We start from the raw sequence: 72,089 nt of genomic DNA, 5'->3' as shown, positions 1-72,089 counted from the left end.
TGAGAATGAAAATGGTGGTCTCCCAATCTCCAACCCCAGAGGAGCTGAGAACTTGGATCCCCACTCCTCAGTTCGCCCCCCAGAGAAATGCAGTCAATCACTTTTGTCTCCCCAGTCTCCGGCTGCACTCTGTGCTCACCTGGCCTGTGACCGAGTGTTTCTATCTCTGGCACGCGACCCTGTGTGGAGTCTCCAAATCCAGCAGATTCCTGTGGTGTGCTCCTGCGCCACTCCTCCCTGGGGGAGGAGGGGGTGTCTCCCCGGATCTGCTGCTTGTTGGGTCCCTGCTCAAGAAGCAGTGGCCCAACTGTGCCGGGGATCCCAGGTATGGCAACCCCGAGCTGACAGCCCACTCCCTGGCTCCATCTCTGCAGCTGTCTTCCCCGTTCCGATACCTGGGATCTCTGCCACACTCAGGCACCCCTGGTCTTTCTGTGACCCCAAGGGTCCTGAGACCATACTGTCCCAGCGAGGGTGCCACCCCTGCCTAGCCACTGGAGCCACGTCCCTCAGTGGAGCAGACTTCTAAAAGTTCCGATTTTGCGCTCTGCTCCTCTATCACTTACTGGTAGCTAGCTGAGGAGGCTCCCTTCCCCTACAGTCTCTCTTTGCAAATATAACCTCAGATTAACTTCTCTGGACATCCTACCTTCCAGAAAGTGGTTGCTTTTCTGTTCAGAGGGTTGCTGCTCTTCTTTTCTCTGATCTCCTGTTGAGTTTGTAGGTGTTCTGAATGGTTTGATAACTATCTAGCTGAATTTCTGGGACCAGATGAAATTTAGGTCTCCTACTCATCCACCATCTTGCTCCTCCAAGAACTCTGACTTTATATGGAAGAGCAATGCCTATTATAGGACATCTTTACGTTCTCTGTTATGCATCAGTATTCTATGGTATGTGGTGTTCTCTTTCAGTATGTGGAGTTGAATCACCTTTTATTTTAGGTAAGTGTATTGAGTTATAGCTTGATTTTCTTCACGGTGGACTGCAGTTTTGCATATGTTGGCTTGCCTTTGTATGTTTCTCTGTGTCTATAATTTCCCCTGTAGTAGTTTTTAACTCTTCATTTTAAAATTCTGTTTTTTTCTTTTCTGTCATTCTTTCTTTCTTTGATTTGCTCTCTTCCCTTCCCCCCTCGCTCTGGCTCTTTCTTTCTTCCTTTTGTTTTCTTTCCTTTCTTCTATTTCCATTTTCCATGTCCTTTGCTGTGATTTCTACAGTGGCCATTATTCTTCCCTCTTCTTTCAATTTGCTGTTTCTGTAACTATTTTTACTGTATTTCATACCTTAGTTCTGCCAGTTCATATTTTATCTGCTTTTGTTTCTTTCCATTTGTTCCCTGAATTCTCATAACCCTGCCTTGTGGTCTTTATAGCGATAATTAGTTTGCAAATAATATTTAATTTTATCATAAAATTTTAATTAACCATATTTATTTTCTTTTTTGCAGTGTTCTTTTGGCACATGTTCTCCAAATAAGTATAATTTTCTGATCTCTTCTTTATTTTTCTTATAATATCCTTCTAGCCATGCTGTATCATTTTCATTTTTATTATTTGAATCTTATTTTATCAATTTTTCTGGATCAGCTACTTGTCAAGTTTCCTTTAGAGAGAGAGTGTTGTCTTCCAGGTTATCTGGCATTCACAACTCATAGTGTCTCTTTTTATCTGATGCTGCAAATGTGGACAATATTGTTAAAATAGTCCTGCCCTATTTGCTTTTGCTATAGACTGATTCCCTGGCTCCTCTCAAATTCTAATGATAACACTACTGATCCCATTGTCTATATCTTTTATTGCAAACAGTAAATACCTATTTTTCACATCAGGGTCTTTTCTTCACCCTTTGTAAGTGTTCTTAATCTGGTGTTTTCCAAGATCTTCTTATTGGTCTCTTCTTAAGTCTCTTTATGTTTTTTTTCTTTATATCCTTCCAGATGCTGCTACAATTTCTTTTAGCTGTGAAATAGATTAAAACAGCAGGTGATAACTGTTACCTACTCCTGCCAAAAATTTAATGTATTTTTTAATGTTTCTATTTCACTTTATATGTTTTATATGAGGACCAAAGGAAAATGCTGAATTTTGAATCCATGTCCCTGCTGAAAATCAAGAAATACACTATTAATAATATTTACTTCACAAAAGAGGAAAAGAGAACACATGGAATTTAAACCATATACACCAAACTAGGAAAACAGTAAGAAGAGCTAAGATCCTACCCAGAAAATCTGTCCTCATAAATCACAATCAAACATACAATATTTCTGAGAAATTCAAATATGATTCTAGTTCTTTTTTTTTTTTAAAGATTTTATTTATTTATTTGTTAGAGAGAGAGAGCATGGGTGAGAGAGAGTGAGCGAGAGTACAAGCAGGGGGAGCTGCAGGCAGAGGGAGAAGCAGGCTCCCTGCTGAGCAAGGAGCCCAATGCAGGACTCGATCCCAGGGCACTGGGATCATGACCTGAGCCAAAGGCAGCCGCTTAACTGACTGAGCCACCCAGGCATCCCTGATTCTAGTTCTAAGCTAAAAATAATTACCCCAATTCAAGCAAAATATTTTCTTCAAATGAGATTACTTATGATTGAAGATATACATACAAAACCATAACTTATTTTATGAATTGTCTAATTGAATATTACACAAAATAGACAAATGTATATATATTCTCTTATATAAGACTGTATACCTAAATTTTTATTTATATTTTAAATCAATTTAAATCATTTTTTGACAGTCTTTTACATTGGAACAACTGTGCTTATCTTTTGGCAATGTATGAACTTTGTTTAAATGGTTGTTTCAAAAAGAAGTGTGTTTTGTTTTTACTCAGGTATCATTTTTGTAGCCTTACTGATACCCTAGTCCTTTTATTTTACTCCTTTTTTCCTTGGGAAAAACAAAAACAAAAACAAAAAACAAAAAACCTGTCACTGAGGATTTTTTCCTTCTGTTTTCATGTTCTATATGTTCCCTTCTCTTTCTGTTCTATTTCCTCTTCTATGTGTTCTAAGAAGCTGGTTAAGAATTTTGTCACAGGGAGTGCCTAGGTGGCTCAGTCGGTTAAGCATCAGCTCACGTTATAATCCCAGCGTCCTGGGATCCAGCCCTAAGTTGGGCTCCCTACTCAACAGGGAGTCTGCTTCTCCCTTTGCCCCTCCCCCCCGTCATGCTCTCTCTCTCTTTTGCTCTCTCTCCCTCTCAAATAAATAAATAAAATATTTAAAATAAAAGAATTTTGTTAGAGGTTTATGCTATTTTTTTTTTTAATTTTTATTTATTTATTTATTTGACAGAGAGAGACACAGCGAGAGAGGGAACACAAGCAGGGTGAGTGGGAGAGGGAGAAGCAGGCTTCCTGTGGAGAAGGGAGCCTGATGCGGGGCTTGATCCCAGCACCCTGGGATCATGACCTGAGCCTAAGGCAGACGCTTAACGACTGAGCCACCCAGGCGCCCCTATGCTATTTTTTTAAAAAAAATATTTTTTTTTAGTGTTTGCTTTTATGGCTAGTATGAAAATGTCTTTCCATTTACTGACTGATATTCAAGAATAAAATTTCCATGTTTGATCCACTTTATTTTTACTCTTTTCTTCTTTATATTTAGCTTTATTACTTCTCAACAGATAACTCTTAAGACTTTTGTGAGGTGACTTTACATAGATTTATTTCCTATGTCTCACTCTACTATGACAGTTTATTCCCTTATGTTTTACAATAGACCTCATCCTGATCTTCAGACACAGTTAGAATAAACAAGTTGCAAACACTCTTCTGTTTTTGAAAGTGAATAAGAAATAAGTATTTGCAAGTTTTAAAAAATTCCTTCACCTATCATATTTCTTTTCCTTTCTAGAGTTAAATGTATGATGGAGTAACAGAAAACTCAAGATATTCTCTTAACGTAATATCTTGATATTTGTATGTGAGGTCAAACAAGCTTTGTACAACTTGACTAAATATTAAATTGACTGGCTTTTGTTACCTCAATGTATATGTTAAATCTTCTGGAGACACTTTCCTTGCTGGCTGGTGTAGTCATCTTTCCTAAAACTGTATCATCTACTAACAACCTTGTTTTATTTATTTTTTTTTTTTTTAAGATTTTTTTTTTTTATTTATTTATTTGACAGAGAGAGACACAGCGAGAGAGGGAACACAAGCAGGGGGAGTGGGAGAGGGAGAAACAGGCTCCCCGCAGAGCAGGGAGCCCGATGCGGGACTCGATCCCAGGACCCTGGGATCATGACCTGAGCTGAAGGCAGTTGCTTAACCAACTGAGCCACCCAGGCGCCCCTATTTTTCTTTTTGTTAATACCATCTTATATATAAAGTATGTAGCTTTTCCAACATATGAAGTTGGAAAAATTCTCACTTTGAAATTTAATGAAAAATATGTTTTGACAATGTAACTTACCTATATTTAAGATGTTACAAAAATAGTTATTAAAAATTTCACAAATGTCATTACAAAATAATGAAATGTATTTATGCAGTCTCTGTGTAGAATAGTTTTTGGAGGTTGAAGTCATAGGAAAGTTAAAATTTTTGCTGAGGTCAATTATACATATTTAATGGTAAATGATTATAAGGAAAATGAGTATATTAGAGTTTTGAAAGAGACAGTACAGAATCTTCATCAGAAATGTGTGATGACTCAGGGATAGTCTCTTAGAAAAAGGAGTTTTTGATCTAGATTTCTGAAGTAAGGAGAATGCTCAAGACCTTTTTAATGTAGTAATGAGCAACCTTGTATTTTCTTTATATGAGAGAAAATCCATTAAAATCATAATGATTATGGACCAAATGTTATTTTAGTAATAAATCTTCTTTTGTCAAGAAATTAAATATCTGAAATCTGGTATAATTCATTGTATTATTAATTCCCAACCACCGAAGGCTTTATTTTTTGTGGTCATAAGTGTGATTGTGGTAGTAAAATTTTGGCTAAAATTTCACAATTTTTGCTTACAATGGTAGGCTTCAGTACACATTTAAAAAATTGTTTTTAAAGAGGCACCTGGGTGGGTCAGTAGGTTAAGCATCTGATTTCAGTTCAGGTCATGATCTCAGATCCCTGGGATCCAGCCCTGGTCATGCTCCCTCCTCAGTGGGAAGTCAGCTTCTCCCTCTGCCCTCCCCCCACACCCCACTTCTGCTCTCTCTCAAATAAATAAATAAAATCTTTTAAAAAAGTATTTAAAAAATGTTTTTAATGAAACAAGATAATCTCAATATAAGTATGGTTTATCTCTCTTTGGTTAATATTATCAGTTAATATATCTTGATTCTTATATAATCTTTGAGTATTTTTCAAGATAAAAAGGCAAAACAACAAGTTTTAAATTTAACCTTGGAAATACATAAACACATATATAAATGTAAATTACATATACATATGTTACTGTAAAATGTATTACTAAAAAGTAAAAAAAAAAAAGTTACAAGCAGTGTCACCAGTTAGACCCCAAAACCTGACCTTTACAGCCCACCTGCTTGTATACGTTGACCTTTGTCCCTGATTTTTCCTTAAACTCTTCTTTCAGCTTATCTCTTAACTTAGGCAAAAGACCTATGGGCATAACATACCCTGATGGAAACCAAAACTACTCCTCAAGCAGTAAGGACTGCCCAGACCACCCAGACCAGTTTGAACTTAATCCCCAATTCTCGCTTGTGCAGATAGACCATGAAGTGACCTCTAGAATGACCTACCTTTACCTCATTATGATACTAAAATCTCTGCCCATGGAGGAACACAAGCCTCATTTACCTAACATACAATGTATATATAAGCATGTTTAAGTCATATGCACAACCTTATGCCCACCTCTACATAAGATGACATAGCTCCCCTATCTAAATCTAAATATTCATTCTAACCCTAAATAAAAGAACCAATTCACCCCTGCTTAGGGAGTCATGGCTTTGAAAGTTATTCCCTGTGATCTCCTTATTTGCTGCAAATAAGGTTTCTAAATTTTTTTTCTAATGGATTTGTTATATAGTTAGTTATACGCATATATGAATATATATCTATCTCTTCCCTCCTTCCCTACCTCATTCTCTCTTTTCTCTCAATTTCATTAGTTGCAGATATGTTTTCCAGTTTGTAGCTTACCTTTTGACTCTAATATATCTTTTGTGGCTCAGACTTTTCAATTTTTAAAATAGGAAAATGTATTACTGTTTTCCATTATTTGAATGTTTGTGTTTTCATAAAAAGACATTACTATGTAAATAATAATGCAGTGATTGAGAACATGGTTCTAAGCCAGTGATACTGGATTTGAATCTTCACTCCCTCCTACGCTAGCTGAGTAATCTTAGGCACGTTACTTAAATCCTGTGTGGTAAGCGGAATTCTAAGATGTCCCTTAAGATTTCTGCCCTCTTGTGTGCCTACTCTGTATAATCTGCCCCCCCTTTTTTTTGATGATTGCAGAACCTGTGGATATGATGGGATATCATACGTGTGATAGGTTACTTATCAGTTGACTTTTAATCAAAAGGGAGATTATTGAGATGGGACTGACTTAACCAGGTGAGTCTTTAAAAGGGACTTGTCCTTTCTGAGGTTAGAGGAAATGAAATGTGCAAGGGCTTTTGCCTATGGAGAGGTCCTTACATCAGATAGATAGCAAATGTAAGAGAGAGGCTCATGTGGGAAGGGCCTGAAAATGGTCCCTGGTCACCTGCTAGCAAGACAATGGGGACCTTAGTCATATGCCCCAAAGGAGATTATTTCTGCCAACCACTTAGAAGGGAATCTTTTCCTAGTGGAGCCTCCAGGTGAGGACATAGCCAGCCAACACCTTGATTTCAGCCTTGTGAATCCTGGAGCAGATATCCTAGCCAAAGTGTGCGGGGTTCCTAAGCCACAGAAACATTGAGAATATATTTGTGATGTTTTCAGCTTGTAGGTTTGTAATTATTCGTCAATAGAAAACTAATGCATCCTTGAAGCCCAATTTCTTCATTTGTAGAATGAGGATAGTAGTACCCTCTAGTTCATAGAGTTAATTGCTGTCAAGATTGCATGAGTGAATAAATCAATATAGACTTGGAAAGTGCTTAGCAGTGCACAATGTTTGATTAAGTGAACCACTATACAAATGATAGATTTTAATATGAAGAATATAGTCTTCCATATTTTATTCTAAAACTTTTAAAGGTTTGTTCTTTTATTCTAAGTTTATAGTCTACTATCTAGATAGTGATTTTTGTGGAGAATCTGAGGGAGGAATCCATCCTTTCTTCCTCCCTCCCTCTCTTCCTTCTGTGGAAAACCGACTGTGTCAGCATCATTCACTGAAAATTCCATACTTTTCCTCAGTGATATGAAATACCCTCTCTTTCATAGGCCAAGTATTCATCCATGAACGGGTTGATTGCTCTGCTCTCTCATGTGTTATATTGATTTCTTTTTTCTTGTATCAATAACTCAGTCATTAATACAAGTCTTAATATCTGTCAGGGCAAATCCTATCATTTTACTCTTCATAGGTTTTCCCTCATTATTTTTCCTTTTGAAAGAGTGAGACACATATATTACTAAAGTACACTAATGTGAACTATATGCACCAAGTGTTGTTTTTTTTTTTTTTACGTATATATCATCAGGGTAACTATTACCCAGATTCCCTCATGTACAATCCAAGTCTATAGAAACTCCTTATAACCAGTATTTGGACTTCTAAAACATGGACTTGTTTTAACTGTTTTTGAACTTCATATAATTATACTTTTTAAAATATATTTTGTTTTTGTTTGTTTATAGTCTTTCATTCTACACAGTAATGTTGAGATCCGTCCATTTTTGGATGTAACAGGAACTTGATTTTTTTTTTTCAATGCTGAGTGGTATTCTATTGTGTGGTTATGCTGCATTTTCTTAATCTGCTTGTTAATAGGCAGTTTGTTTCCAGTTTTTGACTGTTTGAATAAGGCTACTATGAATATTTTCCTGGAGGTCTTCTATTGATATATCTACTTATTATCTTGGATATATAGAGAAAAATAGAATCACTGGGCCATTAAATAGGTATATGTTTAATTAGAAACTTCTAAATAGTTCTCCAAAACTGTTTATAATTTTATATTCTTACCAGCATTGTATGAAAGTTACAGTTGCTCCATGTTTCCACTAATATTTAATATGGGGGGTTACTTTATTTTTAACCATTCTATTTTATTTTAACTGGTCATTCCCTCATTATAGTTTTATTTTGCTTTTCCCTGAAATCACATTTTCTCATGCTTATTTGCTTACTGGCCATTTGGTATCTTCTTAGTGAGAAGTCTCCTCAGGTATTTTTTAGTTGGGTTCTTTGTCTTTTTTTTTTTTTTACTGACTTATGATTTCTTTTACATTCATACATATACAACACACACATGTGTGTGTATACAAACATACATATTTAGTGTTTATAAATATAATTTGTAATGTTGCATATGATTTTATTGAAATAAAGGGTTTCATGTAGGAAAAAAAAAGTTTGAAAGTTATTGATAGAATTAGCATTTATTGAGTGCATAATGACTGATGACATAGATATTTGTTGAGCACTGACTGTTCCAGACATCATGTTAGGTGCTGAGAATAAAATAGTGAAGAATATAAACGCAATTCTGATCTCAGGAAGCATAGAATGAAGACCATAAAGAAAACAAATCAGTATTTAATTGCAATATGTACTTAAAAAGTATATAGGCTATTCTTAAAGTGATTAGCAGCTAATATATCCTACTCAAGGAAGTCAGGAAAGGAATCCTAAAGAAGGACCATTGAGGTTGAGGCTTTAACTGTGTCCAAGAAAAATACGGCACAGAACTCAAATATTTTTGTTATCTATGGAATAGGCAGGCATTAAAAAGGTAGTAACAATACTGTTAAATGTTATAAGAGGAATTCATGTAGTATATAAGCACATAGAAAGGACAAGTGACCCAGTTTGATTAGAAGTCTTATTAGAGGGATTGATAGCACAGCTTAAGAGGATTTCAAACATTTTAAAGACAATTTCTGTCTGGTTAAGCATCCAACTCTTGGTTTCAGCTCTGGTCATCATCTCATAGGTCATGTCAGGCACCACTCTCAGTGGGGAATCTGCTTGAAGATTCTCTCCCTGTGCCCCTCCCCCAACTCGTGCCCTGCTTGTGTGCATGCTCTCTCTTTCTCTAAAATAAATAAGTCTTAAAAAAAAATTAGACAATTTCTGAATATTGAACTTTTATACTACTTCTTTGCTGATTTATTTCCTTTATATTTAGGAAATCTCATGGTACTTAAACTTTAGGTATCTAGTATTATCTTTATGGTGCATTAACAACAAAAAATATTAGGCCCTGGACTCAGGTACCATGCTGTGAAGGAACTTGATGAAGTTTGTGATAGTGTACCTACAACTAGACAGCCGGGTGTACCAAACAGATTATATTAAAGCAATATAAACTGATCTAATATAAATGTTAATGAAATAGATTATTTACTTTAGGATTTTAACATAAATTTACAGCATGTTTGTGTCTATGGTACCAATAATTTTTGAACAAGGATAGTACTCTTATATTATATTTAAAAGTCTTTATTTGAAATCCATCAACCCCCAAAGAAATTTTGTATGCACATGACATACAAAATAAATTAGCCTGAATTAATCAGCTGGGTAATGCACAACAATTACTTTTTTTCACACAAAGCTAGATCATCAAAAGCAGCTTCAGATTTGCTTTCTGATGTCTAACGTGATTAATTGTATTTTTGTGACTTGAAAAGACAAACTTTCTGCTATTATGGAGATGGACATTATTGGACTTTGAAGGCTGTGCTATTTCCCTTCATCTGGAAATTCTTTAAAATTCGATAATGCCAGTTGAGAGGACTTCCCTCCCTGCTCATATTTGTTTTACATTTGACAGAGTGCTGATTTTTGGAATAATAGTTTCATTATGTAAGATTTCAAATCATAAATGAATCATTTAATCAGGTACTAGAATGGAATTAATGTTATATGAGGAGAATTTTCTTGTTCAAAATGGATGGAATTTCAGTTTAACATTTGAAAATACCAAATAGTTTTGTAATTCCTTGAAGAATAGGATATTTTTGCTATAAGACTATGGAATAATTTTTTGGGGAAATACAAATAAAAAACACTTTTTCAATTTTAAGTATCTGTTCTTCAATTTAAACCAGTAAAATATAACAAGCTTATAACACAGTGGTGACTTCTATTTCCTGGAGACTTGAATTTTGAAAGCTGCTACTACTATTTAAAGGAAGGAATATATAACATCCCGTTGCTGTTTATAAATTATTTGCTTTTATTACTCAATGTCACATGATTTCTTATGATGCCAAAATTGATGTCCATGTTTTATTTAAGTTGCACTTGAGTTAGCTACAAATGATGAGTACGTATGTGCAAATATTCTTGAGGAAAATTGATTAAGTAATCCATTAATCTAGAATGCCATTCCAGGTTTGCTCCCATTGTGTGCTGCATTCCATAAATAAGTCAACCCGCACTATTCTTTGAGTACACTGAACTGTTATTTTTGGCTGTTGCTCTACAAAATGCCTTCATTTCTTCTCATTCTCCTCTTAAAATTCTGTTTATCCTTAAAGTAAAAATCTTATGTATTCTTTCAACCACGACTAAACACTCATTTCCAAATAATGGTAGTAATCATAATAATACTAAGATTAGGATATTAACACTTTAACATACAGTACTTTCCCCTCTCTTCGTATTAACTCTACTCTCTCTTTTAAGCAAAATGGTGATGGTCTCACATGTCTCATGTATATAGTCTTTCTTGTTTGTATTTGTTGTGGGCATTTTCCTTCCTTAACATTTATTGCCGTATGATAGCGTAGCTGTTTTTTCTAGCATTTGTTTTTGTTTTCCACTCTGTCTTGTAAGTTACACCAGGGTGGAAATCATTGTGTTGTTCATTAATATGAACTAGTGAACCGAGAGCTTAGGAAAGAGCCCGGCACATAGGCAATATACAACAAATGTTTGTGGAAAAGAAATGATTTGAGTTCTGCTTGAACTCTTAATTCATAATCTGAACGAGATCCTCAAATGCAATTAGATGCTAATATATTGTCACACTCTATTTGCAACAGGGACCTGATTGTTATATCCCATGTTACTGCTACTGTAAGATGTATTTTTTTTTTAAGATTTTATTTATTTATTTGAGAGAGAGAATGAGATAGAGAGAGAGCATGAGAGGGGGGAGGGTCAGAGAGAGAAGCAGACTCCCTGCTGAGCAGGGAGCCCGACGTGGGACTCGATCCCGGGACTCCAGGATCATGACCTGAGCCGAAGGCAGTCGCTTAACCAACTGAGCCACCCAGGCGCCCTAAGATGTATTCTTTCTTGGGGTAGTCCTTTCTATTTGCTTTTTTTAAAAGGAAGTCCAGAGCGGAATATTATGACATTATAAAACCAGTTAATTCTAGGAGTGAGGTATGCTCTGGTTTTTATGTAGCATTTTTTTACTCTTCAAATATGTAGTGAGGGTAATTCATATTCCTATCTTACAAAGCAGGCTTCTTTCCTGAGTTTTTGTCAATTAGATGTACTCACTCCACATTCTAATTCATCAAAATTTTACATAAAATATAATGCAGGAATGGTATATGTGTTTCTATTTTTCAGTGTCAAAATAATTCAAGAAAATACTGGCAGATATTGTAGGACTTTAACTTTAAAGAAGGAATCAGAGGTGTCAGGGTTGTGGTGTAAGTGTTTGCCAGACCCTTTGGCCTCATTAATGTATACATAATTATAAGGTGATAATTGTTCTATTCACTGTAATTGAGGTGGAAGTGGACTGTGAATAAAGTTTCCCCTTTATGAAGAGTGATGAACAAGAAAGTCAGGAAGCGTATAATCAAGGATGCCATGAAGGTTATTGATTCGATATTCAATTCGTAACATTTTATGAACAACTTTAAATCTTTGTAACTTCTCAATTAACTATAGATCATAGGTATTGGCTGACAGGAAATTTAGAGTTATTTAAAAATCTATGCTCTTTATTGAAATTCATTTCTAGACTGTTGTCATTTTACATACATAAACAAAAAGCAGGATGCTCTGAAGCTTCACAAATATAATTGTTAGACTGCAAACCTCTTTGTTTCAGTGAGGACCATTCTACATACCAAAACACTCTCTGAAACTTTGAAAATTTCAATTTCATTTACATGTTTACAAACACCCTTTTATCCTAGAATTTTTGAGATTGCTTAGCCTCTCTTCCTTAGAAAATTGGGGTGGTTAATAAGTTAATTTTATGTCTGTTCCATTCTATATATGCAGTAGGCCCGATTCTCTAAAGTTAGGCAATTTAAAAGTGATAATATTTGTTGAGTATTATTTTGAATCAATTAAGGGGCCATTTAGTAAATGCCACTTTAAAGTATTGACCTTTTTAATTTTTTTTTTTTAACCGGAAATATTGAGCTAAGAGACCAGTAATTGTCTTTCTTACTTTGGCAATTAAGGCAAATAAAATTTCTCTATATCATCCACCTAATGTAAATATAATTCACAACTAAGATTAAATAATGTGTAACACTTTAAGAGTATTAATCTTCAAGATCCAAACCTATGTTTTTCAAATATTTGTACTTAAACTGTTTGACATTTAAGAGTTGGGTTTGATCTTATTCTGTTGAGCAAATTTTAGGGTAGGTTAGGAGTTTAGAAATAATTATTTTATGGATATTTCACATTTTATCTTTTGGATTTTCCTGACATAAATACATTTTTGTATGTGCGTGTTATCGTATCTCTTAACTTTTCTAAAAACTTTTAGCCTTGACCTGGAGTTCATTTTCTTTTATACCATGTTTTTTATCTTGAGGCAGTTCTTGGCTTTGTCAAGGATACCAAAGACAAAAGACTCAAAAAGCAGTTTAGCACTTCTCTTTTTTGTTCCTGAAGTTATTTTTTTGTATGTTATTTTACTTTTTATCTTTTGTGATTTGTTTTACAAAATTCAGATATTGTTACTAGTCAGCAATAGGCTCTCTTCAGGGGTCCTTTGGTTTCTCATAAACTACTGTGATAATTTATTGGGTGCTTTCACAGCACATACATAAAGTATTTTGTGATTTATATGTCTTAATGTGTACTGACTTTGCTATAAAACATCTTTAACTTTTGTGATTAGCTATTCCAGTGTGCCTCGTAACATTCAATAGCCATGCATAAAACATCTGATGATTATGTTGCTTGAAATCTAGCTTCAAAGATTGCAATTTAAATAATTAGGAAATTGGTGAAATATTTTTCTTTCATGTCATTTTTTTCTCCAAACTACTAAAATGCATTTCTATAAAATATTGTAATTAATGCCACCAACATATACCAAGTGTCACTTTTGATTATATTAAAACAGAGATTTCAGTTAGTCACTGTAATAAGATATTCTTATGTGCAGATTCTGTGCAGTGCAATGTTTAGTTTGATAGAATGAGACAAGTGATATCAGTATATTGTCTATTGGATCTGATGTACAATAAATCAGATGAAAGCTAGGCTCGCATGCCATGCTGCAGAAAAATGATAATCAAATTTGGATCTCTTAGAGGTCACAAAAAGTTGATTCTGTTTCTAAGTTCTAATGTATGAAAATAATTTTTTTGATCAACCTTAACCATGAATTTCCAGTTCTTAATATCATGACATTGAACATGTTTATGAATCAAAATAGAGTAGCATGCTTCTGTTTTCCAAGGAAAGCCTACATATTATTTCATATTCCAAGTTACCAAAGGCAATATCTTTAGCAGTCTAGGCACTCATGCAATAAAGATAAAGTGGGAAAAGTCAAACATGATGTATTTTAAAAGTGATAAGCACTTATGTAAGATATAGTGGGACTTAATATGATTTATATAAAAGCCAACAATAATTTCTAGACAGAGAGAATATTTAATATTATTGGATTTAAACAAGATTAGTCTACATATAGGGTGTATACCACACCTCTTTACTTAAGAAATGTGCCCATTGTTATAAAGCTAGGTTAAAGTCAGAAAGAAAAATGTGTCTCAAATTATATTTTATGGGAATTACAGCTATAAGCACTATGATATAATGTATTTCTGAAGAAAATGTGGGGTTTTTTTGTGAGTGTGTATTAGAATCCTCTCTTTCTTCTTTGTTTTATTTTTTTTCTACTCTACCCTTTAATTTGGCATGTGTTTGAAAAGGGAAGGGATGCTATGTCCTGCCAGTTTCTGGATCCCACATTGCGTGTTGTTGAGTTCCATGTGGTAGCCAGTGTTGGACAGATGCTACAGGTGACTTCGTGCTCCCCAGCCTGTGAATATTAATTAGTGCCACTTTTGATCTTTTTTTTCTCTTCAGGTCATTATGATATGATCATGCATCTTTTTCTCAGTTTTCCTTTACCCAGATATTTTCAGTGAACCCAGGGCTACTTGCCTAAGTTCAAAGAACCATTGCTCCTGTTAACTTGTGCCATTTGTCATCAGTTATCTCAAAAAGAGAAATTAGAGTATTATCTAGAAGCTAGAATCCCTATAGAGTGATTTCTAATAGTCTTGCCCGTAAGTCTATGTTGCTTTCTGGGCTGAGTGGTGAATATTGAGGTCCAGATGGGATGCTGAGTTAGGAGCTGATTAGATCACTGTTTTAGGTGTTATGTGCCTTCAGGAATGTGTGGACAAGCATGTCTCAGTTGGGTTAGGATTCTATTAAGTGTAAGAATGCTATTAGTAAAAGCATTTCTGCACTCAGGTCGGCTGAATTCTAGGATATCCCTCAAAATTCCGTACTCCTTTTTAAGTTCCAGAGCTGTGAGTATGATGGGATATTATTCGTGTGATCAGGTTATGTTATATGCCACAGTTGATTTTGGAAAATAATCTGGGTGGGCCGGAACTAATTCACAAGAGCTGTTTAAAAGCAGTGAATTTTCCTTTGCTGGTTACAGAAAGGGAAATCACAAAAGATTTGAAGTATAAGAAGGTTCCAACACAGGGAAGGTTTTCATTGTGGAGATGGAGGGGTCCACATGGCAAAGATGTGAGAGTAGCATGAGTAGCTGAGAGTAGTCCATGAACCAAAGCTAGCAAGCCTATAGGGTCCTGGGTCCTACACCCACAGAAGTGAATTCCACCAACCTGAACAAGCTTAGAAGTCCATCTTTCTCTAGAGCTAAATGAGAATATAACAGACTGATAACTTGATTTTAGCCTATGTAGCCCTGAGAACAGAGGATCCAGTTAAACTGGGACAGATTGCTGACCCACAGGAACTGAGATGATAAATGTGTATTGTTTTAAGATGCTAAATTTGTTCCAGCAATAAAAAACTAATACAGGCACCAAGTGTTTCCTCTGTCTTTTTCATTAAGATTCCTATTTAGACTCTTCATCGCCCCTTACAGCTGTATGGTCAGTCAGAGCCACTTTAGTCCATAGGACTGATTTTAACAATTTTTAAAGTCAAAATGAAGAGAAATGACCCCAAAGTCTTCTCAAAGATGAGTATAGAACACATTAAGTTCAAATAAATATATTTAATAGATACACAGAAAGGATGCCACCAGTCTTTGACTACTCTGTAGTCTAATCCCAAAGCCTCACACCACCTCATAAACAGTGGTTGGGGTTTTGCATTCCCTTTGCGTCATGACAGGATCCATTTGAGGAGGACCCAGAAGGCAGATATTGATTATAAATTTCAAGGAAGTAGATTTTTGGCTTCAAAATAGTCAGATTTTCTGTTGTTTGATTTCTTGTATCAGTTTTGGAAAATTAGAAGACATCTTTTCAAATACTGCTTATGTCCCACTTCATTCCTCTCCATCTGGTACTACAATTCTTTCGGAGATGCTTGCAGTATATCCCCTTGATCTCTTATTTTCATTTTTACATTTTTTATATTATTTTTGTCTCTCTGTAGTTCATTCTGGTTATGTTCTTCCACCTAGTTACCAGCTTAACAATTTTATTTAACTGTGTCTAGTTGGCTATTAAACTCACCTACTGAGCCATTAATTTCAGTTATTGTATTTTTCAGTTTCCCTATTTGTATTTATGTTTTTCTTGAGATTGGTTTGCTTTCTATTCCTTGACCTAGATTACAATACTGTCTTTTATAGTAGGCATAGCTATTTTAAAGTCTGTATTTCAATGCTTCATTTTTTTGCTTCTCAATGGATCCATTGCTATTCTGTTATTTCTCTTACGTTTGTATAATCTTACCTTGTTGTCATATACGCATGCTTTTCTTTTTAACCAAATGCCAACTTTTATGAAAAAATGGAGGTATAGAATGGTGTTATCTCTCTCAACAGATTTATTTCTTATTCTGTTAAAGCTGGATCACTTTAATCCAATTATACAGATTGAAATGATTCAAAGCTGGACTTACTTCCTGTATGGACATGTCGGATTTTGGTTAACCCTTTAGCTATAGCGTTGTTTGCTGGAGTCTAAACTCAAAGCCTGGGTAGAAAGATTATCAAGCCATTTATATATATATATTTTTTCTCACCTCATGAACCTCAACTTTACTCCTCTTAGAATCTAATCCCTTGGGGCTATCCATCTCTCAAACTCTCTCCTCTGATTCTTACTCTGTCAGCTCTCTTTCTGAACTGTTAGAGAATCCTGGGAGAAAAACATTACAAATCTTTTTTAATATTTCTGGGTTTCTTCAAACTTCTAGATTAGAACTTGAGATAGATATTTTTGAATCCTGTTACAGATTTTCTAGTTTGTTACCAAAAGGGTTTTTTTTTTTTTTGAATTGTCTAGATGGTTATTATCAAAAGCAAAATTGTCTAGCTATGTATGTATATATGTGTGTATGTTATTTATATAGTATATCTATCTAACATTTTATGCTTACAAAATATCTTTGACCATTAATTTAATGAAAAGTCCATAATCTTACTGTTCAATATTTACCTGAGTGGTAGGTTATGCCAAACATTTATTATACACTCTCATAGAATTGCTTATTTGAAATTTCTATTATTTATAATATATATCAGAGTCTTGGATAGTTAGAAAGAAATGAAAGGAAAAATAATTCATTGAATTGGAAATCTTATAGTTAATAATGGTTATTATTATGTGCAAAACTTGTTTGCAGCTTAGAGTACATTTTGATTTTTCACTTGGTTATTTTTTTTTTTTTAAGATTTTATTTATTTATTTGACAGAGAGAGAGATAGCGAGAGCAGTAACACAAGCAGGGGGAATGGGAGAGGGAGAAGCAGGCTTCTTGCCGAGCAGGGAGCCCGATGTGGGACTCGATCCCAGGACCCTGGGATCATGACCTGAGCCGAAGGCAGACGCTTAACGACTGAGCCACCCAGGCGCCCTTCACTTGGTTATTATTGATGTATTCCCCTTATTTTCTATTTTAGAAATCTAATTAAACTTTGGATCAGCACATTGTGGAAGGAAAGGTAAGAAATTCATTATTTCATACTTCAGTAATATATGTGGAATGTTTTGGATATTTAAATTCTCAAACAGAGAATTGTATTTACTGTACTTTTTAATCAATGGCTCTCAATAACAGTAGCATTGATTGTCTAAAAAAAATGTTGGAAGAAAAAAGTATTGTGTGTCTTAGAGCAAACACTTCTGATGCTCAAAACAAGAGAGATTTGACAACTTTATTCACAATCAATATTTAAATCACATATCAAGTAAGATCCTATATTCAACAATTTTTGAAATAGTTTGTGGGCAGTAACTGCATTGACTACATGAAGGGGATTCTGTATTACTTTATGAGTTTAAAAAATAACTTTATGAGTATAAGCTACCAAAACACATTCCTTTTTATGGAAACTTAAGTTAATATGTCCTGAGGTTTCTGACAGGCCAAATCGTGTTGGGCATAATCTTTGGCTATTTAGCACAGAGAATATATTCATAAATATTTATTCATATATATAAATTACATGTTTTTCCTGAAAGTATTCAGTGAGATTATATATGTGCTAAAAATTTAATACTAGGACTCTTTATGAGATTTGGAAAAGAACCATTCCAATTTTATGATATTTATAGATATTCATGATAATATAGAATTATTTATTCTATTTTAATGTATAAATTATTTTAATACCTTATCTTTTGGCTCAGAACATATTAGTGTGTACATTATGTACATTTTATTTTAAAAATATAAAAATCATAAGGTTTCAGTGCACATTGGAATTTAAATGCATATTGATATGTTTATGTTGAATACCTTGAATAATGTAGTAATGTTAAAAATGGTTTTCCTTTATTATTTTAGTGTGGGTCCACAAGAGCTATTTGGAGATTTCTGTCTGTTTTGTTTTTAGCTAGATCTTGGCTAGAGGCTGGAGAGTTTTTCAAAGCTATAAATATATCATCATTGTCCTAGAGAAACTTACAGTATAATTTTATTTGATAATATAATGTGTAAAAATGATTGCCCTGAAATAGAACCTTCCTAGTCAATCAAAAAATCCATTAGATGAGCAACATTTAGTTTCCAGAATATAATTATATCTAAAAAATGCCATGAAAAAGCTGGTTTTTGTAAATAATATGCATGATCACATAGCGTCAGAGTTCAGAACAGGCAAATTCTCAGTCTTAATATTTAGGTCATTTTGGGCTCAGGAAATATATAAAATTTGCATAGATAGATCCATTCAGAAAAAAAGTATTTTTGCTTATCTAATAAAGGCACAGATAAGAAATGAATCACGATTATATTTTAAGTAATTTTGAATTAACTCACTCTTTTCCTGAAAAAGAGGCTAATCTCAAAAAAAGTTTTAGTATGGGGTGCTGGGTGGCTCAGTTGGTTAAGTGACTGCCTTCGGCTCAGGTCATGATCCCAGGGTCCTGGGATCGAGTCCCACATCAGGCTCCCCGCTCAGCGGGGAGCCTGCTTCTCCCTCTGACCCTCTCCTCTCTCATGCTGTTTCTCTCTCGCTCGCTCTCTAATAAATAAATAAATAAAATCTTTAAAAAAAAAAGTTTTAGTATGGTTATTTATCCTAGTTGCTATTCAGATAATATACACAAAATAAAATTTTGATCCTTAGGAATTAATTATATTCCTTCTAATGTATGGTCCAAACTGACATTTTCTCTCTCCAAAACATCTTCCAAACTGAGTGTTCTTAATCAGAAGATGAACTGAATGCAGTATATAAACCAATACATCAGTACAAATACATCATTCATGATAATGGTAGAGCAAAGATGAAGCCTTGGGGTGCTCTATACTTAGAAAATAAGGCATTCACATGATCATCCTTGTTACTGGCATTATGTATTCCCTGAAATTTTTAGTTTATAGAATGTCATTTCCTCTACTCTGATGCTATTTTATTAAGGAACATTAATTAGGGAATTCATGTTCTCCAAGACTTTTCAAATCGTCTGGAAAAAATTAGGGGTCACAGGTTATAGATAACGTTTTCTTACTTCACAAGAATTCTTGTTTAGTTTTTGTTTGTTTTTCCTTTCTTTTTTTTTTGTCATTTGGCAACTCTTCCTAGGAATGTTTCTATGAAAACTAATGATAACTCTGAAATAAATATTTATATGAATAAAAAATAGTTATATTTGATTATCAGTTACTTCTGTTAAGACTAAAAAATAAATGAGTGTGAACTGACTTAACTTCATTCTGATAAATATTTGTTTTAATAGACCCATGCTATCCTATGAACTTTGGTTTACAATGTTAAAAACATTACCTCTAGTACCCCTAGTCTCAAAAGAAAAATACCATTATAAAAAATAATAATAATACAAATGAGGCATGTTTGGATGGTTCTTTGTTACATATTCATGTTCATGCCAAGAAAATTAAACATGAAGGTAGAAATACATATAGAAACAGATGAACTCAATCAACCCATAAAATGAGAATTTTGAAATTCCCCAAAGATGCAATGATATTAAATTGCTTAGAAATATGAGTCATTGGAAAAGTAGGAAGTTTTTTAAAGGGGGAGGTGTGTTTTGATTTTTGTTATCTCAAAGTACAATTTTATGTACTCATTACTCAAAACTCATTAAATTTTGTATTTGTATGAAATTGGGTAAATGTAACACTAGGCGCCTTTCTACTTATGTGTTGAACTACCACACTTGGAAATGGACTCTGCGGCAGGCAAGGAAAATGCCAAGAAATATGATGGATATGTTAAATATATATCTTCAAAGATCTGACACCCTTGTCAACAAACTGGGCTTGTAAAGGAAAACAGTAGAAAACACTGAAGGCAATGCTGGAGATATTTATATAGTTCGTTGTGTGAGAAGATCCCAACCATGGCCACCAACAAAAGCTGACTAACAGAGTTGTGGCTTGAGAGGTTGATTAGAACTTATTCGACAAGAGTGAAACTTTAAGAAAAGTTAGGGAGTCTAGAGAAAGCATGTGCTGAAGAGCAAGCAGGGTGGTTGCTTGCTTAAGTGGTATTGCTTACGTATGATTTTAGGGTGGCAGGAAATGGGACCAAGATGATTTGTGGTCAGAAAGAGACACCTTTTATGACACATTAAGGATCATGGATTGTAGCCTGTGGGCTGATAGAGCTTGTTTTTTATTCCCCAAGTAAAATATTAGGCACAATCCAAATTCCCTGTTACGATTTCATGCAATATAGAAACTATGAAAATTACTAACACTTCTAAAGCACTCAGTAGCATGGGTAAATGGTCTATTTAGACAGATCATCTTAGAAGTTATTGTGGAGGATAACTTTGAAGGAAATAAGACAAAAGGCAGAAGGACTAGTTTATTGGAATGTCCTAGAAATAGATCTCAACCAAGAAAGTGTTAAAATGACTGTTACTACAACTGCAGTTATTATTAATGGCTACATTTATGTATGTCCTGTAAATGCAAGGCACTGTGTTAATCGGTTCATATATTGTCTCATTACAATGCCAAGAACAAATCTGTGAAGATGATATATATATCCCCATTGTTAGTCCTCATCCTCCACAAAGCAGACACCAAAAGGGGACCAAATGTGCAAAGATGTTCCCCCACAGGGAAGATGCCTGTGTGAGAGAAAATGCTGAGGGATCCAGAAAAAGATGGAAAGTCTTCAGATTCTGATGTCAGTCTGACAAGCTCTGAAGGGAAAGGGGACTGAAGGCTGGGTGGAAGGGATCTAGACTGCTGCAGATTCTAAAGTAGCTTTGTCAAGACTGTCAGGGAACGTGGGAGCCAAAGTCAGCAGTCATTGGAATCCCCTCTATCCCAGTAACAGACCTTGCTTAGAATACCTGCCCTACTCTTCCAAATGCAGATGTGTATTCAAATATCATTTTCCTGCATATCTCAGGAATAGTTTTTTTTTTTTAACACTTTGGTTTTTTAGAGCAGTTTTAGGTACACAATAAAATTGAAGGGAAGGTAGAACGATTTCCAGCATGTCCCCTTCCTTTATATGTGTGTAGCCTACCCCATTAGTCACATTCTCCACCAGAGTGGTATATTTCTTACAGTTGATTAATCTATAGTGACACATTTTCACCCAAAGTCTATGGTTTACATTGGGGTTCACTATTGATGTACATTCTGTGGGTTTGGATAAATGTATAATGACATGTATCCATCATTATAACATCATACAAGAGTATTTTCACTGCCCTAAAAATCCACTGTGCTCTGACTATTTATCCCACCCTCCCCCCAATCTCTGGCAACCATTGATCTTTTTACTGCCTCCATAGTTTTGCCTTTTCCAGAACATCATATAGTTGGAACCATACAGTATATAGCCTTTTCAGATTGATTCTTTCCCTTATAATATGCATTTAAGGTTCTCTGTGTCTTATCCTGGCTTGATATCTCATTTCTTTTTAGCAATGAATGATATTCCATTGTCTGAATATATTACAGTTTATCCATTCACTTACTGAAGGACATTCTGGTGACATCCAAGTTTTAGCAATTATGCCTAAAGCTACTATAAACATCAGTGTGCAGATTTCTGTGTGCACATAAGTCTTCAACTTCTTTGGGTAAATACCAAGGTACATGATTGCTGGATTGTATGATAAAAGTATATTTAGTTTTATAAGAAACTGCCAAAATATCTTCCAATGTGGCTGTTCTATTTTGTATCCTCACAAGCAATGTATGAGAGTTTCTCTTTTCCACATATTTGTTAGTATTTGGTGTTGTCAGTGTTCCAGATTTTGGCCATTCTAATAGGTGTACAATAGTATCTCATTGTTTTAATTTGAATTTCTATGATAACATATGATGCAAAACATCTTTTCATATGCTTATTTTCCATCTGCCTCTCTTCTTTGGTGAGGTTTCTGTTAAGGTCTCTGCCCCATTTTGTAACTGAGTTGTTTTCTTATTGTTGAATATTAAGAGTGTTTAACATATTTTAGATAATAGTCCTTTATCAGATGTGTCTTTTGCAAATATTTTCTCATAGTCTGTGGCTTATCTTTTCATTCTCTTGACATTCTCTTTCACAGAGCAGAAGTTTTTAATTTTAGTAAAGTCTAGCTTGTCAATTATTTCTCTAATGGATTGAGATTTTGCTGTTGTATCTAATGAGTCATTGCCATATTCAAGGTCATCTAGATTTTGTCCAATATTATCTTCTAGGTGTTTTATAATTTTGCATTTTACATTTAGGTATGTGATCCATTTTTAGTTAATTGAAGGGTGTAAGGTCTATATCTAGATGGTGATGATGATGATGATGATGATGACTGCATGTGAATGTCTAGTTGTTCCAGTACCATTTGTTGAAGAGACTGTCTGCTCCATTGTATTGCCTTTGCTCATTTGTCAAAGATGAGTTGAGTATACTTATGTGGGTTTATTTTTAGGCTTTCTATTGTGTTCCAATGATCTATTTGTCTGTTCTTTCACCAAGCCACACTGCCTTGAAGTGGTACATTGCCTTTATGGTAGGTCTTGAAGTTGAGTGTTGTCAGTCTTCTAACTATTCTTCTCCTTCAGGATTGAGTGGGCTCCTTCTGAGTCTTTTGCCTCTCCATATAAACTTTAGAATCAGTTTGTTAATATCCACAAACAACTTAAAAAAAAAAAATATCCACAAACAACTTGGTGGGATTTTCTTTGGGATGCATTGAATCCATAGATCAAGTTGGGAAGAACTGACATCTTGACAATATTGATTCTTCCTATCCATGAACCATGGAATAAGGATTAGTTCTAAAAAGGTATGGTAGATTACAAAGTCCATAGGAATTGAAATTGGCTGAACTGATAAATAATGTGATAGGTTGAGTGATTTTTTGTAAAGAATGTGACATGAGATTCTTGCTTAACATAAATTGGTACCTAGAGCAGAGACAGATAATTCAGGAAGAGAAATAGGTTTGAGGCATAGATCCTGAGAACATTTTTGGACATGCTGATTTGAAAGTGCAGTGGGACATCTAATTGAAGATTTGAAGGACACAGCTGTGGGCATGAATCGGAAGTTTGGGAGAGAGGCCTGGGCAGAAATGAAAAATGTGTGTTGTCAGCACATTATCAGTTTATTGACCCATCTGAAACCAGTGATGCACAGACTCAAAGGTTTTATTTTTATCCAATTAGTGCCTTTGAGAAAGAAAAGAAGTAGCCCCTCAGCTGTCAACTGAGAGCTGACCATGCAGTAACAGCTAGGCCATAGAATTCTTCTGCTGAACAAAACCATTTCACAGAACACCAATATCAGACAAGGTCATTCTGTGACAGTGATGGAGTGAGAAAAAAACAAGACCTCTCTGTAATCATGACTGAGCACAGATAAATGCAACACTGTTCATACCGCAAAAATGACCAAACATCCACCTCTTCCGGCTAATCTGAATGCCTTCTTCTTTCCTATTGATTTGTACTTTGCCCTGCTTTATATGCTCTCCTAGTGACAAAGACCCCCAATCACAGAACAGTTCATTCCGAATGACATTATCCAATTCAGAGCTGCACCATGGTGTTCTGGATGTGTGAAGCATTTACTGGTGGTACACACCGCAGCTTCATGCGCTTAGGGATATCATTGCTGACAAGTCCTTCTGTTGTGTGGGGTTTCGATAATATACCTCAGTTACAGTTACCTTTCCTTTGGCCCCAAATAAATTCCTTGGTGGGCCAAAATGTAGGAATGTGAGCCTTACTGATTCATGTCTTGTCCATTCTAACATGAGTCTTTCATTGTTTACTCTCTCTACTCAAATGGACAGAAAAGTCAGCTCAGCGAAGCTGTTCCATAAGAAACAGGGTATGGGATGCCAATCTCCCTTTCTTGCTCTCACCCCTGATATCTCTGTGTTCTTTGATACACGAAATTCCTGAGAATGGAGTTCCCTTCTTTGATATTAATAGTGATGGAAAGAAAGTATATATTTTCAGCATGTAGGGAAAGGAAGGGATAAATGTATCGGCATCACACCTTAACTGTTCTGTTCAATAGAGTAGTCACTAGACATATGTGGCTATTTGAATTTATCCAAAACTAAATAAAATTTAAAAATTCAATTTCTCAGTTCCACTAGCTATATTTCAAATGCTCAATAGCCATTTGTGGCTTGTAGTACTGCATCAGATAGCCCATATATGGAACTTAGAATCATTACAAAAAATTCTATTGGACAGAGTGCCCTAGAGAAGAAGGCACAAACTGGTTGAATAGAATAGAATATCAGAACAGATTCATTAGTTTATTCATTTTCTATTGCTGTGTAACAAATTACCACAACTTAAGAAGTTGTATCAACACATATTATCCCACAGTTTCTGTGGTTCAGGAGTCTGGACATGGCTTATCTGGAGCCTCTCTTCAGGGTCTCACAGACTGCAGTCAAGATATTGATCAAGCTGTGTTGTCATCTAGAATTTGGGATCCTCTTTCAAGCTCATTCACGTGGTTAGCAGAATTCAGTTTCTTATAGTAACGTGACTGAGGCTCCTACTTTCTTTCCACCTGTCAGCCAAAAGCTGTTCTCAGCTCTTAGAATCCACCTGCACTCCCTCCCCCATGGTCCCATAAACAGTTCGTGAATAGCTATTGCATTCTTCCAGGGCAGTAGGAGTATGTTTATCTGACTTTTTGCTGTATGAGCAGCCGGAGAAAATATTTTACTTTTAAAGGTCTTACTTGATTAGGTTAGACCCAAAATAATCTCCTTTTTTGCCACATAACATAATATGATGAGTTATCAAACAATATCTCATCTTTATAGGTTCCATCTAAAGTTAGTGGAATCATACAGGGTGTTTATACCAGAAGAAAGAAGGTATCTTAGGGGTCAGCTTAGAATATTGCCAACCACAATTAGCCTTTTCATTCTTGAAAGGGGTATCTTAACCACAGAGCACTGCAGGTTATAATGTGAAACATTATATTGAAACATTTTATTTCAGATTTAGAACACATTTATCAGATTCGTAATGGGAATCCTCTCTTTAACATTTCTTACAGACACAAAAGTGGTTGTGATCAAGCAGGGAGATTACATAACATTAAAAGAGCAGAAGGAAAGAAAAAGTAATCCAGGAGGTCAGCAAATATTTAAAGGATGGATGGAGGTAGTAGAGCAAAGGAAGGGTAGTTGTATATTCTGGAGAGGAATGAAGAGAATATTTCTCTGTCATGTCAACAAAGCCAAAGGAATGAGAATTGTTAAGATTGTGAATCACAACACAGTCAAATACGGGAGAAAGTTTTGATTTTAAGGAGAACCACTGATTTGTCAATGAGTTAGATAGTGGCAAGTGTAATAGATTGAAGGAGGCAAGGTTTATTAGAAAAAAGAATTAAGGACAAGTATGTGTAATGGCTATTTGAATGAAGATATTGTAGGAGACATGGAAAACAAGGTCAAAATATCTGAGGTTTGTTTTATAATATATTTTTTCTGCTTATTTATTTCTAATATGAGAAAGACTTGAGGTTATGTGTAGGCATTAGGAAGGGAGCCAGTAAATAATTAAAAGGTTTGAAAAAAAAATGTTTGAAAATCTATGAGAGAAAAAGACGTAATTGATAGAATAGAAATCTGGAAGAGAAGAATAAAGGTGGAATGAAGGATCAAAGTGTGAATAAAAATCATTCTGGGCTACATGAGGAGAGGACATAAAAATGGGGTAGAAATACAAATAGATACATGTGTAAAGTGAGTGGGCAAGTTATCAGAAGGGAATATATTAGGTGCATTTAGTTTTCTAAGTAAAACAAATTCAAGGAAACAATACCATTTGTTGAGAGTAAGTTATAGGCACTGACTAAGAAACTTTATTAACCTGATAAAAGTTGGGAAAATGCACGGTAACCATGAGATGATGAAAGCCACATAAAGGGATGACAGAAGGGATAGAAGCATAATGGAAGTGGGGTCAGGTTTTTTTTATTGGCATCACTTTGCACAAGTATGTGACTTTTCACAGTAACAGTTAATCATATATAAAAACAGTGTACTTATGTACACAGCAGCTCAAGTGTATTGAGAGAGGGTTTACATTTTGCTAGTTTGTATAGGATTAAAGAGAGCTGGATTTTGGAGAATAAGTAGGTGACCCAAAGTGGGAATAGCAAAGACCAGGGCCAAAAAGAGAGGTGAGACCAAGACTGGTAGACTGGGAGAAAATACAGAGTCAGAAAGATTGTGTTAGACAGAGTTTGAAAGATGGGGCAAAAGTTGGATGTGAAGAGATAATCTTGGATATATCAAAAATAAGGGCATTATTTAATTTTGTTACAGCAGTTTTTGTTGAGGAATTCTATGTAAATTTTTGTTACTGTATCTGTGATCCTTAGCAAGTTTTTATTTTTAGTTAAGTAGCAATCCAGTTTCTTTTCTAATATGCCTATAAAATGTGAAGAATTACTAAAATTCATTAAAATGTTTGCCAAAGAATTGAGGTAACGTGTAATTCTCTGCTTCAGTATGACCTTAGACACACAGAAAAAATGAGACAAAACATGCCAAGATAATAGTGTTTCCTTGCCAAATCAATACAAATAAAGAGTGTGAAAAAAGTACCATTTTGTGATGACACAAAGTGTGATTTTGACATGAAGTACTGGGCCATGCTGTCGATTTCTTTTACTCATGGTCAAGCTGGAACCACTTTATGGAAAGGAGGAGCTGACAGTTTGAGTAAATTAGCAAGAGTCTAAAATCAAAGTACTCTCTTCTGTCTATACAGTTAATGTCTTTCAAACACTATAAACTTGTGTTCTATTTAGGATGATTATTACTGTTTTAATGGAAACTCATAAAAAGCTTCTTTGTATTTAGAAAATGGATACTGAAGTAAAAAAAAATATATATGTATATGTATATATATATAGATGTTAAAAGTAACAAATTCTGATCCTAAATTGACAGTATCACATTGAGAAAGCATATTAATTCGTTGTCTTAAAAGCCACTTTTATGGAAATTTCTAATGAAAAGCAGAACAACTATATTTCATCTTGACTGTGGGAGCTCCATAAATGATAGTTACTTTGTATTTCAATGAATTGATGTCAAAGGACAACAACAACAAAGAAATTATTTGGAAGAAAAAAAATATGATAATCTGGTCTCTGGAATAATATAAGATTCTATTTCTGATATGAAAAGGAAGACCGCTGTTATTCAAAAGCACATTAAGCTTAATTTTGCACGTTTTCTAAATCAAGACACACTTAACTTACTTTTGCATAATGAGGACACATTTTTTTTTTTTAAAGATTTTTATTTATTTATTTTGAGACAGAGAGAATGAGAGACAGAGAGCATGAGAGGGAGGAGGGTCAGAGGGAGATGCAGACTCCCTGCCGAGCAGGGAGCCCGATGCGGGACTCGATCCCGGGACTCCAGGATCATGACCTGAGCCGAAGGCAGTCGCCCAACCAACTGAGCCACCCGGGCGCCCCATAATAAGGACACATTTTATTTGCAGTTATAGTAAACCTCTTTCTGCCAGTGTCACTAATTTTAGAATAAAATATGATTATTTTTCTAGTGTCCCATATTTTATAAACACATAATAAATCATTGTTCAAAGTAAAATGCAACTGGCAGATTTCCATTATATTCAATAGGATATATAGTGTTGACTTTTAAAATATGCAAAAATATGTGTATAAATATTCTCTTCTTTCCTACATATGTTTATTTAATGATAACAGAACATTTCTCGAGAATGGAATGAACATAGCAAACAACTGAAATCTGCCGCAAGATTCCGCACTGTAGCACAATTGCTGAGGGTTTTTGCTTAAAAGAAAAAAAAATAGTATATTTTAATTTATTTTCTTGGAATGATGTTTGTAGTGTTATAAGAAATATATTTAGTATCCCTCCCATTTCTGGTACAGAGTTCCTAAAACCCCTGAAATTTCTTAAGTGTTGAGAGAAACAAAGGTATCCTTTGTTATGTTAATAAAGTAAATTTTTGACCCCACTTTGTTGGGAGAACCAACCAGGTGAGTAGAGGGTTAGAACTTTCAGTCCCACCCCATGATTTCCCTGGAGAGTAGAGGGGCTGGAATTTGAATGCTGAGGGCAAAAGGCAAACTGACACTCAACACACCCCACCCCCTCAGGCGCTCATGACTGCCCAAGAACAAAGGAAGGAAAAAGCCAATGGTCAACTGATAAAGATGACAGTCATGAAGGACATGAAACTCTATCAGTTTGTCACTGTCTTAATTATTTACAAGAAAAACACAATCTTAATAATAGCCAGACCTCCAGGAACCTATAGACTCAATTTCCTGGAGCCCTAATATCACCTTCCCTTCCATAGTATAGAAAACCCTATATAATCAATCACTCCTCACACTTATAATGCAGCTTTTTCTACCCACGGGTCTTGTTCCTGTGCTTTAATAAAGTCACCTTTTTTTGCGCTGAAAACATCTCAAGAATTCTTTCTTGACCCTTGGACTTGAGGATCTCACATCAGATAGTGCCAGAATTGTTTGTTGGTGTGGGGGGAAACCCTCTCCTCCATGTTGGACTTTAGGTCCAAGAACCTAATTTAGCATTGTATTACAGAGACTAAATTTAAAATACTACTACTACTACTAATAATAATAATATGTACACAATTAAAAAAATTAACTGTATAAAAGTGTTACAATTTTGTAAAAAAAACTTTACTGCCTTAAGTCTCTAGTTCAATTCAAAAGACATTTATTTTCATCTCTCTCTCTCTCTTTTTTTTTTGTACTCTTGATACCACCATTACAGGAAATATCAAACTCATCCTTCCTTTTTTAATTGTAATTTTTAGACAGATTCTTCTGAATACCCTTATGAAAGATCAAAAATTTTCTCAAAATATCTCAACTTCCTTCCCTCTCAATACCAAACAATTTGTGCAGAACCTTTTGCTGGTTGCCATTTAGACTTTAAATGCTATACCAAATCTGCATTTCTTGAAAAATCAAATTTTTAAGTATTTTGACCATTCTAGGTAAAGGAAAGTAGTGCTGATGAAGGATAGCTGGAAGGCAGGCAGGCAGGGGCTAGCGCCACCCCCCCCAACCCCCCACCCCCCGCTAAGAGGAAACCACCTTAAAAGCGTTTTATACCACCCTGGGAAGAGCCCTCCACCCTTTCCCATATGACAGGTGACGAAACCTGATTGGATGACAGGTGCAGGGAGGGTTAATCAGATTAAAACAGCCTGCCAACAAAGCCCATAAAAACCCCTAGACTGGTAAACTCTGGTGGCAACCCTCTTGGGTCCCCTCCCTCCTTAGGAGCTTTGTGCTATCACTTTGCTATTGCTCAATAAACCTTGCTTTGCTGCCCACCATTCTGTCTGGTCTACCTCTTCATTCTTTGAAGTGGCGTGACCAAGAACTGTGGGCACCTATGGAGAAAATAATCCTGCAACAACAGTGCCTCTCTATAGCTTCTTCCTACTCATTTCCGCCAATCTCCTAGTTCTGTCATCTATATGCTTTTTTGTCATCTGTATTTTTACTTTTAATTCACAAAGTTTAAATTTTTAAAATGCTGTCTTCTGTACTATAGCTTATGCTTCTGTAATATCTACAGTTTGATCCTACAAATTTAAAACTAAATAAATGTTAATAATGTAAAATATTTCTGATAGTAGAGTTAGAATGATTGATCCATAGAGAAAACTTATTCTAACACATATATTTCTGTGGAACAAAGAATTCTACAGAATGAAGTGGTTTTTGAATAGTGGACACTTTTATTTTATGCATCAGTACAACAAAAGGCAGTCAATCATCACACCGAACTGGACATTAGACTCTGACTTCAGTCTATGTAATGCACCATTTAATACAACAGAAGATAAATAAAATAGAAGCTGAACAAATATTTGTAAGCTAAGATTAAACACTGTAGAAGAAAAGTGTCACAATGATTTGAGAGCCTGTAGGGCATAGTTTGTGATTCAAGTCAGGATTGTTAAAAAAAAAAAAAAGATGACGCTTACCTTTACTTTGCATTGCAGTGAGTGAGTTACCAGGACGAAGAGTCCCCATTCTGTCACTGGGAGAGGCTATGTCAAGCTTAGCTACCCACAGGAGCAGGGATTGCTCCTCATTTTCTAAGGTGGAACTCCAATTAGCCATGGACCTCATGTTATCAGCTATTGGGCAACTGGCTTTCTCAGACAATTACTGTGAACAGTTACCAAATCCAGTGAGCAATTGCTGCATTCTTTTCACTCTTAAAAGGTGTTCTTGTGCTATAGAACAATAGAGAGTGCTATGGTCTGAATGTTTGTGTCCCCCCAAAATTCACATTTTGGAATCCTAATGTGATCACCCAATGTAATGGTGTTAGGAGATGGAGCCTTTGGGAGGTTGAATAGGTTTTAAGGGTGAAGCCCTTATAAATGGAATTAGTGTTTTTTTTTTTTTTAAGATTTATCTGTTTATTTTTAGAGAGAGAGAGAGAGTGCAAGTGGGGGGAGGAGCAGAGGGAGAGAATCTCCAGTAGACTCCACACTGAGCACAGAGTCCAAAATGGGGCTTGATCTCAACCACCCATGAGATTGTGACCTGAGCCAAAATCAAGGATCAGACGCTTAACTGACTGAGCCACCCAGTGGCCCAGGAATTAGTGTTCTTATGCAAGAGATCCCACAGGGCATCCTGGTCCCTCCCACCATGTAAAGACTCAGAGAGAAGTTTGCAACCCAGAAGAGGTCTCTCAGCAGAGCCCCGCCCTCCTTAACTATATGTTAGCTTTTTGCACAAAGTGAATCATGTTGAAAGTAAGGAGCACTATCAGAGCTTCTCACCCACACTATAAAAGCCTCACTTTCCTGGGGTACTTATCGATACATACTTTAATAAAATATTTAATTGATTAAGAATCATTAGCAATTAGTCAGAGAAAGATGAATACCATATGATTTCACTCATGTGGGATTTAAGAGACAAAACAACTGTTGTGGGGAAAAAAGAGAGAGAGGCAAACCAAGAAACAGATTTTTAACTGTAGAGAACAAACAGGTGGTTACCAGAGGGGAGCTGGTGGCGGTAAGGGTGAAATAGGTGATGGGGATTAAGGAGTGCACTTGTAATGAGCACCAGGTGTTGTATGGAAGTGTTCAATCACTGTATTGTACACCTGAAACTAAATTGCACTGTATGTTAACTGGAATTTAAATGAAAACTTAAAAAAAAAATAGCACATTCAGCTAACCAGGATATGTATCTCAATACTATACTTACATGCTTGGTTTTGATACCCCTCATTGTCATTGTGAAATTCATAGTTGTCTTTCACTAACAATCCTGTTTTTAAAATTAGAATTTACTATTTTTAATATTAAATATTTTGTATAATGCACAAATGAATAAGAATAATAAGAAAAACATCCACTTATTTACCATTCACTTTAAGAAAAAAATGCATGATAAAAGTCCCCTCTTTTCCTGAGAGATACCCACCATCAAGATACTTGGTGCTTTATTATTACTGTGCATTTCTATGCAGATTTACTATATAAATTTTAACTAAACGATATATAGTATTTTGCATGCTTTTAGTGAATATCAGTGCCTTTAAAAATCTGTAATAGTTCCCAAACCTTTATTTACTGATATTTTTCAGTCTTTGCCACAATTTGAGGTAAGTTTGAAACATGCTATTTCAATTCTCCTTCAAATTTTATCTATTTCTGTATATTTGCCTTTTTCCAAGTTCATAGAACTTTCATGACATTTTTCCCATTGGTGGCACCTTTTATTAATAGCAAAATTTATGGAAAATCTGGCAGTTATTATTTATGATCATACGCTAGATGAGAAAATGAGGATTTCAGAATCTCTGTAACTTGCCAAGTCTCACAACTAGTAAATGATGCAATTGAGACTTGTGCTTAGATGTCTCTGCTTAAAATATCTTACACTTCATCGGTGTTCTGCAGCTTCTTAGTATATTACAGTTATTTATGTATCACTTTACAGCTTTCTGTGTCTTTTGAGTGGGACTGGGATTTTAGACAACTTTATATACCCCTGTTGCACTTTGCCTTTCTTTGAATAGGCACTTCACAATTGTTACTTCCTTTCACCTGTTAATCACTTAAATGAATGGCCTTCTCTTGCTTTATTGTTCAAAGGCTAAAGAGACTTAATAGTACTATTAATCAGAATAGGACAGTCAAGTCACTCAAGAGTCCAACCTTGCTTGCCAATAGACGTAAATTTGTTTTGTCTGTTTTGAATTGACAGATCCTATACATCTTACCAGAGTCTCAGTATTTGGAATGGGAGAAAAACTGCACAACTATTTTAAGACACTTTTACAAATTTCAGGTGTAAAATGTAAGAATCAGTCTTTAAAAATAACAAGAAAAAATTTATCAACAAGAAAAAAGTAATGAAAATCTATATAGAAATAGACCATACACTGAATCTACATGATTAAAACAATTTAGAATGCAGGATCACCACATCTAGAATCTGGAGTGAAATTATTCAACCAAAAGCCAACAAGGAGAAATTTAAAACTCTGTCTTCCGGAGCAGGGGCAGATTAAAGAATGAGGGAATATGAAGAAAGTATTTAGTGTCTTTACACATAAAGATAATAGTATAGAAAGAAGCCCAACTGTCTGAGATGAAAAGAAGAGTGAATAGAATCATGTGAAGTAGATGGATAGCTAACAGGATATTTATATAAGTAATTCTAACTAATACATAATGTTAAAATATTTATTTTATGTAGATATGGAATATAACTTCTTTTGTGTACTTGTATTGAAAAATTGGAAGGACATCATAAAAAATTACTATAAAGAAATGCTCTTTTTGGGCGCCTGGGTGGCTCAGTTGGTTGAGCGACTGCCTTCGGCTCAGGTCACGATCCTGGAGTCCCTGGATGGAGTCCCGCATCGGGCTCCCTGCTCGGCGAGGAGCCTGCTTCTCCCTCTAACCCTCCCCCCCTCATGTACCCTCTCTCTCTCTCATTCTCGCTCTCTCAAATAAATAAATAAATCTTAAAAAAAAAAAAGAAATGCTCTTTTTAAATAATTGTACTTGGATAAGAGGTTAATCACATAAATTGCCCAATTCGACCAATTCTTAAATGGTGGATCAAAGATTTGAATCCTGAGGTTGGACTCATACTTACTAAAGTGATTCTCCCTGTGTAGCCATTTTTTTTTTCATTAGGTCAAATACTTAATTTTGCCCTTCTTTAGACAATCACAGTGTACCTAGAGGTAGCTAACTGTAGATATTTTATCAGGCTGTGATTAATTCACCACACTTGAATCATGTATCCTCAATCTTAGTTCAGTGGCAGAAGCCATCACAAGGATGACTTGCCAACTCCATTTCCTGTGATGTAGTTATGGTACCCAGTAAGCCTGCAACATATATGAGGAAGTAATCTACTAAAACCCCTAACTGAAACTAACAGGTGCAAGCTGCATTTATGAGAGAATCTGTGCACCCCTTTTCCTAATGTCTGGTTTTTCAGCTGTACGGTAATAGCAGTATAACCACGAAGACGTCTTTATGTGAGTGATAAATTGATTAAACAAGGAAGCCATTGGACAGAGGTGATTCTAATACCTTAGCAGTCTACGTAAGCAGACCAAAACCTAAGCCTGTAAGTGCTTCAAGGTTAAGAAATCAGAACCTAAGGACGATCAGGCAACTAGGTTTTCTCAAATAAGGCAAATGTTTAAGCTACAGCCCAATCATTTCCTTGTTCTGCCTGTTTTCTAAACTTCTAGATTGGCTCTGCCCAATTAATTTTAAACTAATGATTACTACTGAAGATATCAAAATCACAAATATATGAATGAACGCATGCTGGAGTTTTAATAAGTAATTACAACAATATTATTTAATCTTCCTTTAACCTTTTATCATAGGTCCTTGAGCTGAATTCATTTTGTGAAGTATCTTGACCCTGTAAAGGGAAGGGTATCAATATCTCTCTTATGAGATAAATAAAGTAAAACAAAGAAATCAAGTTAATTGTAGGAGGTTGACTTTTTTTAAAGTAAAGCAAAGACCCTTATGTAGTTCAGGGAGCTGGAAAATCACTTGGAAAACAAAGGCTATCAACTAATTCAAGGTCTATTGCTAGAGAAACAGCTTGTGCCATTACAATGAAAGCCAACATGTTCAGTGTAGTTCCCATTTTTTTAAGTTTGGTCTGTATCAGTGGTTTTCAAATTTTAGTATGCATCAGAATCACTTGGAAGGCTAATTAAAACATAGGAGCCTAGGCCCTAACCCTAGAGTTTTTGATTCAGTAGTTTCAGGAAGGGAACCTAGGATTTGACGGTTCTCACTTCCCAGATGATGCTAATGCTTCTGGTCCAGGGACTACATTCTTAGAATCACTGGTTTTATTTATTCTTTTCAAATTGAGGTGTGTTTAAGAATCCTTGTAGATCTTGTTTAACATCCTAACTCCATGGCATGGTTTCTCCCCTGTTCAGCCTCATTCATTTGGTTTGTGTGTCTTCAGCAATATGTGTGTGTGTGTGTGTGTGTGTGTGTGTTTTCAAACACCCCAAATGATTTTTATGTTGAAGTAAGATTGCAAAAACACATCTAAATATCTGGGGTGGAGAGGAGGAGAATAAAAGAATCGTTGGTTCTGTTTGCCATAACTATATATGTGTGGAGCCACCTAGGTACATGGTAACACTTTTGTGATGCTGACCCCGGAATAAATTGGACCATCCTCGTTTTCCCATAGGACTGCATTTCTGTCATGGTAGAACTGTGGCTTATTATTGAAACTGCTTAAATAAAAATGACTTAAGAATTCAGTCCTTGGACACTCAGCAATCAAAACAACTGCTGTAACTCTTACTCATTTTGAAGACAGAAGGTTCCTGTTTGGAAGAGGATGATGGAGTTTGATGTTTTTTTTTATTAGAAATCTTCAATTAATAAACCAGAATTTGTATCAAGAGGAGGCATATTTCTTTTAGAGCAATTTCAATTCCAAGAGACTCTTCAGACAAGCATGAGGTGCAATTGTTGCCCTTGTTTTCATGATTCACACATCTTTCTTGGATACCAATAGAGCACCTTTGAGAAACATTGTAATACAATTCAGCTTCATAGTCTCAGCCTTAAATATTAAGGTTCTTTCATGCTTTTCCACTTCTGATTTGGATTGAAATAAGTTCATGGTGAATAAGGATCATTTTAGAAATAATTCAAAGTTCAAAATGTAAAATGGTACTTATATATTATGTAACTTGAAGGTATATTTTACTTCTTGATTTCTGAGAACTGAATGCCAGTTGAGGAAGATATTACTGCCCCCAAACCCTCACAAAAATGCTGCAAGAAGATTTAAAATTGATTTTGGAAGATTTATGGATGACAAACTGAAAAGAATAATGTGAAGTGTCATTAAATATTTCCTCTATCAAAAAATCTGGAAATATTATATGTTATTTCCACTTCTTAGAGAAAATGCTGAACTTAATGTTTCCAGCTAGTATGTAACTTATATTTCTAGTTATTCCCATACTTCACAACCCGCAGTTCCTGAGGCAATATCAAAATGGACAAATAGTAAGCCTAATCAGATAGGACTGTAATACAATGTTGCACAGGGTAAGCTAAGTGTGTTTTCTGTGTACATGCAATATTTCCATAGCTCCTATAGGAATATGTACTTCTGATATAATACCATTTTCTATGAAAAATGTGTTAGTTTCTGAAGGAAATTCTTCATAATTCTCAGAAAAGTCATTAAAGTTAGCAGACAACTTCATGTAAGGATGAATATCCATTTGAAATAAATAGCAGAATTGCAAAACTAGGGGGAACATCTGAACAGCCCATCAATTCAACCATATAACCTAGGGCATTTTATTTTTTTATTTATTTATTTATTTATTTTTAAAGATTTTATTTATTTATCTGAGAGAGAGAATGAGATAGAGAGAGCATGAGAGTGGGGAGGGTCAGAGGGAGAAGCAGACTCCCCGCTGAGCAGGGAGCCCGATGCGGGACTCGATCCCAGGACTCCAGGATCATGACCTGAGCCGAAGGCAGTCGCTCAACCAACTGAGCCACCCAGGCGAACCTAGGGCATTTTAAATACAAAGCATTTCATAGACATGCACGTTTCAAGTGATAGAGGTTTATTTATTGATATTTTTAAACTGATAGGAACATGGCTAAATGGCTTAGATGTCAAATTAATTAATCTGAGCATGAAAACTCTAATTCTTTAAAAACAAATTAATGCACAAAAGTAAGGGACTTAAATGTTCAGATGAATAAATGTTACTAGTCAACTTAAAGATAACCCTTCATTTACTGAATATTTATATATATAGTTATTGAAACATATAATTTATTATCACCTACACAGTGTAAAGTGAATACTGTTCATACTTTCAAAAATGTTTTATTATGACTATTTTGTAGAAATGTTGACAGTGCTTCTAGATGTAGTATACAAGACTAGTTCTTGTATAATCTTGGATTAAGTGAAAAAATGATTTCAAAGAGTAATTGAACTGACATCTAACAATGGAGTTATTGGCACTAGAAATTGGACAAAATATAATTTTTATTCAGGTACCACAGGACTGCAATTCCTCAGGGAAGAGAAACTCACAAGTGAGGCCCATTTCATTTAGCTCTTGAATTTTAAGGATTGAAGTATTAGAAGTGCAAAAAATACACTAATAGATATTTTTATAAGAATTCAGAAGGTTGATGAATTTCAGAGTGCTTTATAATTATGTAGTTATTACAGCTGGAGTTGAAATAGAGATGCCAAAAATCAGAGAGCAACTGTTGTGTAGTCTGAACCTCTTTTGAGAAAAGTACAGGGGCTCTCTAACTCACAGAAATCAGTTGCAAATAATCTGGCACAAATTAGAACTGCTGTTCCTTTAAAACTCCTTTGTATATGTTTTTTTTCTCTTTGAAGCAGGACTCTTAACCCTAAAGTTCAAAATATCACATTCTATAAAAGAAATCCCTCTTTGGGAATTTTCCTCTGAATTTCCATCAAATTTCTCTCTTATATCTATACTCACTTCCCTCCTGATTTCCTTACTAAAACACATACAGCTATAAAATTTTAGTGGCAAGAGTAAAATTACTTGGGTCTTCTTTATATTTTGGTCAGTATTATTGGCTTTGTGTGTTAAAGATGTAGGATATAGTTTGGGACATGTGGAATTAGACCATGAAGACATAATGTGTATTATTAAATAGAATATGTTTAGCCAGAGACAAAGCTTGAAATGTGGTGATCAGGCAATAGTGATCCATAATTTGGACTCTGAATGATTATTGAATATGACTTTGAATCATCCAAGTGGGTAGTCCATGAAAAAGAAAATACAAAAAGGAGTGCCAACAAACAGTAGATCAAAAACCTGAACACTGCTATGAAGATATTCTAATGGGATGACCACAGAAGGAAGAAACAAAAAGGAATACCAGAAGGAAAAAAAAAGAAAAATGAAAGAGGTGTGATTTCTCCCACATTCTCTACCTCATATGGCCCCTTTACAATCTTTTGGCTAGAAAAAGGAGGATTTATTTTGCAGTTTTGGCTGAGTCCACTCACGGTTCAGTCTAGGACCCAGCTCCACCCTCATGTCAAAATGGAGAAAAAATTGAGAAAAACAACTGTGAAATTTGACCACTTGAGGATCACAATGTTTAGACTGTGGTTTCCTCTGTGATCCACCTGCTGCTGTTAACTTTTCATCATCCTCTGGTAATTACTATTTGGGTTATTATGTCCTGAGCTTTGAGATTATAATGAGCAGGGGGGATAAGCTATAGGGATTTCACTCCATCTTGCCTGGCAAGGTTGCCAACCCCATGAGTAATATATCAAATACAACAGAATTTGCATAGACCAGCAATACCAACTAGAATGTAAGAACTTTTGGGTTAGATGGTGTTTGAGAAACAAGATAGAGAAAAATAAGACCGAATTTCAAGTGAGTGCCTTATACAAGGGTGAACTCTAGATGGAATAAGATGATCTATAAAACTGCAAGTAGTGTGGACAATGTAGGATATTACTGCATCATAGTGTTGGAAAGTATTTCTATATACATGAAAAGCAAAAGGTATAAACTAAAAACCAAAAAATGAATTTGAATGTATCAAAATTAAGAATTTTTATTCAATAAAACAAAGCATATCATAGAAATAATTATCAGAAGGTAACATTTTGAGAAAATACTCTTATTGTCTAAAAATGAGAAAGGATTATAATATACAAGGGACTCTTGAAAACCAACTAGGAAAATACTAGAACCCCAATAAACAGGCAGTTTGTAAAAAGGAATCTCAGGAAGCTGAAAATCATATGAATACCGAAATTCATTTATAACCAGAGGAATACAGAATAAACTAATGGTGGATATTACTTTATGTTGATAAGATTAGAAATGTAGAGAAGGAAGTATCTACATAAGAACCTTCATGCACTACTGATGAGAATGTAGTTTGGAGCAGTCATCCTGGAAAGCAATCTGGCAGTATTTACTCAAGAATGTGCATGATTTATTCCATTCCTCAATATATATTTCAAATAAGTTCTAACACTGGTCCATAAAAGGACACATTAAAGGATATTCAATATGGCATTATATGTGGCATTTTTGTGACATTGGAAAGTTGGAATCAATCTGTCCAGTAGTTGGAGAGTATATCAATTATTTATAGATCTGTGAAAAATGGAGTGGTTAGAAAAAGCAGATTCAATGTGCTCATACAACATGAATGAAGCATAGGAATATATTTGAGTTAAAATATGTATATTTAAAAATATATATAAATTTAAAATTTAACATGTCCCAGAAAGAACACATATAAATAAAACAATATATTAAAATCATTAGAATTATTATCTTTGGGGACATGGGGGAAACAGAAAAGGTGAGTGGAAATAAAGCAGAATAAATACATAAGACATTTTATTTAATTTATATAATTTAATTAATTAACTAATTAATTAAATTAGAGTGAGAGAGACCATGAGGCGGGGGAGGGTAGGAGAGAGAAGCAGACTCCTGCTGAGCGGGGAGCCCAATGCAGGACTTGATCCTGGAACTCCGGGATCATAACCCGAGCAAAGGCAGTCACTTAACCAACTGAGCCAACCAGGCGCCCAAGACATATTTTAATATATAAGAAATTACATAGTATTTTTTATAATTTTCCTTGAATTCTGAAGTACGATTAGCTCAACCCCCAATAACTCATGTTTTTTTTAAATGTACAAAAAATAACAATAAAATGCTCTTGTCATAAGTTTCAAAATATTTTGTATGAGACAGTACAATAGCAAGTGATTAACTTTCCTTAGGGAACTCCTGCTGTTTCCTGAAGAACTTTTGATGTGTGTCTTGAAAAATAAACAGAAGTTGACCATCAATGTGAGACAGAACATTCCAGAAATAAATGTTGGCACTATATCCTAGCTTTCTTCCTATTGTGTAGTCTCTCTGTCTTTCAGTATAAATGTACTACCACCTGAGTTGTTTTTATAAAACACAAGTTTGACCATCTCATTCCTCCACTGCTTTAAAACTTCCGCAGCTCTCTGATTTCTGAAAATAGATTACAGTTTTTAATTTTTTTTTTAAGATTTTTTTTTTATTTATTTATTTGTGACAGAGAGAATGAGAGACAGAGAGCATGAGAGGGAGGAGGGTCAGAGGGAGAAGCAGACTCCCTGCCGAGCCCGGGACTCCAGGATCATGACCTAAGCCGAAGGCAGTCGCTTAACCAACTGAGCCACCCAGGCGCCCCTACAGTTTTTAATTTTGTGTCTCATCACTACCCTCCAATTACCATTGGTCCACTTTATTCACATCTCAAAATGGTAGACTGAAATGTTGGGTTGTGATTGGTATTGGATTCCATCTCTCAGGGTGTCTTCTGTTAAAGTGAGGACGTTGAATGGGAATGAATAGGATCCTGAAAATTAGAATGAGGTCATATGTGCTGATGAAGCTGGGGACATTGAACGCCTAAATTTTGCTGAGTCTTTTTTGCCAATAGAAGCAGCTGTTTCACTCCTGAGAAAGTTAACCCTGCTTTGCCTGAAGAATGTGTAATGGTCTCCCCTGAAGTAGTTGTCTAAAAGACAGATGATTCTCCTCAGGACCTACCCCTACCACCCTTCTTTGCTTCAAGACCTATAACTAGATTCCAGTCCCAGAAGTATCTGAAGGGAGAGGTACAAAGTATAACCCATGAGGTGTTGTACTATACTCCAAAATAATTGGATGAAGTTTTCTAATTTATATGGACAGAATGCTGGGTAATAGGGTGGGAGTGGATATTAACGATGTGGGGCAATGATGGAAGAAACTAAAGTTATATCAAGACAAATTTATTGATATGGGCCACTAAGTAGAGATTCTCAATTCATTGTTGTAGTTCAGGGGATTAGTAAGGGCTCTAACTGTTTGTTTTGTTAGCTCAAAAGGCGGCCTGCACTAAATGAAGCCAAAATCCAGAACTGATTTGGTATACTGTAGAGGAAGGTATCCAAAGGTTTAGAGAGATTGGAACTTTAGAAGAGATTTATCATTTAAGACCAGTTTACCCACTCCTCTCACTATGACTGTAAGTAATAAATTTGTGAGAGGAGCCCTGGTATTCTCGAAGAGTTCTATAGTTACTCTACTATGCGGGTCATACATTACAGTGGAAACTACTACCCTGGATTATGAACTGTTGCATTGGGGATAATTGGATATCAGGAGACGGGGGCCAAGAGGCAACCTAATTGTCAAAAATAAGGTCATCATGGTGACTGTATTGGACAGCAATGTCAAAGCACTCCACAGGATAGGGTAAATAACTCACAGAGACTTATGTTGTTGACTAGCTGATCATGGATTCCCATGAGGGAGATCCCAAATAGAAGGGATCTACTAAATTCTTGTTTGACTTTACAAGGGTAAGAGTTCTAGATCCAGTGAGCAGAAGTCCAACTTGAATTATGAAAACAGAGTTACAATCCCTCTGTCAATTCCTAGACTTGCATCAGTTTACTGACACACACTCTGTGAAGGAAGGTGAAGCAGATTTCCTTGAGGAAAGACGCCACGACACTACCAAAAATTTCTACTTTTAACCTGTCTTCCAACCTTCCCCAACAGGACCTATGGCCTGTTGCCACAGTGAATGTGCATTTGGGGAAAAGGTAATAATCAGATTTTACAGGAGCTAATAGATAATGTCTCTGAACTGACACTAATTCCAGGAGATCCAGAATGTCACTGTGATCCACTAGTCAGAGTAGGAGCTAGTGGAGATCAAATGATTAATGGGATTTAGCTCAGGTCCATCTCACAGTGGGTCCGGTGCATCTCCAGACCCATCCTTTGGTCATTTACCTGATTCCAGAATGCATAATTGGAATAGACATATGTGGCAGTTTGCAGAATCCTCATATTGATTCCCTAATTTTGGTTAAAAACAACAACAACAACAAAAAAGACAAGTGGGAGCTACTGCCTAGGGAGAGTAAACTAAAAGCAACACCTCCATATCCCTGGAGGGATTGCAGAGACTAGTGCCACCATCTGGGACTTGAATGATGCAAAGGTGTTGAGTCCTATGGAATCCTCATTTAACTCACCAATTCATCCTGGGCAGAAAATGTAGAGATATTGGAGAATGGCAGTGGATTATCATAAATTTAACCAATTAATCCAATTGTAGCTGCTGTATTAGGTGTGTCTTTATTGTTCAGTGCATCCCTGGTATGTTAGCCATTGATCTAGCAAATGCTTTTTTTTCTTTTCTTTTCTTTCCTTTTCTTTCCTTTCTCCTTTCCTTTTTCCTTTCCTTTTCTTTCCTTTTTCCTTTCCTTTTTCCTTTCCTTTTCCCTTTCCTTTTCCCTTCCTTTCCTTTCCAGTATCTCTTAATAAAAACCACCAGAGGCAGTTTGCTTTCAGCTGTCAAGGCTAGCAGTACATGCTCACTGTCCTATCTCTGGCATATCAGCTTTCTAGTTCTGTATCATAATTTAGTAAACAGAGAACTTGATTGCATTTCTCTTCCATAAGACATCATACTCGTCCATTGCACTAAGATTATGCTGATTGGATCTGGTGAGCAAAAACTAACAACTATTCTAGATTTTGGGGGAAGACATTTGCATGTAAAATAGAAATAATTCTGACAAAAACTCAGAGGCCTTCCATCTTCAGAAAAATGTCTGGAGGTACAGTGGTGTGGGGCATGTGGAGATACATTCTTTCTAGGATGAAGGATAAATTGTTCCTTCTGGCCCCTCTTGTTTTCATTTCTCTCTCTCTCCTTTTTTTTTCCTTCTTGCTTTCCTGTGGGTTATTTGAACCTTTTGGAGAGTCCACCTGAATTTATTTATTTAGTATTATTGAGAGTATCTCTTTTTACACTTTTTTATCATGATTGCTCTGGGTATTCCTATATATACACTTAAAATAAGTATATATATATATTATATATATATAATATATATATACTTAAAAGAAACTATTGATAACAACTTCAAGTGAAATGTGGAAATAGTCCATTTAAGTACCTTTCCCACTTTTTTTTTTCTTTTTGAGAGAGAGAGACAGAGAGCATGAGTACAGGTGGGGGAGGGGCAGAGGGAGAGAGAGAATCCTAAGCAGGCTACAAACTCAGCTGAGACCCACGCAGGACTTGATCTCGCAACCCTGAGATCATGAACTGAGCCAAAACGAAGAGTCCCATGCTCAAAGGGCTGAGCCATCCAGGAGCCCCTCCCTTTCCCACTTTTAAATATCATTGTATTTGTATTAACACCAAGTATCTGGTGGTGTTAAATATCTTTGTTTTAATCATCAAATACTATAAAACTCAAGAGGAAAGGATAGTCCGTGTAGGTACTCATCTTTCTATTCTTTCCATGGTCTCTTTTTCCTTTTTGATGATCTAAGTTAACTTCTTTATCATATCCCTTTTGTTTGAAGAACTTCAAACAAAGTATAGCTTCATGGTTGTAGAATTTGCCAGTGACATCTTTTTTTTTTCCCTATTTCCCCCCACCCAGCACTTGAAAAATATTGTGCCACTTTCTTCTGGTGTCTATGGTCACAGATGAGAAATTTGCTGCCATTTTAATTGGTGTTTTTTTATGGGTAATATGGTCTTTCTGGCTGTTTTAAAGATTTTTTCTTTGTCTTCAGTATTTAAAAAAGTATAATTGTAATGTGTCTTGGTGTAAATTTCTTCGGTTGATTATGTTTGCAGTTTGCTTATCTTCTTGGGACCGTACATTTGTGCCTTTTGCCAAATTTGGGGAGTTTTCTGCTATCTTCAAATATTCTTTTAGCTCCAGTCTCATTTTCCTATCCTTTTGGGACACCAATATACAAATGTTGGATCTTTTGTTATTGTCCCACTGCACTGGACCCTGAGGCTCTATTCAATTTTTTTTCTTTTTCTATTTTCTCTGTTCCTTTTTGTTTGTTTTAAGATGGAATGAAATCTATTTTGCTGTCCTCAGTTTACCGAATTTTATCCTCTTTTATCTTGCTCTAATAAAAATCCCATGAGATTTTAATTTTTGCTTTATGTTTTTATATCTATAATTTCCATTTGTTTCTTTTTTACAACTTCTGTGTCTTTGCTGAGTATTTCTATTTTTTCATTTGGTTCAAGAGAATGTGCAAGTGAATGTTGAAATAATTTTATGAGGATTGCCTTAAAATTGTGGTCAGATAATTCCATCTGATTGAACTTGGTGTTAGTGTTCATTGATTTCCTTTTCTCATTCAAGTTGTGATATTACTGATTATTGGTATGATGGGGAATTGTTTATTGTATCCTAGACTTTTTTGTCTGTTATGTTAGGAGGCTCTAGTTCTTATTTAAATATTCTATTTTAGCTGGCAATCAATGTTTAGGGTTAGTATGTGGGTATCGGCCTACTTTGGTGTGATGTGTTTTTAACGACAGCTTAATTTTTAGAGCCTTTGGGTCTGTTTGGTTTATCTAGTGCTGCTTTTTCTCCCATTGGACTCTGATGGTGCTGCATAGCAGAGCAGAAATAGGTTGCTTGGCTTCTCTAGGTGGAGGAGGGGTGTGGAGGGATCCTGCTATCCAAGCCCTCTGGTGGCCCCACGTTCTTGAGCAGGTGAAGATGCTCTTGGGCCTGTGAGGCCAAAGAGGCTGCCTGGATCATGTTGTGGTTGAGTCCCTTCTGCCTATTCAGGTATATCTGGGCAGGCCAGGAAATTCTTGAGCACAGAGGACAAATAGGCTTCTAGGATAAGGCCACTTTCTATGAGTGGACCCCTTTCTCTTGTTCCATAGGCTCCCCCCAATATCCTTGAGTGAAGAGGAGAACCTTTGCCTGGAAGGACACGCTTATTGACTGGGATACTTCCTGTAATTGGGTCTCTTGTAGGTACTACCTGCATACTCTAGAATCCCTTGGCCGAAAAGTGGAGGCTCAGACCTGGCAACAAAAGAGAATGCTTCCCCTGGCCACTTATTTTTGGGTTCTCAGTAGTGTTCCTAATTCATTTCCTAGTAGTGTTGGGTTCTTCTGAGGTTTTCAGAAGGATTCCCATCTAACCTGATAAAGGAATAAGCTTTCCTAGCTGCCTTCTGTTGCTAGGTCAAGAATTGGGATAAGGGAAGTCTGAGTGTTCTTTATCTGTTTGTTGAAGGGGTAACAAGTTGCCCTGACGCCATGATGTTTCTTCAGTCCTGAGGTGGCAAACCAGTTTGCCTTCTTCATGCCACCTTTAAAAGTTTTATCTTAGTTTTATCTTGTGTCATTTCTGGAGTTTGTAACTGTGATTTAGCAGGATAGAGCAGGGGGAAAACATCATCTTTTTCAGACTAGACATATTTGATTTAATAATTATCATTAAAAACATGTTTATTATTTCTAGTTAATTCTTGTAGGATTTCAGTTGATCTCTGCCCATCATTAAAATTATATATTTGCTTAACATCTTCAAAATGAATTCTGTGTTTAGTGTCTATTTTATTGTCTTACTATTTTTTATCTTTTATAATTTATTCTATCTTCATTTTATAATTGAGGAAAATTTGGATTCAGAAATGTAACTTTCCCAGTTTTACTTAACCACCAAACAGAAGAGCGAAGATTAAAAGACTAATTAGACTCAGTCCTGATACCATTCTCTTTTCTTGGCTTTACATAGCCTCTTTTGTGAGAAAAGCACACATAAGTGGGTGTTTCTTTTCTTAACACAGAAGTAACTAAATGTCCTTTGTGTGTGTATGTGTTTGTTTAATAAAGTCTTAGATGACACTACTGCTGTCCATTCCTCACAGATAATGTTAAGCATGACATAAACTTTATAAAGGTAATGTTTTTAGTATTATTAGTGTTTTTGCTTATGCTAGTGGTATGCCCATTTTTTGACTGTAGCATGACTGAGCTAGTTATTGGAGAGACTCACATGCATAGTTTCCAATGTGCATTTGACAATACAACCTATCCGTGGCCATATGTATATCTCAATGGATATGTGTTATAAAAATGGGAAATTATTTGCTAATCTAAGAGAATTATATTTCATGGTTATATATTTGTGATCTTCCTTTTTTAGAGTCATGTTTATTATTGTTCAAGTTTAATCCAGTTTCTAAAATACACTGATATATATATAAGAATTCATGCCATCTGGTATTCATTAAAAATTGCATAGAGGCCCCCATATATATACTAATTATTACAGGTTACAAGTTTATCATATAGTATAGATATTATCTATTAGAAGAAAGTGAATTCCTGAAGGAGCATTAGTATTTAAAGGAAGCAACATAAAAATGTTATTATTTATTTATTTTTTGGTATACCTAAAAAAAAAAGTAATGCAGGGCTTATTGTGAACTGTAAAATAAACTTCCAATAATATTAATAAGAAGCATTCTGAGGACTTCTACTTCCAGCCAAGATGGGGAAATAGGGACCAGATTTATCCTTCTGACTGAAATAATTAAAAAATAAATAAAAATGTATGACATAATGGTTTTAAAGCCATGGAATATTACGTAATATAGAAGAGTGATCCTTAAACACAGGAAACACACAAGGTGAGAGGGAAGACTCCTCAGCTTACCACCTTGAGAGATTTTCCAGGCTGTGGTGCAGGGAGCAGGGGCCAGTGGCAGAGCCTTGCTGACCCTCTGAGTTGGAAGGATGTAGCTGAGAGGTTAGGGAAGCCATTGCAGTTGAAGTTCACAGGACAGGGAATGGAAAGGAGAGGGATCCATAGAGACCTCCAAGTGTCTGCACAAATGTTGAGTATTGAGTAGAATACTGACGAGCTCACACATGAAGTAGTGAAGACCGACTTGAGAATGGGAAATAGTACTCATTTATTAACACAGGCCACAAAACTGGCCTGTTTTCACCATAAGTTACGGAGTTGTGGGTATAGTACACAAAAAGCTCTTGCCTTAGCAGTGAGAGATACTTAGAATAAATGCTGCCCTGGACTTGCCTAATATATCTTAAAAACAAGATATAACTATGGAACAATAGGTCATTGTTCAATGTGTATGATGTTTCAGTTATGCTAGATGAATAGGTTCTAAAGATCTGCTCTACCACGTAGTACCTATAGTTAACAATACAGTGTGGTATACTTCAAAATTTGTTAAGAAGGCAGATGTTATGTTAAGTGTTCCTACCACCAAAACACCCTCACAAACAGCACCACCAACACAAAAACAACAAAATCAAAGAGATGGAAGGAAACTCTGGTGAAGTCTTCAAAGTGGCATAATATCATTTAGAGATTAATGGAAGGTAGCTAATGATGTATACTATAAACTCTAAAACAACCACCAAAATAAAATTTGTTAAAGAGTGTTGTAGCTAATCAGCCAACAGAAGATATAAAATAGAATAATAGTACTTGATTGATCCAGGGTGAGAGAGAGAGAGAGAGAGAGATGTAAATGGAAGAAGACCAGATAGGACAATGTAAACAAATAACAAGATGAAAGATTTATACACATACATAAAAATATCATTAATTATAAATGGCATGGTATGGACATCCAAATTAAAAGCCTGACATGGTCAATTGCATAAAAAGCCAAGAAACAACTGTATGCTGCCTTTAAGATGTCCATTTTAAATATAAAGACACACATAGTTTAAAGTTAAAAAGGTGGTGGAAATGCATAACTTGCTAGCATTAATCAAAAGAAACCTGAGGTGGCTCTTTTAATATCAGATAAAGTAGATTTCAGAGCAATGGATAAACCAGTTATTAAAAATATTTTATAGGGGTGCCTGGGTGGCTCAGTTATTAAATGCCTGCCTTTGGCTCAGGTCATGATCCTGGGGTCCTGGGATCGAACCCCGCATCGGGCTCCCTGCTCAGCCAGGAGCCTGCTTCTCAACCTTTCCCACTCCCCCTGCTTGCGTTCCCTCTCTCGCTGTCTCTCTCTCTGTCAAATAAATAAATAAAATCTTTAAAAAAATATTTTATAATGACAAAGGGTACAATTCATGAAGAGGTCATAACAATACTAACCCTAATATAATTGTACACTTAATAACAGAGCTTCAAAATACAAGGAGCAAACAATGATAGATCTCCAGAGAGAAAAAGACAAATCCATAATTATAGTTAAATATTTTTATACCACTCTCAGTATTTGATAGACCAAATAGACTAAAAATCACTAAGGATATAGAAGACTTAACTGCATTTTAATGAATTGAAATCTGTTACACATTCCATCAACAAGAGAAGACACATTCTTCTAAAGACCACATCAAACATTTAACAAGACTCTCTTTCCATATTCTGGACCATAAAACATGTTTAATAAATTTTTTAAAGAGTTATGCTGTACAAAGTATATTCTCTGAATATAATAGAATCCAATTTGAAATCAATCTTGAAAATTCCCAAATATTTGCATTTTAAATAGAACAATTTAAAATAAAATCCAGACTTTAAAGAAGAAATAAAATTAAATTAGGTTTTTAACTGTATAAAAATTAAAACACTATCCAAATTTGTGGGATTCTACTAAAACAATACTCAGAAAATAATTTATAACACTAAACACTATATAAGAAAAGAAGAAAGGTCTAAAATGAAGAACCACAGCTTTCATTTAAAACAAACAAACAGGGGTGCCCGGGTGGTTCAGTCCATTAAGAGTCTGCCTTCAGCTCAGATCATGATCTCAGGGTCCTGGGATTGAGCTGAAATTGAGCCCTGTGTTGGACTCCCTGCTCAGTGAGGAGTCAGCGTCCCCTCTGTCCCACTGCCTTCCCCCCCCCGAGCTCTCTCTCTCAAATAAATAAAATCTTTAAACAAACAAACAAAAACTAGAAAATGAAGAACAAATGAAACCCAACGAAGGGAGGAGAAAGACAATAATAAAAATGAGAGTGGCAATAATTAAACAGAAAACAGAAAAGTAAGGTGCCTGGGTGGCTCAGTTGTTAAGCATCTGCCTTTGGCTCAGGTCATGGTCCCAGGGTCCTGGGATTGAGCCCCACATCGGGCTCCCTGCTCAGCGGGAAGCCTGCTTCTCCCTCTCCCACTTCCCCTGCTCGTGTTCCCTCTATCGCTGTGTGTCTCTCTGTCAAATAAATAAATAAAAATCTTAAAAAAAAAAAAAGAAAACAGAAAAATAGGGAAAATCACAGTAACCAAAAGTTGGTTCTTTTATATTTATTTATTCATTTATTTATTTCATATAAGGAAATATTTACTTGAGGTTTAACATGAAATCATACAAATAAAATTTGTATGAACACAAGTCCACATAGAGTCATAGCACAGATAGCAAAAGACAAAGTAAAAACAAAGAAAATTAATTGGCAGCTATATACAGTTGATCACAGTTGTGTCTTGTACACTAGAAAGTTTTTTTTTACAAAATAATCATCTTAAATCAACAGAACACCAATCTTCAATGTTGTCCTGAAAGATAGGTTAACTTTAGCAATCTTCTCCTGTTTTCTCCAGCATCCTCCTTTAGTGTGGCTTGTAACTTTTGTGCTGATTGCCACCCACTCCAGACACCTTGCCATAAGCGCTCTATTAGCCACTGTAGTCTGTATGTCCCTGTCCATATCCATAGTTCCCATAGTTATACCCAGTATAATCATAGCTTCCATAGCCACTATGGTTTTGATCACCACCATAGACACTACTGTAATTTCCATATGCTTGATCATAAGAGTTATTAAATCCCTGGTTCCAGTTTTGGCCCTGACCTCCTCCATGACCCCTAGTACCATCTTGTCCACCAGCTGCAGCACCTCTTCCTCCTTGTTCTTGTTGCTATTGCTGCCCATGTACCTCTTTGGGTTGTGCAACTTTGATTTCACACTTCCCGGAACCAATTTGATATGTTTTCTTTTTCTTTTTCTTTTTTTTTTAAGATTTTATTTATGTATTTGAGAGAGAGTGAGCTGGAATGAGCATGAGCACGGGAGGTGTGGGGGGAACAGAGGAAGAGGGAGAAGCAGATTCCCCACTGGGCAGGGAGCCAAGTGTGGGGCTGGATCCCAGGACCGAAAGCAGACATTTAACTGACCAAGCCACCCAGGCGCCCTGATGATATCAGCTTTCTAACAATTTCTTTATTGGCTCCTCGTCTGTATATCTGATAAAACAAAATTCTCTTCTTTCATTTGTTTTTGTATCCATGGAGTTCAATATTTTCAATCTCTTCAAAGCCTCCAAAGTATCCATTAATTTGTTCTTCAGAAAACAAAAATTTTGAGGATTCACAGTATCTAATTTTAAGATTTATTGTAAAACTCTATGTTTCATGTCAATATGAAACTAACATAAAGATATATAAAAAAGATTAACAGATGAATGAAAGAGAATAGACAGTTTAGAGATGTGTGTGGATATATGTGTGTGTGTATATACAGAAAGAGCAAGCGAGAGAGAGAGAGAAGGTACACAGAGAAAGGATACATAGGGAGAATCACCTTTTAAAACAAAGGTCTTGGGACATTTGTATATCAAAATGCAGAAAAAAAGACAAAAGAAACTTAAATGCATACCAGGGACAGTATAATAAAAATAACTCAAAATGTATCATCAACATGAAAATAAGCTACACATTTTTAAATTTCTAAAAATAAAAAAAAATTAGAGAAAATCTTTGTGTCCTATGTGTGTGCCAAAGTATGATTTAAAAATATATATAAATTGAACTTATTAAAAAATAAGAATGTCTTTCAAAAGATACTGTTAAGAGAATTAACAGACTGGAGGAAAATATTTGAAAATCACATATCTGATGAAACACTTCTATCTAGAAGTTTGAAAAAAAATTAATGTAAAATATAGACCTACCATCATCTGTGTATTTCTAGGTATTTATCCAAGACAAATCAAAGCATATGTCCCAATAAAAAGACTTGTACATGAATATTCATAGCATCTTTGTAATAGCTAAAACCTGAAAACAACCCCAATGTCCAAAAAAGATGAATGGATCAACAAAGTATGGTAGAGCTATACAATGGAATACTACTTAACAGTAAAAAAGAATTTATTACTAATACATAACACAACATGGCTGAATCTCAAAATAATTATTATGAAAGAATCCTGACAAAAATCTTACTCTATAATTGTATTCACATAAAATTCAGTCAAATATATAATGAGAAATAAAAACAGATTAGTGGTTGCCTGGAAAAGGGTTTGGATGGTGAAGGGCTGGAAGAAGGAATTAAATGGCAGGAGAAAATTGTCAGGACTGATGGATATGTTTAGTAATGGATAATGGTTTCATGGACGTATATGCCAGAAGTCATAAAATTGAACACTTGAAATAAGTGCAGTTTATTTTTGCAGATCATAAAAAAGTATTCTGGTTCACTATCAGAAAAATATAGAGCCATATTTTCCATATCACATGTACCAACTCAAGAAAGTTAAATATTATTTGTAAAACAATCTCGGTCACATACTTAATCTTAAAAAGATTCACAAATTCTTAATCACAAGCATCTGTGTACAGGTATTTAGGTAGATAATGTAGCTGATGTGATACGTTTATTAAGCCCTATGAGCAATGTTAACAACAATTATACTCCTTAAGCTAATAGAACATTCATGTTTGATGTTTAAATAATTTCATTATCAAGATGAATAATAGGATTGACTTTGACAACTTTCTTAATTACTGATTTTGACAGGAAGCCAACACTAATTAGAATTTCATTTTTATAAAATGAATACACTGTTTGTAATCAGCCAAACATTCCTCAATTAAATCAGAGCTCTAATATTGTCCAAGTTGTCATTTTAATTACTACATAATATATGTAGAAAAATAAGTATTTACGTTAATTTAAAAATATTACTTTACATACAGACTAATTCATATGTGAGTTTTTGGTAGTCTGCGATTTTTGCTACACGTGAAAGAGACATAAAAAGTATGTTTAGCACTTCAGTTAATATTTAAAAACTACAAGTTTCTAAAGATTAACCTTTTCTAATTATTTTGGAAATAAAATTATTTTACTCTCCTATGGAAATGGGGACATTACAATAACCAAAACAAGACCCAAAAGTTTTCTTTGAAATTCCTCAAGTTTGACCTGTGGGGCACAGGGTGATAGTGTGTCCAAAGTGCACCCAGAAAACTGGTAGACCATATGGTTCCTAGTTCACTTGGAATTGTTGAATCTCATCTGTTTTTGGAGAAACTGCCTGAAGGAAGTTATTCCAGCATGTCCTTTTTATTCATGCCAACACCAAGGTGACATTTCCACTCCATGAAATGACTGGGGATGGAAGTAGTCCCACTTGGGGGTCCCCAGTAATGGTAAATAATCCTTTCTTTCCAGGAGTACCTTATGTGTCATTGGGATTGTATTTCTGGTACGGAGAACCAGGCATTAATTTCCATCCCTCTGGAAAAATAGTGACTTGCACCTGAGGGTTAGTCATGAGCCTTTTAAGTGTTTAAAGTCATGGAAGGCATCCAGGCAGGTCAGACTCAATTGGTTGAACTGCCTTACTTCAGCCCAAGGTGGAGTCTGGGCGATCTTTAATACATCCAGCCTTTTCTCAATTGATGTTTTGGACCAAGTAGAAAGGTGCCGCATGGCTTTCTAAGCTAACTGCTAATGGTTTATACGATTTACTAGGCTGAGAGTGTGGGGTACAAGGTTGAAGTCAATAGGGCAAGTTGATATCATTTTGCTGTGAGGGTCCTGTTGATAGTAGCTTTAGTTAAATGCCACATAAAACATTTCAAACTGATTTGGTTCCAGCCCTCTCAGTCAAATCAGAATCAGAGTGGCAGAGATTATATACATATGGGAAAATTCTACCAGTAGTGATTTGGTATAGAAAGGCAGATTAGGTGTTTTTGGGAGATAATTCTCCATGAGTCTCTTTCATTTTTGAATGGCTTATATTAAGTTGTATTGTTTGAACTATCTTTTCAAGGATGATTATACAACAAATGGTGTTGGAATATATAGTGTCTCACTCTAGGGGAGAGGACACATGGGTTTGCCAACCAGTCTCTTTATTAGATAATCTATCTTTCCATGGCAGCAGATAGATAGGCTTATAAGCACCCCAGTTTAAAAGACTGGAGCTTTCTAAGCTTGAGGTTCCTCGGCTATAATCCAAGACCTCAGCATTCAGGACATCAGATGGGTCTTTTCATCTTGCCTGATGGGATGGCAGGTTCTTGCCTCCCTTGCCACATTTCTAACCAAAGCATTAATTCCTGAGGATCAGGTTGGTGTTTCCTTACACAAAGAGATGAAAGAGATGGAGCAGCCATTATAGATTTTTATGTTTATTGCACATTTGTTGTGTTACTTCATGGAAGCTTGTTTTTTAGGGACCCAGAATCTTTATATTGGCAAAGCCAAATTCCTTGAAATGTTTGGGTGTTCCCATTTTGTGAGTAAATTGACAACAATTAATTCCTTCTAGAGAAGGTTTGTATATCTGTATTTGCATCACTAAGAACAGGTTCTATATGTAAGCATTCACTAAACATTTAGTATTGATGATGATACATTCTTTTGAGTTAGTTTCTATAGTTTATACAATTTGAGCTTACAAAATTTCTATTTTCCTTCTATAGTTAGACATTATTCTCCCAAAAAGAATAATTCACTCAGACTTCTTTCTGAAAATTGATAATTTTCTCTAAAGTCTCATATATTCTTTTTCTAAACTATGTCAGATAATAGAATTCTATTATTAGGAAATCCTTCTATTAATAGGAATCTATAGGAAATGCACTTTTTGGGTGAGAACTGTCACCCAAATTAGTAATATGGAGTTAGTTTATGTACATTCAGAAAAGGAAGAAAACAATCACATTTATGTCCATATTAAACCCCATGTTTCAGAAAAGTAATCAAGAATTCAACAGCCCTCATGACATTAAAAGGAAATGTTTGTAAAATTACTGACTTTATGGTTCTTAGTTTTATCCTGAGGGAAGTCAATAAAGGAATAAAGGAAATATACTTTTAACTATATTGGCTTTACATGAACATTTTTTTTATTTAATTGCTAATATTGTTTAAACATACATTTCTTTTATCTTAAGGCACCGTTATCAACATCCTATTGTTGATGAAATAATGGATTTGTTCCATTTAATTTTCTTAAATAGGCTAATAAATGAACAATAAATTAAGTTATTGCTCCTTTAGAGTTTCCTGCCTTCTCTCACATATATTTTGTTCTGTCTATATCCACTGTCTTCCACTGATAATATGTTTCAATAAAAAGATTACCAGTCATCATTCTCCTTGATCCTGAGATAGATTTTTCCTTGTAAGATTAAGATTATTAGCCCTGCCTCCAGTTACCTGCAACTCAGTTGTTCCTAAGTATGGAACTAACTACCAGCTGCCCAATCTCTCCCTGATGCCATCTGGATACCAATAATTTTGCATTTACAAAAGCACAGGGATTAGAGGTAGTGATTTGTAATCCCTTACTTGCCCAATATGTTTCAGCCACAGTTTCTGCATAAAACCTCTATCCTTTTCTTTATTCCTGTGTACTTTGTGAGCTAAATGTTTTATCCCTCAAAGGGCACTGCAGAGACAAGGAAGCTAAAAGAGAAGAAAAGGGCGAAGCCATACTTGCAGGCTGTAGAGGAAGAAGAGAAGAATGGAGCCAGAAAGAAAAGGAAGAGTGTCTGCTCTGTTCTTGCTAGTCCAATATTTGGCAATTGGCCTGTGCTCAAGTTTTACCTTGCTCTTTCTATTCACTTTAGAACAAATTACTAGAATGTGTTGCTTAGGATCGGACAAGCTTACTGGCTCCCCTCAGTAACACTGAAGTTTCTCCTTCTTCCAGTTACTGGCTAGATCTGAATAACTTCTCCTCCCACCTCCCTAAAATTGATATATACAAATTCTGGAGATGAACCAAGTTTATTTGCTGTAACTCTATTTGAGCTTAGACTCTGATTACAGAGCCACTCTCTCAGGGGTCTGAACTCAAACTCTATCTCCTACAATTCCTACTGGTATGTGGATAGAGCTCCCACTCCCACCCCTTGTCCCCACTTTGGGTTGCATTTCTCTACTTCCAGGCTAACATGAGACTAGCACACTCTATCACAAAGCCACCTTGACAACAATGGAGCTGAATATTGAGATTGAATTCTCAAACCCAGCAAGTCCACTATGAAAATATAAGGGTACTGATCTGAGAGGACTAGGACCCTGAGACATGGGATTGAGAAATTGGGGTATACATACACTTGAAAACCTTGAAATCCCAGGCTTCCTTCACTCACAGGACCTTCAGATGTGGCTTATTCCTTTATCTTTAAAGATAACATGCCTCATTTAGACTAGACTGTAGCCATAAGATCAATAACTAGAATTGTCACTACACGACCTGACAAAGAAAGGGAAATATCAGCTAAAGGAGGAAGAATATTATACTTTCAATATCTGTAGGGCTTAGTCCACATATAATGGCAGGGTGAGGAAGAGAATGGATCTGGTAGGAGCTAGAACAAAAGGTGAAGAACATAAAGTTGGCAAATATTATCAATATGGTAGCAATCTCCTGTATTAAGAGAGTAACAACATCAGCCTACCAATTGACTATGATTTGGGAGAGTGCCTTGAAGACACTTTGGGCAAGAGGGGTACTGGCATTATTAGAAAAAAAAGTGGTGGATGTTCTTGGTAGGTCAGAGCTGATGGTAGGATATACAATCATAGATTTGACCATCTGGATAGTAAAGGGCATGACATAAAGGAGACAATAATGTTCCTTCTCTAGAAGGAATTAATTGTTGTCAAGAAGTAGCCTATGCTCAGTTCAAGAGCAAGGTGCCCGTGTGGCTGGAATATGGTCATCTGGGGGAGAGCAGTAGAAAAGGATGCCTGAAAAGAGTCCTGTGGCCAGATCATGTAGGGGGCATTTTGGAACATAGTAAAGATTTCTGATTTTATGTGAAATGTGAGATTTGGAGGATTGTAAGCAGTGAAGAGACACCATCAGATCTGTGTTTTGAAGTGATTACTCAGATTGTTGAATGAAGAATAGATCATAAGGGGAATGCGCTATAAATTATAAATAAGAATACTGATATGGGGGCTATTGCATAGTTGGATAAGTGACAGTGGTGCTTGGATTAAGATAACAGTGGAATTGTTGATAAATGATCAGACATGGGATATATTCTGAAAGCAGATGACAGGATACTCTTCTGTTTTTATCTGGAGTATGACAAAGAGCAGTCAGGATGCTTCCAGGGGTTTGGGCTTGAGCAACTGCATAAATAGGATCAATATATAATGAAATAAAGATTTTGGGGATGGATCATGTTGGGTGTGGGATATCAAGATTTCTGTTTTGGACATATATACTTAGTGGAAAATCTCTGCCTTGCTTTTCAGTCTCCTACCCTATACTACTTGAAAATTCAACAACAATTTTGGTGGAACATCTTGTATAATTTTGAGCTCAGTTCTCCATTTTTGTTTCACTAGAATTTTCAGCCTTTAGGTCTCTATTTTTTTTTTTTTTTCTGTTCAGCTATGTAAAGCTGTCTACACTCTGCCCAGCCCACACCTAGAACCTCAGACTTGCCTGCCATCAGCAGATGTCCTGTAGGACAATATTGGTGCAATGTGATTGCCTTCTTTTTGAGAGATTTCTCATGTCTGTGTTTTTTCCTGCTAAAGTTCTATTGCCCCAACAGTTTGCCAGTGTCTTCAGTGTTTCTGTTATATTTTTTTTTGTATTTTATGTAAATTTTCTAGCTGAGCTTGGTGGAAGAATCGATCTTTCAAAAGAGACTCATTCTCACTGTGTGATATATTCTTAAATATCAAAAACAAGAGAATAAGCTCTACAGATCTTGGTCTGAAGACACACATGAACACACAAACATATAATTATTAAAATGAGTGTTGTCCATCGGGAATATATAGTCAATGATATCGTAATAGTGTTAGATGCCGACAGACAATAGCTATACTTACAGCGAGCACAGCATAATGTATAGACTTGTCAAATCACCATGTTGTATGCCTGAAACTAATGTAACATTGTGTATCAACTATACTTTAATTAAAAAACAATGAGTGGTCTTCACTTTTAATCCAGTCTTATTTTTAATTTTAATTTTGTTGGTTATTATGTTCCTGTAGTTTCCAAAATTTCAAACAATGGAAACAATCCCTAGCAGAAGTAAACTTAGGTAGAGAAGGAATATGTTTTATTAAGGAGATATGTGTGGGTACTATGGAAATTAGATGGCCTAATGTATTTATTTGGAGTTTTTAGATATTTCTTTTATAATGCAATAACAAAAAATGTATTTAGTGATGCAAAAGCATTTTGTTTGATTTACCAAAAATGACTTTAAATATTATTATAACATTTTAGCATAGTGAGAGGTGTTATTTATTTATTTTTCATAAGTATAGTTTTTATTATTAACTAGAGTAAGCATGGCCTTCTAAAGACCATTCTGGTTATCTTTGGTTTTCCTTGGGGGCGGGGGGCAGAACTCTGTGCCTGCGTTATTGTTATCTAATCGGTTTTTAGCTATGAACAGTTGAATTACCTACAAGATTGTTTTTTAAATAATACATGAGCTTGAACCCTATGACAACATTTTCAGAAGATAATTATTTGGTAGAGGAATGTATTAGAGAGTATGTAAGAATCTTGTGAATCCTTGTGTTCTCCATCACTGCAAGTGCCTATCTAAAAAGCTTCCAAATTAAATGTACATTGCTGGTTGATGTTCACTGGTTTGTGGTTATTTTAACTCACACTGACATTTATACACCGTCTGTGTGTATATATTGTTTACACATGTGCATATATGCATTGTATATACAGGACTGCATACACTGTGGCTGTTTCGGTTTCAGTGATGCAAAGATCAACATCAAGCAATATATATTGAGAATATTTAGTTTACATAAAAGGTAGTGGCAGAAATATGTTGATTATTTTAAAGCTGTCTTTGTTTATTTGAGAGGAATTTAAACTGTATTCTGCATTACAATGCTTTAGAAGTTTTCAACACTTGATGGCAGAACATATGATTAAATAATATGATTTAGCTTGTTTTAAAATATTGGGTTTATAAATATTGTTACCAAGGTGATGATTTCATTTAATGAAAACATCCTTTGACTGAGTCAGATTTGGGACATTAAAAAGTTCAGTTAATAGTAATTTATATAGTGTTTGAAAAACAGAAGTAAGCTGTGCTTATTAGGAGGTACTTATTTATTTATTTACATACTTATTTATTTAGATGAGGGAGCAGCTTTAATGGATTCCCCAAATGCATAATAGTTAGAGAAGCAAATTGGGTCATGATAAATAAATGAGGATTCTGGTACACTTCATTTTTAAAAGGTGGAAGTATTTCCTTATCCAGGGAAAAGGTAGCCAACAATGGGTATTTAGGGAAGACATTATTACATTATTATCACAAAGACTGAACAATGTAATGGGTAAGAACCTAACATCAGGAATGAGATTGCCTTGGCTCATATCCCAACAGTACCCTTTTTTTTTTTTTTATGTTATGTTAGACACCATACAGTACATCATTAGTTTTTGATGTAGTGTTCCATGATTCATTGTTTTGGTATAACACCCAGTCCTCCATGCAAATATGTGCCCTCCTTAATACAATTAACTAGCTGCATGGTTTTGAAAAAGCTACCATGCCCCCTTTCTTCATCTTTACAGTTGAGGAAATAAATAGTATTCATCAATAGGGTTAGTGTTGGGATTAAATTATTGTACATGAGATGCTTTGAAAAGCACTATGTAATCTTAGGTAGTATTATCATTGAGATCAAATAGTGAAATAGTCTCTGAGAAAAAAGATAATATATTCACATTCACATTTTATTTGAAAGACATAACAGACTTTCTTCAATGTATTGTTCTTCTGACCAAAAATATATTCTGAAAAGGTGCTGAAAACAAACATTGGTAATAGTCCACATTATCAGTATTTGCCTTTTGAAATGTTGAGAATCAGTCATATTGTTAGACTTTATTTTTCTTTTCCTAATTAATATTTTATATGAGGTATTTTTCTTTCTGTCATGAGAGTTAATGTTTTTAGTGTAGTGTATGAGAATAGCTATTTGCCATTTTTTACAATGAGAAATTCAAGCAGTCTTCTGTAACCTTTAGATCTGTTTGCATCAATCTTTGCCACATTTTTAGGTCTTTCATAGCAAGATATTCCAGGGCAATCTTATACTTTCTCTGCTCCGCCACTGGGATCATCAATTTCCCCAAGAAACTTTGTGTCCTATAAGTATAGTATTTAGAAAACATCTGGGTATTGGTATTTTCATTGCTGCCGGCTGTCATTGCTTCTAGTAGACACGTGTTTATAACTATCTTATCTAGCTATCCACCCACCCACTTACCTACCTGTATGTAGGTATTAAAAACCATAGATACATATTAAAATCCTCCAATTCCAATCTAATTAGCACAGGGTTCTTCTAGCATCTTTATATATATATGTGTGTGTGTGTGTGTGTATGTATTTTTTATTTTATTTTATTGTTAGTTTCCTTGTCTAATAGAAAGAAACATATCTTCCATTTCCATCTATCTATCTATCTATCTATCTATCTATCTATCTATCTATCATCTATCTATCATCTATCTATATAGATAGATAGATCTTATTTGCTTAATCCTCAGACAGAAATGAAGTACAGGATTCAGACTCACTAATCCACATTGCTATGCAAAATAAAATTACCATCAGGAGTTCAATATGAGTTTGCAGTTCTTTGATTTTTTAGCTTGAAGCACATTTTCCAAATGTCTGTTTGTGTGACATTTGCTGATGATATGTTGGTGAAAGCATGACCATGTAAATGGAAAGGGAACCTCCTAAGTTCACGGATACAGAGAAGAGTGATGCCTGGGGGTAACAGTCCATCACAGTGTGTCACTGGACCCAATGATTCATAACCCTTCACATCTAAGTGTTCATTTATAAAATCCTCAAAGTCTTATCATGGCATCAGGCTCATAATCCATAATTTTGTGAGGATATCAAGCCTGGATGTAGATGAAGCTCTTCTGATGTACCTCCTCTTCATTCAGAGTTCTCTTAAGTAAAAAGACAAGTTATCCAGCCTGTTTACACTCTCAAAATGGTTACACTCTGTGATCCGCAGAATTCTAAGATGTTCCCAAGATTCCCAAGATTCCCTCCTCCGGTATACATGCCCTGAATAACTCCCTCTGAGTGGGGATGGGACCTGTGAATATGATGTTCTGTCTCTCATATGATTATATTATTAATCACTTCACTTTTAGTTAATCAAAAGGGTGATTACATTGAGTGAGGCTGACCTAAACAGGTGAGTCTTTTTTTTTTTTTAATATTTTATTTATTTATTTGACAGAGAGAGAGACAGTGAGAGCAGGAACACAAGCAGGGGGAGTGGGAGAGGGAGAAGCAGGCTTCCTGCTGAGCAGGGACCCCGATGTGGGGCTCGATCCCAGGACCCTGGGATCATGACCTGAGCCGAAGGCAGACGCTTAATGACTGAGCCACCCAGGTGCTCCAACAGGTGAGTCTTTTAAAAGAAGGAGAAGTATCCGAGGCATGTTCCTTTTGATTTAGAAGGAAGCAAACTACCAGTTTGTAAAGAGAACCATATGGCAGAGAATGAGAGGTGTTCTCTAGTAACTGCAGTCCTTCATCCTGCAACCACAGAAACTGAATTCTGCCAACATTGGATCTTGGAAGAGTTACTTGAGCCTCAGAGGAGATCATGGGGTCTGGTCAACACCTTGCACTGAGCTGGGTGAGACTCTGAGCATGAGCAGGGAACTAAGTAAGTTGCTGGTACCCAGACTTCTAATCCACAGACATTATGAGATAATAAAATACAAAATAAATTTGTACTCTGTTAAGGCAATAGTTTGTGGTGATTTATAGTGCAGCAATATCAAACTAATGTGTGCTCCCATTTAAAACAATAGAGGAAGAGCTTTTTTAGAGAAAATGTTAAATTCAGGCCCATGGGTTCCTGGTTTTCCTATTCTAGAAGCAGGGAATTGTCTCAGATTAGGCCCCAGTTTTGCTCCCTAGGAGTATTTTCATAGCCCAGCTTTCTCTGTAGTTCTTGGCTCTACCCTTTAGATTGCCCTTCCTTTTTCAAAAGAAATGGTCCATGTTTGCAGCAAAGCAACCCTCCTGCAGTGTCTGTTTCAAAAATGGGGCCAAGAGACCTCATTTGATTTCAGATTTTCTCAGCTCCTGCTTCTCAGTCCAAGCTGGCAGGGTTCTTAATAGTACACTTATTTAAATAACTTTAAATAACTGTGAGTTTCCTATGACATTTTGGAAGGTTTACTCCCTGCCCCAGAAGTCACATTAATTTCATGACAGATTTATCTCTACCTTAGGGGCATCAGGCTACTATGTAACAATATTCATGTGATTTTTTTTAATTCAATTTTTTGTCAAGCTGATAAGATCTATTAGGCATAGCTTAAATCTTTCTGAGATCTTTAGAAAAGACTTTACAACTACAACCTTGCTTTGATCTTTACCTTGAGGCCACTTACTGCTTCCGAATCTTTGCCAGATCCAGAGACCTGAGATGTGAAAGCTTTATTTTCCAAACCAGCTAGTCACGACGCCTCCATTTTTCCTCCAGGTTGACCTTGCAACATGAATGATTCATTGCTCTCTCTTCTCTTTGTTCTCATACCTTATCATACCCAGCTAAAAGAAGCCAGAAGATAGTTTGCAAATTTGCTAGAACATGTGCTTAGCCAGATCCAGGAGTTCATTAGGTACAGTTGCTGTCTTTCTGGGTACTTTCATGCTGGTCAGATGTTTTGTCTCTACACACTTGCATCACCACCGATATCCCATCCTGCATGCAGTTTCTTCCCCACGTTTATAGATACAGTAGCAATTTGTTTGCAGTTCGTCCAGGCTTGACATGAGGCCTCTCCCTGCTTTTCCTCCTTCCCTGCTGATCACCTGCTGATGTCACAAAGACAAAGCAACATTTTAGGTTTTTCTTACGGCAACATTCCATTTCAAGGTACTGTTTCTATTTCAGATATGTATCTATAATTGTACACACACACACACACACACACACCTCAAAAACCAGAAGGCTTAAACCACCAACAGTATTTTTTCTCACAATTCTGTGGATCAGCAATTTGGGCTGGACTCAACTGGATGTTTCTCCTGTTGTTTTCTACTGGAGGGACTCATGTGGCTGATCATCAGTTGAGGCTGGATGGACTCACAACACATGAGGTGGTTAATGTTGGTTGTCATCTGGGCTGCATGTCCATGCCAATTAGCCTGGGCTTCTTCCCATGTTAGAAATATTACAAGAAGCCCCAGTGCAAGAAAAGTTTTTTGTGTGTCTCTGCTTGTGTTACCTTTGTTTTTGTCATATTAGGCAAATCAAGTCACATGGCCAAACCCAGAATCAATGTGGAGGTGACTACAGAGGACATATATGCAATAGATACAGAAAGGTTCGTTGGGTGGTCATAACTCTGACACCTTTCAGTTTGTTAATAGGAATGTTCTGTAATGTTAAAATGATGAGTTAGAATTTCTGTGACTTCCCCAACCTACAATGACACAATTACTTAAAATTTTTGGTACCATGCCTGGGTTTGCCATGTGTCTTTTTCAACTCTGTTAACAAAATTATTTTTCCTAAATCTCACCGGGTCTGGTCTGATTTTTTTCCTGTCTTCTTATTAATCTGTAATTGAGGGGGGCAGCATTTATCTCTCTTGGTTCCACATGAGTTTCCATAGGCACTCTATAGAACATTCACCTCCGGTCCTGCCATGATATCTTTTTCTGTTCCACTCAGGTAGAAAGTGCTTTCTTCTCTAAAGAAGAGATACTGTCATCTTTAAGTTACAGCGATGACTAGGAATGAGCTCTTTCCTAAAATAAGTCATATTCTAATTAGAAAGGAAGATTTCTGAACAACTTAATCTTATAGTAACCCTAATTTAACTTACACGGGTATGATTTGGAAGAAGTGAGCTTGAAGGAATCTTCTCTCTCTGCCGTGATTTCCTAATAAAAAGTTATTGTGAGCCCATGGCATAATTATGAGTTTTTCCTTAAATCTCTTCTATCAGTTCATGGCTTCAGTGTATTTTTAACTGACTCAGAATAAAGAAGTCATTTTTTTTTTCTTTGATAGTGTAGACGTTAGAGTATGATCCCTAAAATTTCAATAGCTATCCTCTTCCACACTAAGTGAAGAAGACAGTTTGAAGAGTGAGAGAATGAAAAGGAGATTAAAAAAAAAAAGAAAATCCTAATGACTTTTGAGCCATTTGTTCTGGTCAATTCTAAGCATTACTACAGTTTCTTTCTTTCTTTCTTTTTCTTTTCTTTTCTTTTCTTTTTCCTTTCCTTTCCTTTCCTTTCCTTACCTTTCCTTTCCTTTCCTTTCCTTTCCTTTCCTTTCCTTTCCTTTCCTTTCCTTTCCTTTTTTCTTCCTCTCTCTCTCTCTCTTTCTTCTTTCTTTATTTTCTGGATATATTTACTAATAATTACTTTCCTTTTATAAGTAGGAATTTTTTTCTATGTCACTTGCAACTAACACTGTACTTGATTAATATAAAACTGTAATTAAAACATCGATTTCAGAGGTGCCTGGATGGCTCAGTCAGTTAAGCCGAAAGGCAGAACTTTGGCTCAGGTCATGATCCCCGGGTCCTGGGATTGAGCCTCACAACAGGCTTCCTGTTCAGTGGGGTGTCTGCATGTCCCTCCCTCCCACTCATGCTCTCTCTCTCAAATAAATAAAACTTAAAAAAAAAAAGCATTATTCCACGGTATAAATAATTTTTCTAGAGAGGTTATTTTGAGGGAAGTTCAATTATGACTACACATTGCCAAAAATTAATGATTTTTTTTGTGGATGTAAAAGGTGTATGTTTGCATATAGTATGTTCAATCTCAATTTATATTTTTTCTATAAAAGTCACTATGCTGTCACCTTTCACATCATCTGTTTTTTGTTTAGACTTCCTCACACTAGCCAGTCATCCTGCAGATAGACCTTTATCATTTACTTTGATCTAGATACTATGCTTTGTGCTGGGGAACAATCACCAGCAAGGTATATGCCTTTAATTCAAAGAGTTTTTTGTTCACTCTAGGAAAAGAGACAGTGAATTGAAGTACAGTATGATGAAAGTTAGTTGGGGGAGCTTTCTGGCATGATGGAAATCTATTTTAATTGGGTAAGGCAGATGTATACAATTGTCAGAACTCAGAAATTTACAAATACAATTGATGCTCCAATTTTATCTTATTTTCACGTTATAAACATCCTACTCTCTTCTAGTTTGTCTTATAATTACATTTTTCTTTCTCTGTTTTCCTTTCCTTAGGTGTATTCTTGTGGCCTTTACCAAATTCTAGCTATGGACTTAAATTTGATCACATATTCTTCTAGTGGGTCTTGAGCCTGCTGAAGGTGACATATAATTTTTCTCCATTAATTACACAATATGCCTGACTACAAGAAAAAATGTACTAAAAAGGAAAACTTGAAAAAAACATGTAAAATTAGGGAATCATTTTGGAAAATATTGCAGGAGTAGATGGATAAGGGTGAAAAGTTAATTGAGACTCTGAGGAAATAAGAGTTAGAAAAACAATATAGTTTATAAAACACACACCCACAACTCATTTGTGAGTGTTTAGACTTCAGCTTGGGCTTTCTGCAGATTTGTTTCTATCTGTTTAACAGATAATTATTTCATTCTTTTAGTTGATCTTTCTTTTAATAAAGGAAGCATATAACTCAGAGTAAAATAAAATAACTCCAAGTTAGAACTAGAGCAATGTGACTACCATCTGGAAGAGTGACCTAGTTGATGACCTCCACAGTTCCACTTTACTGTCCTCTATGCTCTTTGATGTGGAGCTAGAATCTCTCACCAGGAAGTAATTTATATGCAGAAAAATGATATTAACACAGCTCTGGGGGACCATCTTCCTTTATTTATTTACTGTGCATGTTTCTTTAATGGGAATTTCAATAAAAATAAGTACCCAATATTTATAAATGTTTAGTTTGTAAATAATTTTTTAGATGCAGATTTCAACTTTTACATTCTTAGCAGGATTTTTTTTTTTTTAAGAGTGCCAGAACTTTTAATTTTAGTTATTAAAGCTTTATTGAGATTTTTAACATTATATTTAAGGTACTTTATAATATTTCTCTAGTATGTATTTTGAACATATATTCATTTCTCAGAATATTATTACTTTAAAAAAGCCATTTGTGGGGCTTGTTAGGCTTTTTTATATGTTTTATATGTATGGATTTATTAAAAAAAATTTTTTTTTTTAAAGAAAGGCTGCGTTGAATTAGCAAATCCAGATCTTTTTTTTTTTTAAAGATTTTATTTATTTATTTGGGAGAGAGAGAATGAGAGAGAGCCCATGAGAGGGGGGAGGGTCAGAGGCAGAAGCAGACTCCCTGCCGAGCAGGGAGCCCGATGCGGGACTCCATCCAGGGACTCCAGGATCATGACCTGAGCTGAAGGCAGTGGCTTAACCAACTGAGCCACCCAGGCGCCCTTTTTTTTTTTTTTTTTTTTTTTTGCAAATCCAGATCTTTTTGTTCTAATTCGCCAGTATCGGCCTTAGATTTAAGCAGCTACATGTGCAAGGCTGTCAAAATTTAGAAGAATGAGAAGGCAAATTAGTTTAGATTTTCATTTCACCCTTGATAGCAACTGACTTCGAAACTTTTGTAGATTTAGGTTTGTAAGGATAGACTTTGAAAAGTGTTTTTCTTCCTCATAAACAATGATCCTGAAATTGAAATTGTCCCAAAGAACTATGGTACTTTTAGTATTCCCTTTTTAAATACACTTTAAATTAAATTTGAGCAGGACAATATTATTTGTAAACTATTATCAAATAATTATACAGATTCTTCCCTTGTTTTCAATTTATGAAGATATTTGATTGATTCAATAGAGAAATGACCCTAATTTTAATTGAATTTACACATTTTGTGTAAAAAGGACCGATTTATTAAATCAGGTATGTTTATGCATTTTAATAGTGTTATAATTTAGCCAAGTAGTTTACTTAAGATTTTTTTTTTAAGAAAATCAAAGTAACATCAAAATACAACAGAAATTTTCTCTCAAATTGTTATTATGTAGGAAGAAGAAAATAGATTTTGTAAGGAAAATAAATACTTAAGTTTACTTTAAAGACTATCATCTGGAGGTTTTTGAAGATCAATACAAAGGGAGAATAAAAAGTAAACTATGAAATAGGATAATTTTATGTGGTTATGTGAACCAATCATTTTGGTTGGCCCAAGGCGCCTGGGTGGCTCAGTTGGTTAAGTACCTGCCTTAGGCTCAGGTCATGATCCCAGGGTTCTGGGATTGGGCCCCACATCGGGTTCTGTCCTCTGAGGGGAAACCTGCTTCTCCCTCTCCCTCTGCCTGCCACTCCCCACACTTGTGCTCTCTCTCTCTCTCTGTGTCAAATAAATAAAATCTTAAAAAAAGAAAGAAAGAAAGGTGGTTGACTGAAGGATTATTGTAATATTTTAAAGCAATACTTTTACACGGGGTTAAGGGATGGCATATAGTGGTTTTATTTTAAATAGGCAAATATTTGATTTGCAAATACTATTGAGTGCATGCAATTCTAAGTTGTATATATTCTTCTATGATGAATAATATAATACTACTTTGGTTGGTATCACTCAGTTTGGCTATTTTCTGATGTTTCTGGTGTCTATCTCTGTAACAAGCCACCCCCAAATCAAATGACCTATATATAGCACTTTATTATTCTTAAGGATTCTCAGCCAAAGATTCAGAAAGGGAAAATAGGGATAGCTTTTCTTACCTCCATGTTGTCTGGGGCCTCTGCTGCAAGACTTGAATGGCTCAGGATGGCTTCTCTAGATGGAGTTGAAATACTTGGAGCTAGGTTATCCAACCTTTTTTTTTTTTTTTCCTGACACATCTGGCTCCTACTGGGATGGTTGAAGACAAAATGAGCTATATTGTTGCCTGCACTGTTCCAAAAAACCAGTATGGTCCCTGAATCCTGGGTATAACACCGCTTTACTCCGTAGCTTTCAGGGTTTGCCTGGAGCACCTTCTCTAGAAGCACTTCCTCTTGGAGCCCTGATGCACCATGCTTAAGAGGCTGTACATAAACATTCCAGGCAAAGTCAGCCGTCTTTGTTGTACCTGCCCTTCAACTATCCCAGCTCAGGATTCAAATCACTACATCTGATATATCTTTAAAATAAAATGAAATTTTCTGTAACTGATACTTATGTTTGTACAGATTGGCAATATATATATAATTACTGAAAAGATGCTTTTTATTTTTATTTATTTTTATTTTTTTTTGAAAAGATGCTTTTTAAAACTCAAATCCTAGCCATTATTAATTATTGTCAGCTGTGTTAAACTCATTATCTTATTGCCTATAATCTTGTAATTTTAATAGTTACTCCTTTAAGAAGGCAGATTATTTCCTAATTTGTGACCATACTAATTGTTTTAAGTTTTATGTTTTTTTAAAGAATACTCTCTGCATGTTTTGTACTATCAATCATATATCTGATTATATCTGCTGTAATCCCTGTGACATCATCATCCAATAAATTATTTTGAAATTCCAAACATTTTACTATTTCACAAAAGTTTAATATTCTTTTTTAAAAAAAATTTCAAAATATTTATGTAAAATTCGTTTCTTTAGAATTTAGTAATAAATTATTAAAATAGAATTCATTATTAAATAAAACACTTTTCTTATATTTAAGGATGGATCGCTGGCTTGATAAAAAATGAGAAAACTCACTTTCTCAATGTAAAGTTGTACTACCTACATAAAAAATACTGGAAAAAATAAAGTGAAACTGACATTACAAGGAATTCTCTGATTCATGGATGGAAGAAATAGGGCAAAACTGCCAATGAAAAAAATTATGAAAAGTATAGCTTTTTCTTGGCTTTGTATATATTTTAACTTACCAGAGTGTGTCTCATACAACAGGACATATTTGAATAGTATATGGTGCCTGTAAACTTTCAGTTCCATATTGATTCCAATCATTCAAAATTTTTTTAGGAGAAATAGAAATTACAAACGTAGGTATGGTAATCTCTTAACTGTCAACAACTGTTTTTTACGTCTTTTCAAATTCGAACTGAAGAAGAGAAATATCTTACAGAGTAAGTTGCTGTATTTCAGAGGCTGGAGAGAATACACAATGGCTAAGATACCAATTATGCCTTGTACAGTTGACACAACTAAGTGCTTACCGAATGGAAAATCAGGAAAGCACATGATTTTCAGGCCCTACCACTCTTCAGTAATGCAGTAATTTGTTAAATTATAGATTTAAGGGGCGCCCTCAGTGGCTCAGTCAGTTAAGCATCTACCTTCAGCTCAGGTCATGATCTCAGGGTCCTGGGATTGAGCCCTACATCGGGGCTCCCTGCTCAGGGAGAAGCCTGCTTCTCCCTCTCCCTCTGCCTGCGCTCTGCCTACTTGTGCTCTCTCTGTATCAAATGAATAAAATCTTTTAAGAATTATAGACTTAACTGCAAAAAGTAGGTTAATATCTGATCAGTGGATGGATTTAAAGGTGTGACTGGACTTGCTGTTTTTCTTGCTTCCTTGCAGGTTCAATTCCAAATTATTGCTGAAGGTGTGTGTGTGTGTGTGTGTGTGTGTGTGTTGAGCAATAACAGTAAAGTACTCACATCATCAAATGTTAAATGTTAAGTACATTTAAAAAATTTTTCTGATTTATCCTAGAACAGCTCTGTTGACATTTACTCTAATGTTGCCAAAGCAGTGGTATGAAGAATGGTTGGTGCCTTAGCACAAATCAAGACAGTGACACCAGAACATATTAGTAGTCATTTTTCTTCACTGCCATATATACTGGCTCAAAAAAAAATAGTTTCACTAAAGAATGCCTTTAATAAAAATGAACATTATTAGGGCGCCTGGGTGGCTCAGTTGGTTCAGCGACTGCCTTCGGCTCAGGTCATGATCCTGGAGTCCCGGGATCGAGTCCCGCATCGGGCTCCCTGCTCGGCGGGGAGTCTGCTTCTCCCTCTGACCCTCCCCCCTCTCATGCTCTCTCTCTCTTTCTCTCTCTCAAATAAATAAATAAAATCTTTAAAAAAAAAAAAAAAAAAAATGAACATTATTAAATTTTATTACATTTGGCACTTGAATATGTCTATTTTTAATATGTCTACTGAGATTTAATTGACATACCATCAACTGCACATATTTAGGACATATGATTTAGTACTTTTGACTAATGTATACACCTGTGAAACCATCACCACAATCATGATAATGAACAAATCTATCAGCCCCAGATGTTTTCCCATGCTCCAGAGCAATCTCTTTCTGCTTTTTCATGCCACCTCTCTCACTACCTATCCCCTGGCAATGAATCATATGCTTCACTGTAATTTAGTTTGTATTTTCTGTATTTCTATGCTTTTTGCCAACTCTGTATCTTCTTTGGTGAGGTATCTGCTTAAATTATTTGTCTGTTTTTTATTCAGCAGTTCATTTTCTTATTAATTTTTTTTAAGATTTTATTTATTTGAGAGAGAGAGAGAGATTGAGAGAATGAGTGGGGGGGGAAGGGCAGAGGGAGAAGCAGACTCCCCATGGAGCAGGGAGCCCAACATAGGACTTGATCCCAGGACTCTGGGATCATGACCTGAGCCGAAGGCAGATGCTTACCCGGCTGAGCCACCCAGGTGCCCTCTCACTGAGTTTTGAGAGCTCTTAATGTATTCTAAGTATAAGTCTTCTATCAGATGTGCAATTTTCAAATACTTTCTCTTACTCTGTATCTTGCCTTTTTATTTTCTTTATGGTATATTTTGAAGAACAGAATTTTACATTTTGATGAGGTCCAACTTATTATTTCTCTTCTTTAAGGAACTATCACTTAACAAGTTTTGGTGTAGTGTCAAACAAGAATATCTAAGATGATCTGAAATGACTGTTAAAATACGTACCGATAAGAATTTTTTTCATATATTCCAAACAAAGTTTGGAGTAAAGTATTGCAACATGTTAAATGCAGAAACAGATACAAGAATTCAGCTGTCCTCTGCCAAGCTAGACATTAAGGAGACTTACAAAAATGTAATTCAATGCTAATCTCATTTTTTTGTTTGCTTTGGAAAATGTAATTATTTTTAATAAAATAAATTTTATATTAACATGTGGCAGGTGTATTATTGTTATTTTAAGTAATTAATACATATATATTTTTAAAATGTTCTCATTTCAAATTTCCAGTATGGCAAATATTGGTAGATACAGCCACATAAACAAAATCTTTTTGGGGGAGCCCAATAACGTTTAAGTGTGTAAAGAATCCTAAGACCAAAAAGTTTGAGGAATGCTAATTTAAGACATATATCAAAAATAAATGATTTGAGTTATCATTATTTCCCTTTTACACACAAGGAAGTTAATTCTCAGGTAAGTCAAGGAATTGTCCACTCCACTCACCTAGAATATGGCAGAGTTTAGGTTCTGACCGAGGCTTTGATTTAGGAATGGCTATGGGAAGTAAAGAAAAAAAGGAGGAATAAGGGAAAAGGAAAAAGTGATTAAAAAAAAAAAAAGGAATAGTACATGGAAATCTGATCCTGAGGGAGAGGAGAAGATTATGAGTCTCATGTTATTAGACTCTATTTTTGCAGTCTAATGTGCTTTCAGTAAATATTTGTACTTTCTAATACTAATTCTGATAAAATTGCTAGAACATTTTATTGTTTTGTTTTTGAATTTTGGATTTAGAATTCTTTGTTATTTTGTTATTTTTTGGTTTTGCCTTCAAAGTTTCATTGAGAGAAATTAGGCTAAGATAAAATAATCATTTGTTTGAAAACGAGTGATGCCTTCAGGAAATTGTAAAGGATCTTTTTATTTACTGTTACTCTGTTACTTCTTCTCTGGCATCAATTTCTCTTTCCTTTAAGCACTCTTCTTCCTGGCATACAGTGCCCTATTTTTTTCTTTTTTTTTTTTTTGAGGGCTTACTAGAGCAGATGTCTGAGAAATTTCAAATTTCTTCTCCTCCTTTTCTCATTATTCTTTTTCCTGATGACTTTAAAAGTGTGTTTCATTTTCTCCATCTTCTTTCTTAGTTTGGTGATTCATAACTTGCCATTAATGATTTGTTAAAGAAAAACAATGAAATAATGATTTCTACCTCCCATAGACATATGCATTTTAATGCATATTTTAGGTGATATGCATTTCCGAAATGGATATGAATTTTTGGATGACTTTATAATTACAATAAATTGCATCATTTATTCATGAAGGATTCTTTCAATTATACTTATTTTTGTAAAGTTTTTATTAAAGGCTATCTTATTAAAATATGTAGAGACTTCTTATTAATACTGATTAATACTTATTGATACTGGTAGTACTTATTGACCCTCATAAAGCATTGGTAAAACAGAAGTAAAATGGCAGATACGGTCTCTATTTTCAAAGAGCTTACACTCTGAGAAGCATAGACAAATATAATTAAACAAATTAATTAAAAATTCATTTAAAAAATAGAGCCGTTGAATAGTAATGAGTTATTATGAAAGTAAAACAGGGAAAGAATGTGGGCCAGATGATAGTAAGTTGTTCTTTTATAGGTAGGAGAGAAAAGGCCTTTAAGGAACTTTAACTGAAAAGTAAACATTAAAAGGACCAGTTGAAAGGGAGGGAAGATTTTAGGTGAGAGTGAACCACAGTGCAGAGGTCTATGTGTGGAACTAACTTGGCTGCTCAATGGCAGAAAAAAGCTGAATTTGCCAGATCACAGTGACAAGAGTGAGGGTTCATCAAGTCAATAAGCTAGAGGAGTGCAAGATCACATAGGACTTTGCAGATCAAAATAAGAAATTTGGATTGTAGTCTAAGTGCAACAGGAAAACATGGAAGTGTTTAAAGAAAGAATGGCATGATTTAAAGTTAGATAGATTA

This window comes from Leptonychotes weddellii, chromosome 6 (genome assembly GCF_054177405.1).
Source record: "Leptonychotes weddellii isolate Sample4059 chromosome 6, ASM5417740v2, whole genome shotgun sequence".
NCBI classification, from domain to species: domain Eukaryota; kingdom Metazoa; phylum Chordata; class Mammalia; order Carnivora; family Phocidae; genus Leptonychotes; species Leptonychotes weddellii.
The sequence above is the reverse complement of the archived record's forward strand: the minus strand, read 5'-3'. Positions refer to the sequence as shown.